Raw genomic sequence first — 72,089 nt, forward strand, 5'->3', positions numbered from 1 at the left:
CTACTGTTTTTATTAGAGACAAATTTTTATTGTGTGTCTCTAATATTAATAGAGACAAATAGAAATTTGTTTCTAATAGTAATAGAGACGGAATGGATCCTCTCTAATTGATTTGGCGCCAAATTAAAATTTTTGGATCTAAAATTTTTGTAGCCTAAAATATATTTAGCGCTAGTTTATCAAATTTTTACTAATAGAGACGGATAAGTCTCTCACTATATATTTTTAATAAATAAAAGAGAATAAAATAAATAATACACCTATTTTTTCTCTCTTCACCTCCTCAATCACTTCTTTTCTGCTTCACGTCCTATTTGATAAACTCCAAAAACTGCTAAACTCTTCACCTCTGGCATCATTCGTGCGATTGGAGCTGAAGGAGGCAATTTAGACGAACTCAACCACTATAAACGAATACAGAGTATGTCTATTTTCATCTTAGACTTGTTATTACGATGAGTGAATCTATGCTTTTTTATTGCTTTGTTGAATGAATTTTGATTGGGTTGGGTTATCGTGTTTTTGCTTTTGCATTGAATCGTAAATTTTACAATGACCTAGACTTTTATGCTTGAATTTTGATTCTTAGGCTTGAATTATGTTTGGAATATTGTGTTTTTAGGGTTTAGGACGTACTTCAAAGGTTTCATGCCTTTGTCCAGTTTGTGGGCTTTGGCTGTTTGTATGTGGTGTGTTTAATATATACATTTTGTCTTTGTCTTCTTGTATGTAAATATATATTTTATGGTTGATTGAGTTTACATGGAGATTACCCTTGTGGCTGTCACCGAACCAAGTTAGTCTCTACCTTATAAGTGCACTTAATCTTCCTCTCTCTCCGATACTTATCTTCCGGTCAATCTTTCATACCCGGCAACTTCTTCCGACTCCAAATTTTATGCCCCGCTCTGTTCCCAACGTTTTCTCTAGCAAAGATTGCGCCTTTCACCTTCCCCTAAAAATCCAATCTTAGGGTTAAGATTTCCATTCCCAATTTCTCCCAAACCAAAATCCAACCACAATCTCCGTGAACCATCACCAAGGGGAAGAACGATTTCCTCACGCCCAAAGCCATGGGACTTCAGAAGCTCCGGTGGGACTGCCATACGTGCGAGAAGCAATGCCGCGATGAGAACAGCTTCAAATGTCACTGCTTGAGCGAGAGCCACCAGCGCCATCGAGGGTGAGAATCCCAGTAGCATTCAAATGTTCAAATTAATTCATCAATGTTGATAGTGGTCAGATAACAAACTAGAGTTTACAATGCAATTTGCATTACATGAAGATTCTAGTTCTCTAAGATGATGTCAATTGCTCTTAGTCTACTATTGACCGCTTGTTTTACTTAATCTTCAATTCTCAGTCTTATGTTTTGGGATGGTTACTGAAGACACACACTCTGTCCTCTTTTATATATATATGGATGAATGTTACTTGTTGGATTGATATATACATATATTATACACACATAATAAGTGTATATATATGTCAAATTCAAGGTTCTGGTTCGTTTATTCTTTATTCTTTTGTAATAGTTTTGACTTGGTGCTCCATTTGAGTCATTGGCTTAACATTTGCAAGTGATAATATCATGTGTAGAGTGTACAGTAGAGAGTTGGAGCTGTTTCCAGCGACTTTGATTAGCCCTCGGTTCGCTTCACCGACTCTTCCTTCAACTGTTCTGTGCCGCCGAGAGCCGTCATTAAGAAAACTTTGGTGCTGGAAAGCTCACCGCGGTTAGTTCATTTTTCCGTTTATGGCTTATGCATGGCTGGATTACTCTGATCACAAACCCCATAGTGTAGCTATCAAAATTGTTCTTATATTACTCTAAGTATGCTATATTTGGGGCTATGTTTGTGCTATGCCTTCTACATTAAAAGGAAAAAAAAAAATACATTATACTCTGATCCAAGAAGAATAGTTTAATAAATACAGTGAAAATATTGCTCAAGTGAACTTTCAAAGTTAATTATATATGTCTATTAATTCACTCTATTGTCCAATTACATCACCTGAAACCTAACATTGACTACAACCAACATCCTCTTCTTTTATCTTTTTGTTCTCCTCAGGCCAAGGAAGATCCCTGCTGTTACAAAGAGCAAAAACTGCAGCTTGAATCTGGAGAACAATAGACAGTTTGAGTAACATTGAAGCATAGATAACCTTCTGTCATAACTGAACCTGGAGGTAATTTTATATATATAATTATTAATACTTTACCTTTGCTTATCTCATAATTGCTTAATTTGCACTATTAGGATCAAGTGGAAGGACATTGTAGGGATTAAAGAACCAATGGTTCTGTCTTTTCTACAACTTTACCATGAGCTTCCAAAATTTATAAGCATCAAATGTAATGTTCATTGCCAAACAGGAAATAGATATGATAGAGTAGCAATAAAATCTTAACAATAGCTAAAACATTAATATAAACTTTGACCTGACGATCAACTTTTATAGATTGTATCACATTAACTGCCTTTAGAACTTTATAGAGAACATTGACTTGTGTATTTTAAAGCTAGTCTTTCTTGCACTTTTTTACGTTTAGAACCCCATTTTCTAGTGTGTTACTGTGGTCAAAATTGATGTGGTGTCCTTGGAATGAGCATTTTTTGTTATGATATGTTTGAATATTTTCTGAAATATATTATTTACATGCTATTATATTGCTTTATTGTTTGAAATGATGGCATCAGACTTGATTAGATATTATTTCCCTTCTGCTTTGCATGTTTAGCTCAAGAAGCATGGTCATGAGCCCGATCCTATTCAGTTTTTTTACGATAAGCATACACGGAATGACAAAGAAAAAACCTGGATTTATGAAGTTGCTGAGCGGACACATGTGAGCTTTGTTTATATATTTCATAATCTGCTGCACACTAAATATAACCAGCCCATAATAAGTTAAGTATTTTCTCTCATAGGCTGGTATGCAAGAGAAGTTGGCAGAAATTGTAGCAGTTGAAGGTAATGAGACTACAGAGATGCGAGAAAGAGCATATGTTGCAGTGATGGGACCTGAGAAACGTCACAGAGTTTGCGGTTATGGACTAGGTGTAATACCTGATATGGTGCCTTATCTTCAAATTGATGGTAGCTCATCATCACACAGATCACATGGAAGACATTATGCTCACTTGCAGTCACAATTAATTTATGGAGTTAGAGTCCAAGTACCAACAACAACAAGAGCAAGCACAGGTGCAGCAAGTTCAAACTCAGGAACGACTCTTGCAAACCCAACAAGAATTGGCAATGTTAAAGCAAATGATGCAATCCCAGCAATCTACTCCACCTTCACAACAATCTTCTCAGCCTTTGCAGCAACCATCCTTCTAGATGCCTTCTTATCCTCGTCAAATGTACTGGCCTCAACCGCAGATCTATCCTCAAATGCCTTATCAGCCTAAACATGCTTATCCTACCACTGGACTAACTGGATTGCTTATGGGAGATACAAGTGTCCAAGAAACTGATTTGTTGAACCAGCTTAGAGCTTCATCAAATCAAAGCTCTCGTGGATCTGAGCAATAGACTTTTATTATTTCCCTTATTGATCATTAGATGCTAATTGATAGGCATTTGACTAGATGAATTTGTGACTTTTTTAGTAACAAGTATTTTGTAGACTTGATTTTAAGTTGCATCAGTAAAGATTTGTTGAACAGGAAATAAATTTATATTATATTTTGTTGTCCAGAAAAAATTTATATATATAATTTATATACGTCGTTAGTTATAGATGGATTCACTGTTTCTTTCCAATGCCAATCGAACTGGTGTACTGGTGGTTAATAATAGATGGATTCTATTATTAATAATATCAAATATTCTAATAAAAAATATATTAAATAAAATATTTCTTCTGTCTCTAAAAGTAATAGAGACACCTTAAATTGTCATTGGCAGTTATTGTCCATGTGGCAGTGAATAAGTAATAGAGACGGAACTTTTTATCTAAGTGTCTCTAATAGGTTTTAGAGACGCAACCTATAGGGACGAAAGTCTAATTTGTCACTCCTTCTATTAGAGACAAATTTAAGTGTATTTTAGTCACTAATATATTTCTAGAGACGTTTTGTGGCTGTCTCTAAAGCCTATATTTGGTGTAGTTATGTTGGGGAGGTTTTAGTTATTTTTACTCTACTGCCGACTTTTTTGTCTCAATTTCATTGTTTGTTGACTAACTGAAGACTAGCTAACGTCTCCCTTCCACTAAAGGCGCACGTGACCACGTGCTGTCAGTGCATTAACTCTTAGGTGCACGGAATACACTCTCGAGAAATTGGCATTGGCCTATAGGTCCTTTGCAGTAGAAGGCCTTAGCTAGCTATTCGAGGTAAAGTATGGGATTCCCAAAATATTGATATTAGTGAAACTAATTAAAAGAAAAGATGGTGCAATTTCAACATGGCTTAATGAAACTGCCAAATATAACCTAAACTCCTTATTACAATAAGAATCTACAAAACATCCCGAAATAATATTAGAAGTCTGCACAAAATATATGTATTCTAACAAGTATCACTTAGCAAAAAATGTTCTACTGGCTACTCCATTTGCTTTGACAGAGCGGTGACATGCAGGAAAGGTAAGTCGATTACAACGAAACATAATTACCAAAATCACAACTTTCCTACTCTGTTGCTGCCGGAGAACAAATCTGATGACACTCAGTTTCATCCTACCACTAGGAGGCTGCGCCTATTTAACAATGGATCATTGCCTCACTAGACCAGACAAGGCACTAATTGATTTATGTATGCGAATTTTCATGACTCGAGATAAAAATATAAATCCCCAAAAATATAAGAAGGGACATTTTAATTTTGAGGATTAGTGGTCCCTTCTGGATTTCCGCAAATGGATTCACTCCAAGTATCATCCTATTGTGGCAACGAAAGCCTCGCAGTCTACTTGTAGGCATACTACAGATATTATCCTCACTTTAAGCCACCTCCTGACGTTAACAAGTGTAGAGTTTTATCCTAAAATGTTTCAATTCATTATGATCGAACTATTTTAGGTTTTATCCTAAAATATTCACACAAGCGGGGTTTGGGTTATGGTTAGGCCTTTAGGCAAACTTTGTGGAACGATATAGAAATATTAACAGCCTGTATATCTTTAAGTCACATAGAGTAGAGTTTGGGCTACGATTGGGCCTTTAGGCAACTTTGTGGGCCAAAATAAAATATTATCAACCCGGGTATCTTCAATTTGTCTTTAGAATTTAATTATCCTTCCCAGCAAACTCACCAACATCCCCCGTACAGAACACTCTTTACCTTCATTCATCTTTTCCACCTTCTCTTCTCTTCTCTTCTTTTAACACGCACATATCTCATTTACGGCAAATGCAACTGAGCAATCATATTTTTTATACAAAACAATAACTGTTGGATAACGATCGATATATACATCAACAATTATTATTGTATCCGCCTCCATGGCTCCATGCCTCTGCTAAAATATTGAAAGAATAAAAGGAAAGAGGATATACTTGGAGATTTTTTTTTTAATTATTTTTTAGAGTTAATTATATATAAGTGTATCTTTGAATGTTTTTTTAGCTATAAGGCCACCAACTAGTTTTTTTCCTCATAAAACCATTGATTAAAAAAAGTGTTATATTTTGGATATTAAAAACTAACATATTTACATAAATGCCACTAGAGTACAAAATCAACAATCATTCTCTCTCTCCTCTCCGGCAAGGTCTCTGGTCAACTCCGGCATGTCTCCGGCCAACTTCCGGCGACCATCAAACAAACTCCGGTGACCACAAAAGCTACTGTCACCAGCAACAAAAGCTATTCTGGTGAGATTTCCGGCAATCTCCGGCGAGGTGACAAAAGCTACTGTCGCCAGCAACAAAATCTACTGTCACTAGCAATAAAAGCTACTCCGGTGAGATTTCCGGCAATGTCACAAAAGCTACTGTCACCAGTAACAAAAGCTACTATCACCAGTAACAAAAGCTACACTCTTCAAAACCAAAAACTACTGTCACCAACGCCAAAATCACGCTCACCAGCAATAAACGTTACTGTCACTAGTAAGAAAATTTACTAGTAAGAAAATTTACTCTTGCACCACCAAAACTTACTCTGATCAACGCCAAAAGCAATAATCAAGTAGAAAACATATTCATTGTTACAAAACTTATGCAGGGTTCCACAATTATGTAACTATATAAAAAGCCACTTCCATACTTGTAAAAAGCCACTACCATAGTTTGAAAATCTATTACAATAGTTGTATAAAGCTATTGTCAATGTTGTAATACTACTGTCATTTTTCAATGGCGACGCTTGTTAATGCTCAAAGTCTGGCGGTAGCCAAACCTCCGTTTAACGCGGGTCCGGCGGGCGGACCTCTACTCTGTATACTTGGTAATTCCTGCTAGCTGCCAAATGAAAGACAGGGCGTCAGAGGGAGACCGCGTTGGGCGGTCTTCACTTCTCCGATGCCTAAGTCAGTTGATATATAGGCAGCACAATAATAAATGAGAGTTAATGCGTCATTTAATGAAGGGAGAAGAGAGGACCTTTTATAGGTGAGGAGAGGTCTGATCTTCTCCTTGTTTTCGATGTGGGACTGAAGTGCTTCAGTTCCCAGTTTCAGTAGCTTCTGATGCCGTCTTGGCAGAGTGCGTGGCGGCGCGTCAGCGGTGATCCTGGGGAACGCTTGTGCTCAGGCCGTGGCCCGCCTGGCTGCCTATCTGTGGGTTACTCCTTTGACGATAGTTGGTACCTCTGGCGGTATGATGAGGGTGTCTGATTATAGCTAATTATGCTTTGCAACGTACATGTAGGTACAACGCTCTAGACCCATAATGCATCATTTTCCACCTTCAGCACGAGCCTTCATTTCAACATTTTTTGGTTGGCCGAATGATGTCTTGGTCAAAGGAGGCTTCAATATCCAAATTCACATGATTTTCAAAATCTACTACTACAAATGCAAAGAGAGAGAACTCTGCAAGAACAAAGATACAACAAAATATTAGTATTTGAAATGAAAACTAAAAACAACAATGTACCGTTGCGCCGCAAACCTGGCACTTTTTATCAACTAGATAAAAAAAAATATACAATCTAAAAAGCTACTGTCACAAATACAGAATGTTACTATAACAAATTTACAAAGCTATTGGAACAGTAATAAAAAACTACTAACACAAGTACCATGGGCTACTATAAAACATGTATAAAGCTACTAGACCATTAATAAAAAGCTACTAAAATAGGTATATAAAGCTACTATAACACGCACAAAACTACTGGACTAGTAATAAAAAATTACTGACATAGCTACTGGACTATTAATAAAAAGCTACTAAAATAGGTATGTAGAGCTACTATAACACGCATAAAACTACTGGACCAGAAATAAAAAACTACTGACATAGCTACTGCCATTTCAAGCTACTGGACCATCAATCAATACGTACTGCAATTTCAAGCATTTAACAACTTCTAACACCATTAACAACATCAGGTTCATAGCCCAGGGAATTCAATTCCTTCAAATCAATTGCCAAAAAACACAAACAACTCAAATTCTCAAGAAAAAAATTAGCCAAATCATGCGGCCAACAATAAAAATCTAAGGCGACGAAACTAACTTTGCAGAAAATTACCAAAAAATTACCTGGAGCGAGCGGTTGCCGGAAAGCGTCTTGGTCGGTGTTTCGGAGCGGAAAATCGTTGTGAAAGGTTAAGCGGGGACGGCGGCGGTGGATGCATGAGATGCGTCGGAGCTGTCGCTGCAGAGATACAACAAAATTCACAACGCAATCCAGTTTTTCCATGACAACAAAATTCACAATTCCAGGAAAAAAAAAATCAAAACATCAATTAGGATAGTGATTACATTCATGAGAATCAGGTGGCTTGAAAATCAGGAGGCTTGAAGGAGTCAACACCAAACTGAGCCCTAGACGACGACGTCGATGCCTCGCCTCGCCGTGCACCTTCATCATCGTCGCAATCCTCCTCTCACCTTTCCGATCACAATCATCAAGCAGCGATCAGACTACCGCCGACGAGCTGCCTGCTCCTCTCTCATTTTCATTCGATCTATAATTTTTTGATCAGTTTCATTTTCTAGAAATCGAAGGTGACGACGATGGTGCAAGATCCGATAGCGCCGTGCCGGTGTTCGCCGGAATTGGAAGCAGAGACAAAGACGTGAAGATCTGTTATCGAGGGGAGAGAGAGAGAAAAGAGGGGTGGCGGGGGAGAACGAGAGATCTGTGATCGATGTTACCGGGGGGGGGGGGGGCATGGGTGAGAGAGAGATCTGTGATCGATTGTTTTTGGTCAAAATGTGATCGATGTTAGGCTGACGGAATTGGGCTTCTTAGGTAGAAGTGTAATATTGTCATGGATGAAATAATCTGTGGATGGAAATGGCCTTATTTGTACAAAAAAAATTAGGTGGCTTTAAGGCTAATTAAAGTTTCAAAATGACACTTATATGTAATTTTCTATATTTTTTATTAGAGGCTTTTTAGGGTTACAATACACACACACACAATCCTTCTTGGCTAAGGATGTCCTTACATTAGCTTAGGAACGGATTTCCATTTTTTGACCACTTTTCAATCACATATTCACATCTTAACCGTTCAGTTTTTAGGTCCTAATATATAGATCACTTCTGTAAATTTTTAGCCAAATTGATGATTGTTAAGGTATCGAACTCGATTAAACCAATGAACGAATTGAATCTGTCGAACCGGAACTGTTCGTGTTCATTACTGTAAATTGCAGATTTGAATACCTTAATGATCTTCTATTTGACTGAAATTTTGCAGAGATGATCTATACATTAGGTACTAAGAACTGAACGGTTAAGATGTGAATATGTGATCGAAAAGTGGTCAAAAACTAGAAATCTGTTCCTAAGGCTAACGTAAGATGTGAATTCGTGCAAAGATGCTTTTCTTTCTTGAGAACATAAAATGCTGCTTACAGTACAATCATTGCAAATGCTATTCAAGCGGATGGGACATTCCGCGATGCACCAGACACGGTTCATACCAGACGGTATCTAGGGAACCAATCATCCTTCTCAGCAAACTCACCAACTTCCCCCACAGAACACTCTTCTACGCACGTGTGTGTGTGTGTATTTTAGTCCTCTACGGATCAAAGTTTCACTTTGAAATTAAAGTGAGCATTTAGAGTTTAGAGTCACTTTGTTTGTTGCATTACGCATATCCACATCTCGACCGTTCAGTTTTTAGGTATTAATATATAGATCATTTCTGCAAATGTTCAGCCAAATTGATCATCGTTAAGGCATTGATAACTGCCTTAAAGCTAGTACGGTTCAAGTTGGACAGATTCAGTTTGTCCATTAATTTTAGCTAGTTACATATTTTATTACCGTAAACGCAGCTAAGCAATCATATATTTTTATTTAAAAAAATGACTGTTGAATAATGACCGATATATTTATGCATCAAATAATTACTATAATTGTATCTGCCTCCATGCATGCCTTTGGTAAAATATTGAAAGAATAGAAGAGAGAGATATATATGAGAGGATATGGCTGTACTTTTTAGGGTTTTTTCTAAAGAAGAATTAGGTTAAAGGCTCTGTAAACTCAAAACAATTTTGGAGCCAGGAAACTGGCTCTCTTATATTCAGCATTACTGTTTGTTGTACTATTCCTATTAAAAGTGATATATCATGTTTTATCACTTCGATCAAAAATCAAGTCTTATTCAGTTGTATCATACATTATTGTACATTGTTAGCAACAACAAATGCCACAGCAAAGCACGGGTCTCATCGCTAGTTCTCTCTATTCTTCGAAGAACAAGAACGAAGAAACCTAAATTTCTCTAACCCCAAACTTTCAATCCCAGCCTAAATCCCAATCCAAAGCACAATCAAGGATAGATGACATGCCCACCTACTTCCATACCCATCCAGATTCCAATCAATTCGTTGAACCCAGCCTTCAATCCCTTTGTTGAACCCAGATTTGAATCAATTTGTTGAACCCAGCCTTCAATCCCTCCATCAAACCCAAATTCTAATCCATTCGCCAAGCCCATCCTTCAATCCCGTTCAGTCCCTTCCCTAACTTCGTCAAATATCTGATTTCTCAATCCTATCCTTAACCCCAAGCCTCTTTTTCGAAGAATGAAACCTCAGATTCCTAATTCCTAAATGGAAAACGCAGCTTCGGTTTGTGGGACTGAGACGGTGGTGGGTTCCCGTCATTCCAGCCAGTTTAAAGGTTCTGAATTTAAACTATGAAACTTCATTTGTTTATAACTTGAAGATTGGATGCTATGTTCTTCGTTTTGTAGCTTAGTTTGTGATTTGTATGATGCGTTAGGCTGTGCTCTAAACCTAGAAAATCAGAAATATGATGAAATTGTGGAGAAGATGAAGCTAAGCGAAACTGGACTTTTGGGGCCGAAAAACTGGAAGGACCGACCGGTTCATTCACGGTCCCAGCCTTCCTGGTCCCTAAAACTGAAAAATGTGATTCGAGCCCAGCTCGGTCCCGAGCCTTACAAATGTCACTTCAGGCTGGGACCGTGCCCAGGCCTAAGTGTCATAGGGTCGTAGCTAAAAACATGAAAAGAATTGAAAGATAAAGATGAAGAAAACTGAAATGGTTATCATTATCATGGTAATTATGGTCCTGCTATTTGGTGCAATAGTCAAGTGAGCCCAAATTAATATCATTACGAAGATATAAAACTTTATTGGCTGTATATATTATATTATGACAAAAAAAATCAGAGATCTTGAAATTTGTATAGAAAAAAAAAATTAAAAATCTATTCTATATATAGAATGAAAATTTGTTCAACCAAACACGTGTGTGTGATCATAACTAATATATTGTTCCTCAATTGAACCAAGCATCTGCATGCCATCATATCAATTTTTCGACAAATATGTTCAGCCTCATATGGTAGCACTTGTTAGATACCAATATTATCGACCTTATATTTAACAAGTAACATTATGTTACTTGATTTGAAATTTAAATTTTTGAAAAGGTACCATCCTAAATTTGTCCTCATGATAAATTTCAGGTGGATCTCTTTTTTTTTCTTTTTTTCTTTTTTCCACATCAAAAAGTACATGAAAGGATTAAAAAAAAAAGGTGAAGTAGGTATAATAATATGTTGCATAACGAGTTTAACAAACTCTTTATTTTAGAGACCCGATCAAACTAACAGTGACAAACCCTAGTGACTATTCTGTCACTCTAGCTGCCGTCACTGTGCTGGCACCTGTCCGGCTACACCCCGACAATGGCGACGACCTCTAGCCTAGCCAACGCACGTTGGGTGCGGCCGGACGGGTAATTGAGGCTGTGTTTCAGGCTTAGAGGTGGAGATCCTGGGATGTCCTACCCTCTCTTTCTCAGTGAAAAGAGTATTTGAGCTGTGGCTGCAGATTGGAATCGAAGTGGACTCGGGGCTCTGCCAGGGAGTAGCGGCGTCTGGTGACGGTCGGAATTCGGAGGGCCACTTCGATGGAATGGATCACATGTTGCTCGACTGGTTGTCGGCGGTGATCGGATTGCCGGTTTGGTTATGGCGCAGAGTGCAGGGTGTGGCCTGGTGTGGGATAGGGATGGTGATTGATGGCGTTTCTTGCTATGGGGACCGGCGGTGACGACGTCTTTTCTATCCGACATCAGTGGTGAAGACAGGGTGGAGGCGCGGCGAGACTGGTCTAGGGCTGGGAAGGGTTGGGAACGGCCCACCTTTTGGGTTTGATTTTCTGGGCTGTGGCACTGGCTGTGGGCCATTATGGGTTGAAGTTTGGGTTGGGTTTTTTTGGGCCCTGCCTTTGTCTAGTTTTCTTTAGTCTTTGTTTTTTCAATAATTCCCTATTGTCAGGGACAGTCTAGGCACTTTTGTGCATCTAGTTTTAAGCATTTGATCTTGATCTTGTCGACTTAATTCTCAGTGTCTCTAGTTGTACACCAATTGAGGTTTCTAGGCCACTAGATCCACTGGGTGATAGTTAGGTTGGGAGGGTCGGATCTTTCTACCGCCTCCGGCGTAGTACCAAAGGGGGATCTCGCTTTATCCAGGTATCTAATTGTACACTGAGTGAGTCTTTTTTCTATGTGCCACTGTGGCTACTGCCACTATCTTCTTGTTTGTCTAGATGGCAGCGGAATGATATGTAACGGTCTGTTCTGACTTTTATGGAATATATTCTTTTGCCCTCGGGCACTTCAAAAAAAATAATATGCTGCATAACCTGCTTTATTTGATAATGCGCTATATATTTATAGTCCTAGAACTTCATATAAATTGATATGAAAAGGGTATAATGATTGTCCCCCGTACAAAGAAGAAGTAATTAAGTTTAGGTTAGAACTGGCTATTTTTACATGAAATTCAATAATTACATGTTTATGGGGACGTGAATGGGCAAAAGATGCAAACCAGTCGAAATAATTTGACTGGATCGAAGATAAGTCCATGAAAGCCATCCCTAGCTACTTCATTCTTAGTTTTGTTTGAAAATTGGACTTAATAATTCTTCAAGAAATTATTAAAATTCTAGTCCAAACAGCTCACCATCCATGTTCCTGGATTTGAAGTTGGAGACTTGGGGAAACTTGTATTTCCTCATTCTAGCGGTGATCAAAATAATCTGAAAATTAATTAGTGCGTAGGGACACTAGGGCGAGACCCTTCTCACTATGCTGCCATTGGTTGAAACAACTCAAATGAAAAGAAGTAGTAAAGCTTTTGGATCGAAGATAAGTCCATGAGAGCCATCCCTAGCTACTTATATACACTCTTATATTTAATATATTAGTTTGAGCATTCTGACATGAGAAAATGAAAAGAAGTAGTAAAGCTTTTGGATTTTTGTCTCATTCACCCATAACTCCACAGTTTGGTCGTATTCCACCATCTTTTAGTTTTTTTATTATATGTTATTCATATGCTCTTCATTGATCAATTAATCAATGACAGTTTTGTTATATATATATATATATGTGCGTGTGTGTGTTTATACACTTATTTTCTTCTCTCTTACTCATTCTCTATTCTGTCTTCTCTCGTCTTTCTCACTTTTTCTCTTACGAAACGCAAGTCGAAGTCTGCTACTCTTTCTTTGATTTTTAGTAGATTTATGAATCAAGGCAACATTAATCAATAAAGATAATTCATCAAATCTTAATTATAATTGTTTTACAAAAAAATTGTTATTTTTGAGTATTTTATGACTTATGATTTTTTTTTTCTATCAAAATAATGACATATAGATGAATATATGTAATTTAATTTTAACAATCAATATATACAATTTTATGCTATTTGATGAAATTCATTTTTGTATAATCGCTATTATTTAATTCTGACTCTCCTAGCTAACAATTCTGGCTACGGTATTATTATTTTTTGACCTAGCCGTCTCTGCTAGGGTTTCTCGGTGTATTCCTACATCGACAAATTAAAATCTAAAAAAACTCATCTTCATCGATCATTTTTCACTCTCCATCCTATGGCAGATGTGATGGAAGGTCTTGCTACGGCGTTGACATGCTTGGATTCAACCCTGGTTTCGTTGGGGGAGGCAGGGGCTGCTGCTTTTCAAGATGGCAATTGGTATATGGTAGGGCGGTTGTTGGCACCAAAAGCAGCGTTGCCGGGATTCAAAGGCACCATCTGGCATATCAGGGCAGGGCTCACTATTCAGGATGCAGAAGATCGCTTTGTTTTCCAGTTTGAGAGTGAGGCTATACGCAATCGAATTTTGCATGGGGGACCCTGGTTCTATCGAAACACCATGTTGGTGGCAGGAGAGTATGATGGCCTCAGTCCGGTGGAAGAGGTGCCTCTGAACATGATGGAAACCTGGGTCACGGTTAAGGGACTACCTTTTGCGCTGAGAAACAAGACGGTGTTGTCCATGGTGGGATCATCGCTCGGAAGGGTGCTCTAATTGGAACCTAATGCTCTAAAAAGAAAATAAGAAGAACAGAGAATCAAGATAGCCTTCGATGTCTGTCGCCGGATTCGTGTCTGGAAGGTTTTTGAATTCTCTCCAGTTGTGAAACCGGAGCTCACTTTTATCTATGAGAAGGTCAAGGGCTTTTGTCGTGACTGCGGGCTTTTTGTTCATGATGCCCTAGGTTGTGATAAGCTGCTGATTAAGGAGAAGGAGGAAATTCAGGCTAAACCACCGGCAGCGGCGTTGGCTGGCTTGTCCTTGACTTCGGGGGTAGATGTTAGCCCTAATCCCATGGATGTTTCTAGTATGGGGTTGGGGATGGAGACCGTGGTTGATCGGAATTGTAATGCCCTGGTTACACTCGAGCAGGCGTCGGGTTTCTCTGCTACTACTGCTAGTAGCCCTGTCGTGGCGTCAACTCAAGGGGAGTTGAGCTCCAAGAGCAAGAAGTGAAAAAGCTTCGAAGGTATAAGCGTCGTGGAAAATCATTGATGAATGGTTCAGACCTGCAATCATCTGATGTTACAACTGGTAGTAAGCTTGATGCTATGCAAATGGAAGAGGGTGAGTCTGTTCAAATGGTGATGCCTTCTAATGCAGAGGGACAGGTGGAAGGTGAGGTATCACCTTCTATAGCTAGTTTAGTTTAATTTCTTTTTGGGTCGCAAAAACCAGTGCCTTAGTTGAATCCATTTTATGTCTGCTTCGAGATTTTCTTGATTTTTGTTAGAATAATGGTGCATGGACTTCCTAAAAGGTGGGTGTACTTGGGACTTTTCGGGATTTTATTCTTCTAGAATAGGGTTTAGGGAGGTGTTTGGACCCAAAATGAGCATTTTGGCCTGACAAGGCACGTCTTGGAGAAATTGAGCCAATGTCAGTGGCTCAAGCTATATATTGTCGACAAGTTCGAAATATATATATTTAGAGGCTAAATAAAGCCTACTATGGAAGCATGAAAAGTCAACTATAGCACATTTTCCTACTTCGGCTAGGAGAAACCGAGCTAAACAGAAAGAGCGGCAGACTAACCAAACGAAATTCAAATGAGCTGAAACCTTCCAGATTAAATCTAGAAAGCCCAAGGATCATTTCTTATGAAGAGTGCCAGAGCTACAAGTGAGTGGAAGGCCTTCAAACAATCAGTCCAATTTCCTTGTCTAGAAAGGCTTGGAAACTGGACCTGTACGAGGTCCAGCAGTGTTTTCGGACTAACCACTATATTAAAAGCTCTGAAAATTTATCAGGGCGATCTACACTCATAGTGGAACATTTCTTATGAAGACGTCATGGTAAAAAACGGAGTGCTTGATAGAGATAAAATTGAAGGAATTTCCTTGTCTAGAAAGGCTTGGAAACTGGACCTGTAAGAGGTCCAGCAATGTTTTCGGCCCAACCACTATATGAAAAGCTCTGAAAATTTATCTGGGTGATCTACACTCATAGTGGAACATTTCTTATGAAGAAGTCACGGTAAAAAATTGAGTGCGTGATGGAGATAAAAATTGAAGGATAAGGGAGCAGAAAATGACTTAAACCTAACAAATTCCATTAAGTGTTTAAGTATTCAAACCTAACATTCCATTAAGTGTTTAAGTGCTCAAACCTAACCCATTATGATTTGTTTTTAAGGCCAAATAGTGTTGCTTGGTAGCCTATAAATAGAGGCTACAACATAGAACAATAGACCAATTCATTCATCAAAACATCTCTAAGATGATCTAAGTTCTCTCTAGAGCAACCTCTCTAAGAGCAACTCCTCTCCTTCTCTTTCTCTTACCGGTGATCACACTCCTAGTCCTAGTTTTCTCAGAAGCCGACTTTCAGTGCCACCAAACCCTCTGTCAACGTACTTCGGTCCTAGTCTCCTCGGGAGCCGACGGTAGTGCCGCGACCAACAAGAACAAAAAGACCAATTCATACATCAAAACATCTCTAAGATGATCTAAGTTCTCTCTAGAGCAAACCTCTCTAAGAGCAACTCCTTTCCTTCTCTTTCTCTTATAGGTGATCACACTTTAAGTCCTAGTCTCCTCAAGAGCCGACTTTCAGTGCCACCAAACCCTCTGTCAAAGTGCTTCGGTCCTAGTCTCCTCGGGAGCCGACGGTAGTGCCGCGACCACAACGGTTACAGAACCAGCCAAGCAAGGGTAACGCCCTAGCAACCCAGCTAAGCTAAAGTCACGCTTTAGCAAGTTCTCTCTACTTCCCAGTGGTTCTCGCTCTGCTCGATCTACAACATCGAGTATCGATTGTGATTTTCAAGAAGCTCAGCAAAAGTCCTCGCCACGAGGCATAAAGAATCTCACGACGAGGTTGGTGCTCTCCTCGTCTACAATCGCTCAAAAGAAGTCAAGTCAAGTCAAGGGACACCCCTGATGACCGCACCCGAACGGTGCTGGCACGCCCACGCAAGAAAAGAGACTGTTGACCAGCTCAAGAAAAACTCAAAACAAACAATTTGGCACGCCCAGTGGGACTACATCAGAAGATTTTCTCTTGAAGCACATTCAACCACCGGGCTTCAAAACAAACATTTTGGCACACCCGGTGGGACTACATCTGAAGTTTTTCTCTTGAAGCACATTCAACCACCGGGCTTCAAAACAAACATTTTGGCACGCCCAGTGGGACTACATCTAAAGTTTTTCTCTTGAAGCACTTTCAACCACCGGGCTTCAAAATAAACAAAATGGCACGCCCAGTGGGACTACAAAAGCCATTGGGAAGTCAAGAGCAAACCCTTATCAAAAGGTTTACGTTAATTGCCCGAAACACAAGACCTCCAGTTACAGACCGCACTCGCGTGCAGACTGTCGTGGTCTTTCTGAAGAATTAGTAATTCAAAGATTTTTTCTCCACACGCCATCAACAGAGATGACGACCGAACGAGGAGAAAGTCAACAGCCCGCTATTGAGGGCGAGGCAGTTCTCACCGCCCAGCCTAATGAGGCCGGAGGAGCGTCTGATACCACCAGGGTGGCTGAGGACGAGGTGAGAGCGGATGTTTTTGTACCCATCCCTATCCCAGAAAACGCCAGCCTGGAAGCGTAACTTAACATCATGCAAAAAAACAATAGTACATTCTGGGCAAAGACGGCTAAAAGATTCGAGGAGCAGCGACGGATGTCCAACAATCTGATAATGAAAGTCAGGCTGGAGATGGAGGGCAATACGGAGCTTTTGCAAGGGCATATAGACCACACGTCACGACAAGCGCAGGAGCAACATGAACAGCTCGTGACCTTGATAAATGCCCAAGCTACGCAGACTAAGGTCGTTCTCACAGAAGTCGCGGCTATTCGCAGTGAGGGATCCAATACAGCGATCCAAGTTGCCATGCAAAAATCTGAGATGGATCAGGCAAGAGATGTCCTGAATAAGTTGTTAGGGGACCCCAATGCTATTCTAGGATCCCTCGGCCTACCTACAGGGTCAGGCAAGTACATGCCGCCAAATGCTCGAGAAAAAGCTAGCGGCGGCAGCAAGGCCACATCCACTCTAACTGTAATTGCCGCATCAGTCAGGGGTAAGGAGACTACTCCCACAACAGGCGGAAAGAATAGCGCCACGCCGTCCATCAAGCAAGGGACCAGGAGTTTGAAAATCAATGAGGGAGCCCTTGTTGACAATATCTCGTCTCCCCAGTACGACAGCGACGGAGTTGAATACGTGTATCATGACCAGCCTCCAACGTGCCAACAGGCTGGAAGTCCAACAAAGATCACCGCGGCCACAAAGGGTCAGCCAGCAGCGGGTTTTACATTGCAGATGTCGACCCCACCCAAAAAAAAACCCTGGAGGTGGCATAACTTTGGTTAACCAGGCATCACATGCGCCACCGCTGACACAGACGCCACCTCTAATCTGGCCAGCTAATGACACAGTGATTGATCCACCACCTCCTCCTGATCCAAGATATATAAGGAGAGAGGAGGTAGAAGCAATGATCAGGGCCGCAAACCAGAGGCCTAACCTGGAGGAGGCCTACCAGGGGCCCTTCCCACCGCATATTACACAGACACCTTATCCTAGGGGATATAAGAACATTACGTTCTCTACTTTCTCGGGAGAGGAAGTCGAAAATGCCGCGGCCCATTTGGTTAGGTTTCGAGTACAGTGTGGCCAGTACCAGAACGACGACAATCTAAAGTGTAACATCTTCGCTACTTCTTTATCGGGGTCTGCCTTCACCTGGTTCACTAAGCTGCAACCGGGATCAGTTGCGAGTTGGCCCGCGATGGAGAAGCTGTTCAAGGAAACCTTCGGGACTATCGAGCAGGAAGTAGATCTGGCTTCACTCACTCAGATGGCTCAGCAGCCAACTGAATCCGCTGTCATGTACCTTCAGCGCTTTCAGATCCAGAAAGGAAAGTTGAACGTGATTCTGCCGGAGAAAGAACTGGTAAAGTTGGCAATCAAAGGCTTAGGGCCCCGCCAACGCAAAAAACAGCATGGAAGCATGTTCAATTCCATGGGGGAACTTATCACAGAAGTAGGAATTTTCGAGCACTTGCTCAGGGAGATGGACGCTATGAAAAACGCCTCGAAGGGAACATACATGCCTGGGAAGCATAGAACAGTGGCTGCGCTCAGCCATCAATCAAGTTCCTATGATCCTTACTATAGGTGTGAGGAATCCGGCCTGGCAGAGGCTAAAGAGTCCGAAGAGGACGAGGTAGCAGCGCTCGAGCTCACTGGGAAGAAGGCGTCAACGCTCAAGCAGCTGAAGCTGTGTAAAGAGCCAATGAAACTCAAGTCGGTGGTCTTCACCAAACCTGAATTCGCAAGTTACACTTATAATGCGAATAAAGCTCATGAGATCCTAGATGAGATGATCGCTGCGAAGATGGTGGAGACCGACTTCGGACAATTCCCCAAACCGGAGCAATTAAGGGGGAAAAAATATTGTAAGCTCCACAATTTGTGGAATCACAACACAGCCGACTGTATCAAGTTGAAGGATCAGATTCAGATCTGGTTGAATAATGGTAGCTTATAGGTTGAAGCGCCAGCAACAGCTGCGACGCTGGTAGATTTGGATCCTTTCCCAGACACTGGAGTCAACATGGTTGACGTAGTTTGGGACAAAAAGGATCAACAGAGGCTGAGCCCAAATCGTACCATTGGGGGCTTAGAAAAAGTGATGGAGCAGTCCGTGAAGCGGAGATCAAAGCCGGCTCCACCTGTCGTGCTATGTTCAAGGTGCAAGGAGGAATGTGATAGCCAGGCGTTGCACGAAGAGGAAGAACAGACCGTTCGCTTTGGTACTTTACCATCAATAAAGTTACCAGCACATTCTAGAAGCTTCCAACCAGGTAGTCCGAGAATGCACGCTGGGTCAGGAACTTCTTATCCAAGGGACTCTAATTTGTTCAAGAAATTGAAGGTTGCGAGGGAAGAAGAAAGAGCAAACGAGCGGTTAGACGTTATGACCAGACCGTATATTCCTCTGATGCCGACGTCCACTATCAAGGAAGGGAGATGGTATACCCAGAAGAAGGACAAGGCAGTGGAAATGAGCTCTTCAAGGAAGAGAAAACTCCAGCGGAGGTTTGGAGAAGCAAAGCGAACCTTGGAAGCGCTGGATCAGGGGTTGATTAAACCATCGCAGTTGGTGAGATCTCCAGAAGAATACCAGAGACAGGTGGAGGCACTGACCTCCAAAAGGTTCATCGCCCCGCGGGTTCTCCAGCAGCTTCCTAAGATGTCGCAACGGACTTCAAAAACCAGCGCTCGCCAGAAGGAAAGTCAGGAGAAGTCCCTAGCTCCCGCGAAGCGAGAATCTCCACCAACCCGCAAACCTAGCGTTTGGCAGAGAATATCTCTCGAAGGAAGAGATAGCGAGCCTTCAATATTTGACAGGCTGGGGGGCAAAGACAATAGGTCCGCGACTGTGCAGTGGAGGCGTAAGAAAGTTCAAAGCTTGGTGGTCGCTCTCCCAGAGGAAGTGCCAGCGGCGAAACAAATTTCAGAGTCGCTGAACCAGGTTCCCATGGTACAGGAGCACGAACAAGCCAAGGCGGTAATCCCCGCAGAGGAATCATTGGTTGCTTTCATGGCTAAACAATTCAACACCGAAATCCCAGCAGATGAACCCAAGCTCAATCTTGATGATGACATGGACGAGACAGAAATGGTGGATACCTCTTGCAATATGGTTTATGTACTTCCTGCTAAGTATGCCTTACCAGTCGCTGCGCAGGAATGCGTAGAAACTGACGCGATTGAAGAACAGCATGTGCAGATCACTTCAGCCGCAACAACACCGGTGGAAAAAGCAGTGTTCCTTGAGACTGAAGATGCTAACAGCAAGGGTTTCTTCATGAGCTTCACAAGACCCACGCCCGCCATGGTGCAACACATGCGACCTTTGTATATCACAGTGGAAATTAATGGGACTAAGGTCAGCAAGATAATGGTTGATACCGGCGCGGCTGTGAATGTCATTACTACAAGGACCATGCAGCTTTTGGGAATCAAGAAGGAGAAGATCCAGTCTACCTCTCTCACATTGAAGAACTTCGCGGGCACAGTAACCAAGACGTTAGGTTTACTGTTCCTAAAAATCAAGGTGGGTCCCGCGGAAGGCGTTTATGCGTTCTTCGTTACGGATTGTTACGCGGCCTACAGTGCCATCCTGGGAAGAGATTGGATTCGTCGGAGCTATTGTGTTCCGTCAACACTCCACCAAGAGTTGATCATGTGGAACAGGGTGACAGATAAGGCTGAGATAATTAAAGCAGACCCTCGCCCTTTCCCTGTTTCCACGAATTACGTAGATGCCAGGTACTATTTTGAGCCAATTACTCCGTTGCAAGTCAGTAACATCGACAACAAGGGCCGCCCCACAGGGGTGACGGCTTCTGAGTTGGCACAGTGGGGGCTCACGCTCGCAAAAGAAGACCTAGCGAGGCCCGGCCATGCTGTGCCCCACGCAATGGATAATTAATGGATTACGACCTTCCAGAGGAAGGGGTAGAGGCCTTCCACTCCTTGTACGATAGGTTATCTTCGTACTTAGTGGAGAAAGAGGCCTATGATCGAGTCGCAACATTAGAAGTGGTTAGCGAAGAAATATCTGGAGCTTTTCATTTATAAAATCTTAGAGAAATGAGTTTTGCATCTCAAAAAAAAAAAAAAAAAAAAAAAAGTTGAATTTGGTAAGGGGTTGTGAATCATAACGGAATAGGTGAAGTCTCTTTTGTTAATATTGGCCTAAACTCCTTATTGATGCCTAAGTTTAGGTCTCTCAAGGTTAAGGACGGCTTTTATTAACACTTGTTGAACTGTCTTCACACTCATGACCTTTCTCATCTTAGTAAGTATAGCCTATGTGAAATGGTGTCTAGAAAGGGGACAACGTTCATGACAGGTTCTTGAATCCAGAAGTGCGTGCAAATGGGCCTAAACCACTATGTGGGTGTTAACGTTAGTGATCCGTGGGGATCTCTAGTTAGCTTAAGAGAGAGAGAGAGAGAGAGAGATTTGACACAAGATGTATAGTGGTTCACCTCCCGCCTTGGCGGGAGACTACATCCACTTGAAAGCTTATACTAGTGTGTGTCGAGCCTTGCGGCCTAACATGATTACAAGAGATGTTGTAATGGAGTTGGTTGTGGAATGAATGGTGTTTAAGTAGGAGGAGAGTTCCTTTTATAAGTGAAGGAAGTCATCTCCTTTACATTGTTTTCGATGTGGGACAAGTAACAACTATTCGAGTGTAGAAACTATTCTAGTGTGGAAATGCCTAGTTTGTGGAGGCAACATTGCAAGGGCGGGAAGGTGGCTTCCCGGTGGCGGATTTGCGACTTCCGGATACCGTAGCGTAGCTTGAACATAGGGCTACACGATGCATGTCTCGGTTGGGCCTTGCCATGGCTTGTGGGTGTCCCAAAGAGGGTGTTACTTATGCTTGGTGATGTAGCAAATACTCCATATTGTTGGAGGTATGTACAGTGGGAGTAGCTCATGCCAAAATGGATTCTGCCTCTCTTGTTCGCCCTCCCCCACCTGGCCATTTCAGTAAGGTTGCCCAAAGGATTTGAAAGAAAATTTGTGTCTAGGCGACTATACTTAGGCCGCATGTCTAAACCTTGATTCACATTGTCTTATTAAATTCAGCTACTTATCAAAAAAAAACAAAATACAACTCTTAGGGGGCAATTTTAAGTGTTCCTACACTCGCGAAGCTTCTAAGCCGAGTCAGCGGCTCCGGAAACTTTTTCAGCTTTGCCGTCGCAGGAAAGGCTGAGCTCAAGGGAAATGTGAGAGCCACCACCGTGACCGCCATCTCCATCGGAAGTAGTCTTCATGTTGCCAAAGATGTCCTCACCATGCATGGGGAACAGAGGAAGGGTTTCAATCTCCATGTTCATAGATCCATAACCACCATAGTTCCCCATCTGCCGGTTAAAAGCAATCACACCAGCTGAAGAAGCAGAAGCAGGTGCAGAAGATCCAAAGTTAATATACTGATCCTCATGTTTCCAATTGGTAACATTGTCATCACCAACAAGCCCTGATCTTTGCATGGGCACATGAACATCTGAAGTGGACTTCTTCTTCTGCTTCTCCCGAGCCTTTTGGTTCACGAACCAAAAATAGACGTTCTTGAACTCGATCTGGCCATACCATTTCAGCTGGAGATAGATCCTCTCAACCTGCTCTACAGTTGGGGACCTAACTCCCTTATTGTAGAAAAGATCCTTGAGGATTCTTATCTGATCTGTAGTGGGATTCCACCTGCTCCGCTTACAAAGCATGTTAGCACTACTCCCGGCTGTTTTGTTGCTTCCTCCATCCTCGGTTGGTTGCTGGGTTTGTGGTTCCATTGGTGATGGATTGAGAGAATGCGAGAATTGAAGAGTGATGATGATGAGTAATTAAGAAAGATTGATGTTAGAAATATTCGAATTGATGAAATGATTTTGGGGTTGGAAAATTGGGAAGATATAGGCATGCAAATATCCACCCTTGGATGGACGGTCAAAGAGGAGTCAAATCGATGTCAGTAAATCGAGATTAGTGATTCCAAATCTCGGGAAAAAAGGGACTAGCAGCATGTGAGGAGCGGTTTTTGAGGAGTTAGCTATTATTAAAGGATTAATTGCATGTGGGGAAACCGAACGGTTTTCGAGGAGGTAACTGTTCTTTTCACGAGATTATTTTTCACAACTGTTGTTTTTCAACAAGTGATTAATGCCTTAAATCTCGAAAAAGAAGGGATTAATGGCATGTGAGGAGACCGAACGGTTTTCGAGGGAGCCTACAATGATTAGTGCCTTAAATCTCGGAAAAGAAGGAGTTATTGACGCTAAGAGTTTTGAGTTGGGAGCCAGCAAGTGGATCCAAAAGATACATATTTTCTCAAAACCCTCGCCGCGAGGCTCTTTTTGACGCGGAGCATATTTTAAAAAGTTCATATTATTTTCAATATACAACTATAGTGGCCTATATTTGGGGCCTTGCGAGACACAATTATTGGCTTCTCACGGATATTTGATAAGAAAATATTATTGTATTCATAAAGTGGCTTTGCGGCCAAAAGCAGTACATTCATTACAAAGCCAAAAGTGGCTACAATACAAAACAGGAATCTTCGGATATCTTCTGAATCTTTTCTCAAGTGGAAGCAGCTATGGAATTCAACGCCGGGTTGAGCCGCGCCATTATCTCAAGGAGGAGCAGACTTCAGGGAAGGAAAAAGAGGAGTAACGGAGCCCCCGCGCCCATTTACATGGAAGCGGTAGAGGAATACAACATAGGCTTGGCCAACGCCATTATCCATGAGAAGGGGAGACTCCAGTGAAAGAAAATGGAGCCCCCGAGCCCCCTCAATTGGAAGCAGCTATGGAATCCAACGCCGGGTTGAGCCGCGCCATTATCTCCTGGAGGGGCAGAGAGTGAAGGAACCGAATATCAGCTTGAGTCTCTGCACCCCCTCTAGCCATGGTAACCACCATTAGTTGGACGTGAAGTATAGGAACAGCCATTCTGTTGCTTGAACCCATTCCTTCAAAGAGTCCATCCCTACTCATCCCTCCAAGATTCTATCAAGAAGAGAAAGGGGGAGAAGGAGGTGAGAACCAAAGCCTCTTCCATCTGGAGGGCACAACACGGGCCGGGTCCAGAAGGAAGAAAACAGAGGAGGAAAGACGAACCTCAGAGTGGCCGTCCTCCCTTTCTCCGTTTCGCTCCGCATGTAGGATTATGACCAAAATGATCTCGCATGATCGTGGATCCCACACTCGGAGCTCCCTCGCGTTTCTAAACCAATCTGAAGCCTGGCATTGTTGTTGCAGAATTCCAGAAGGAAGAAACAAGGGGTTGCCTAAGATTACGCCATGAGGCCTAACCCAGGCTTAAGATTACGCCATAAAGCCTAAAATTTAGAGGCTAAAGGTCATTTCATGAGGGGAAGATTTGTGAAGAAGGAGAAAAAGAAGCAAGGACTGAAAGGCCATTTCTTGAATATTTCAAAAAAATTGTTGAGTATTCCCTTCCCGAAATACAACTATTTATAGGGACTTCAGGAAAATCCCCACCCTTGAATGAAGCTCAATTTCAAAACCGATGTCAGTAAATCGAGATTAGTGATTCCAAATCTCGGGAAAAAAGGGACTAGCAGCATGTGAGGAGCGGTTTTTGAGGAGTTAGCTATTATTAAAGGATTAATAGCATGTGGGGAAACCGAACGGTTTTCGAGGAGGTAACTGTTCTTTTCACGAGATTATTTTTCACGTCTGTTGTTTTTCAACGAGTGATTAATGCCTTAAATCTCGGAAAAGAAGGGATTAATAGCATGTGAGGAGACCGAACGGTTTTCGAGGGGGCCTACAGAGATTGGCCCGCAAAGCTCAATTTCAAGCAAAGTTCCTCCACGCGGAGGTTCGTCGCAATAGCACTAGCTTCGGCCTAAGTGGCCCGTTCTCTGAGATGGGCCAGGTTGCGGCCCATTTCTTCAGAAGCAGCCAGAGGTTCATCGAGTTGGGCTTCTTCTGTAGCAATCTCGTTTTCAACAAAGGCTAAACCGGTATGGAGGTCCTCGATCCGAAGTTTGAAGTCGGACCTTTGGATTTGTAGTTCCCGCAGGCGGTTGGTTCGCTCATTTAAAATACCGCGAGAGATGTCCATTTCTCGAGAGAGGCTATTCAAAGCCTCTCGAGTGTCGTGAGCCTGGGCGTTCGCGGCCGGTTGACGTTGGCGGGCCTCACCAAATTCATTCAGCAGATCGTCAATGGCACTAAATTGCTGCAGGGTCAATGCCTTCTCCTGGCAAAGATACCTTAGGGCTTCCAAGACTTGCGGGAAGATGTCAGTCTCCAATACCCGAGGACCCAGATGTTCGTGAAGCACCACCTTAGCCTCATCCACAGCAGCAAGAGGAGTTACCTCCAACACCCTCATCAATCTCTCGAATCTGGTAGGAGGAGGAGGCGGCGGAGGCGCCACAGGATCACTAACCACCAATGCAAAAGGGTGGACGGCTTCCTCAGTTTCTTCATCTTCAATAGGTTGGTCTGTCCCTTCAGCCGCGGGAGAATCTGGAAATTCAACTCGCGGCTCACCATGGGCAAGTGGAGCAGATTCAAGCACAGGGCCCTCGGCTTCGACGGTTGTCTCATTTATTCGCGAGACTTGGGGGGCACCACCACCGTCAGTATCATTTTCCATCTCTGGGGTAACTGTCCGGCCGATAGGACCCTCAGCGTTTGTAGCCACCTCTTCGGTACAAACAGAATCCTGGTTAGATTCAGAAAAGTCAGAAAGCGGGGTTGGATCTAAAGGGAAATGGAAAGTATTGGCCAAACAGTGGCTTACTTCTCGAGCTGTCGGGTCAATATCTGGTACGTGGTCACCAAGAGGAAGAGGCCCCACCTCATTCACCTCTTGAACCTCTAGTGCCGCGAGACTCTCTGTCGTCATCAGTTCCTCATAAGCGGCAGAAGTCTCAGAGTGGCTTTCCACACTTTCATCCTCCGAGGAGTCGTCATCAGAGATCGTTATTAGAATGGTCGGACTTTGCAGATGCTCTGTAGATGTAGGAGATGGAAGAGGTGCCACGGGGTTAGTTGATGCTTGAACTAGCAAGAGAATTGGCTCTTCTGCAGCGGTTGAGGATCCAGCCTCGTTCAGGCGAGAGGGATCAGTGGTCCTCTGACGGACCTGTCAAAAGATACATAATGAAGATCTTGCCCAGATTTTAAATTTAAATAAAATAAAACAGGGCCAGAGCTTACCAGCCTCATTGACAGAGGCTCGTCATCCTCAAAGTCCTCTTCAGCGATTTGGGTGCGACCACGTTTGCAAGTATGAGCAGCAATTACCTGCACAGAAGAGGAATCACAACTCAGAAAATAGAAGGGGTCTGGAAAGCCAAATGTGCAAAGTCAAAATTAGTCTGGGGCAGTTTACCTCAGCAAGGCTCACATCGTCATCATCAGAGAACTCCCCCTCAGGAGGCTCCTCGGCTACTGCCTTCTGTTTCCCGGCCTGAGTAGAGGCTGCCCTGCTCCAGGTGGTACGCTAAAAATAAAACAAATGCACTTAGCAATAAGGATTGATACTCAAGCCAAGGAAAAGGAATGGTGAAGAAAGACAAAAACATACTGTTGCCCTAGGCTCGTGGATTTGTATCCCTGGACGCGATGAGCGAGAAGGTAGAATAGGTCGTGGGGGTTGTGCTGCAGGGTTGGAGAAGCGCTCAAGAATCTTGCGGTCCTCCGGACCAGGACTACTCAAGCCACGAAAGATCAGGACGAAGAGTTCGTCATGTGGCGGGTCCCAACAGTTCACGGACACTTCTTTCCACCAATCAGCATAATCATCGTCTACATCGTTGAGGGGGTACAGCGCTCTGACCCAAGGGGGAATCACTATCAAAGTAAACCGACTTTGAAAGGGGGCAGACCCAGGTGGGGCTAATCTCCGCCAAGAGGTGTAGTAATTGGCAGAATCAACCAGAGGCCAGGGTACCAACTGAGCCAATCCAAATTGGCGAGCAAAGTGGTTAGGGGCATAGAGCTCATAACTTACGCGGTCAGTGGCAAGACGAATATCCAAGCAGGAGATGGCGCGACGAAAGACCAGGAGGGCTCTTTCGCTATGATCCCGTCCACTGGGCAGAAAGCCATCATCAAGGGGAGGAGGGAATCACCTAGAAAGGACTATTTTTGGGTCTGGCATCTCTCCCAGCAAGTACAAGTAAATAAAACACTCGGAGTAGGGTGGAGCTCGATACCTTACGTTGCGGCAAAGCCAGTTCCCCAAAAGGGAATCAACTGGAGGTTCCTTTGGAATATCACCGCGACGGAAGAGAGGGAAATAAATCTGCAGCCAAAAGGCAAGGATCCAGAAGGGGCCACTAATGTCGGTATCAAATGGGCGCATTACGGCTCTATAAAGGAAGCGATATAACGCACCCAATACAGGTTGCCCAAGGCCAACGCAAATTCCATTGTAGAGAGCAGTGGCCAGAGAATTCCAAGGCCCAATAGGTTTATTGGAAGAAGTGCAAAAGATAAATTTGCAAAGCCAGAATTCCAGGAATGCGATACCTCCTGTATGGTCACGCCGGGTGCAGTAATAGTCGCGCCAGGATGGGTAGGATCTGCTGTGATGCCCTGGACCAGCCATATCCATTCTCAAAGAAAATTGAGTGCCATCAAACTGACCATGCACATAGGGGTCAAAGTTAATGGGCAACCCCGTGATGGTAAGAACATCCAGCAGAGTTATGCTCATCTGCCCAAACCGGAAATCGAATGTATTGCTGGAGGTGTTCCAGAAGCAAAGAGCGGCGGCTAGCGGTGCAGGGATAGTATTATTGGGAAGACAGAAGCATAGATCGATGGTTTGGGTGATACCCACCGCATCCCATCGGGCCAAATCTCTCGCTCGGACCTCCTGATACCAAACATTTTCCTCGGGAGCGACGGTAGGCCAGTAGCCCACTTTCCTCCTTGGTCCCCAACTGCTAAAATCACCAGGCACCTGCCGAAGAGCCGCTATGGGACGGCGGATGGGAAGCGCATAATAGGCCATAGCATCATCTGGCAAACGATCGCGAGGTGTGGGACCTAGACTCGCTTGACTATCACCGCCACCAAAGCCCATCAGTCGACTTCTCTCCTCTCCGGTCTGACTTCTACATCGAACACTCATGTTAGTCCGCCAGGCGAATGCGGCTTTCTCAGTGATTGCATCTGCCTGATCGATAACGAATGGTTTCTTGGATGCCATTTCTAGGTCGCAGAGAATACTTCTCCATTACACCTTGATTTATAGCTCAAATATGTTTGGAGATTAATTTATTAGCTGGGCCAGTAAGTGGCCCTAGTTGATAATTAATGAGTCATTATTCCATCTTGAGAATCGCATCTAAGGCGACAGTGAAGATACTTCTCCAATACGCCTTGATTTATAGCTCAAATATGTTTGGAGATTAATTTATTAGCTGGGCCAGTGAGTGGCCTTAGTTGATAATTAATGAGTCATTATTCCATCTTGAGAATCGCATCTAAAGCGACAGTGAAGATATTCCACCTTTTCCTACCACCGCAGTGCCAGCATAGTGGCCTGATGTTTTTTAAATAAAACATGATTAAAACCGATGCGGTTTTAGATGCTAAAGTTGCAGCAAAATATGGTGGTTTCACTTGGTCACACGTCATGATGACGATAGCCATGATCCAATCATCCTCTTTGGCATAAGACTCGCGAAGGATTAAATGAAAGCAAACAGTTTGCTATTTTTGCATCTTATTTCGCCAAATACTATAGGCCTTGATCTAGCCAGGAAAGCGGCTCCAACACCTACATTTGAGAAAATCAACAGAGAGTCAGCAAACAAGGCAGATACTTGTTGCTATACACATAGCGAAGCTACCACCAAGGAAAAGAAGGATCGTCATTCGCGATCAAAAGCAGTCTCCTTCGCATGGGGGGCACGCTAAAGTTTTGATTGCCTACAACCTGCCCAAGTTTCGCTAGATCCATGGGGGGCAATAAAGTTGGCAAAGGAAGCGTCAGTTCATGACAGAGGCATTTCAGATTACGGCATTCAAGTTTTATGGCCTATTTAGAGGCCTATATGGAAACAGTCAAGCCAATACAAGTGGTTTTGGAGCGACAACATTATAAGAGTAGTGCTGATTCAAGACCTCTTCAGTCAAGACGAAGACCTTTGACTTCGAGGTCTGGGGGGCAATGTTTGGACCCAAAATGAGCATTTTGGCCTGACAAGGCACGTCTTGGAGAAATTGAGCCAATGTCAGTGGCTCAAGCTATATATTGTCGACAAGTTCGAAACATATATATTTAGAGGCTAAATAAAGCCTACTATGGAAGCATGAAAAGTCAACTATAGCACATTTTCCTACTTCGGCTAGGAGAAACCGAGCTAAACAGAAAGAGCGGCAGACTAACCAAACGAAATTCAAATGAGCTGAAACCTTCCAGATTAAATCTAGAAAGCCCAAGGATCATTTCTTATGCAGAGTGCCAGAGCTACAAGTGAGTGGAAGGCCTTCAAACAATCAGTCCAATTTCCTTGTCTAGAAAGGCTTGGAAACTGGACCTGTACGAGGTCCAGCAGTGTTTTCGGCCTAACCACTATATGAAAAGCTCTGAACATTTATCAGGGTGATCTACACTCATAGTGGAACATTTCTTATGAAGACGTCATGGTAAAAAACGGAGTGCTTGATGGAGATAAAATTGAAGGAATTTCCTTGTCTAGAAAGGCTTGGAAACTGGACCTGTAAGAGGTCCAGCAGTGTTTTCGGCCCAACCACTAAATGAAAAGCTCTGAAAATTTATCAGGGTGATCTACACTCATAGTGGAACATTTCTTATGAAGAAGTCACGGTAAAAAACTGAGTGCTTAATGGAGATAAAAATTGAAGGATAAGGGAGCAGAAAATGACTTAAACCTAACAAATTCCATTAAGTGTTTAAGTATTCAAACCTAACATTCCATTAAGTGTTTAAGTGCTCAAACCTAACCCATTATGATTTGTTTTTAAGGCCAAATAGTGTTGCTTGGTAGCCTATAAATAGAGGCTACAACATAGAACAATAGACCAATTCATTCATCAAAACATCTCTAAGATGATCTAAGTTCTCTCTAGAGCAACCTCTCTAAGAGCAACTCCTCTCCTTCTCTTTCTCTTACCGGTGATCACACTCCTAGTCCTAGTCTTCTCAGAAGCCGACTTTCAGTGCCACCAAACCCTCTGTCAACGTACTTCGGTCCTAGTCTCCTCGGGAGCCGACGGTAGTGCCGCGACCAACAAGAACAAAAAGACCAATTCATACATCAAAACATCTCTAAGATGATCTAAGTTCTCTCTAGAGCAAACCTCTCTAAGAGCAACTCCTCTCCTTCTCTTTCTCTTATCGGTGATCACACTCCTAGTCCTAGTCTTCTCGGAAGCCGACTTTCAGTGCCACCAAACCCTCTGTCAAAGTGCTTCGGTCCTAGTCTCCTCGGGAGCCGACTGTAGTACCGCGACCACAACGGTTACGGAACCAGCCAAGCAAGGGTAACGCCCTCGCAAACCAGCTAAGCTAAAGTCACGCTTTGGCAAGTTCTCTCTACTTCCCGGTGATTTCGCTCTGCTCGACCTACAACGTTGAGTATCGACTTGGTGACACAAGATAAAGTCCTCACCACGAGGCAATGAAGACCCCCACGACGAGGTTGGTGCTCTCCTCGTCTACAGTCGCTCAAAAGAAGTCAGGTCAAGGGACACCCCCAACGACCGCACCCGAACGGTGCTGGCACGCCCACGCAAGAAAAGAGACTGTTGACCAGCTCAAGAAAAACTGGAGCCAAACAGGAGGTTCTGAGGAACTATCCTTTCTGTCGACCCCATAGGGGTATTTCATTTTTGTACTGCTTGTTGAATTTAATGAAATGGCTGACCTATTTTGATAAAAAAAAATAAAAAAATAAAAAATAAAAAAAAACAATTCTGGCTACGCCACTGATTATTCATCAAAGCTATGGAAGAATTGCTCTTTTTTATCTATGGCACTGTATTGTATGTACGTAATCGGTAGCTAGGTCTTATTCTTCCAACAGTTCAAGTTTCACAGCTTCCATTCAATCAATGTAATTTTGGCACATGATGATTATTATTTTACCCTAGTTTGATTGGATGGGTAAAGACCAAAGCTATATAAAGGTTGCAGAGGCGTTGCATATAGAGCAGAAAACCAAAATCCCATCTCTTAACCCAACAGGATGGGGAAAATGGGGACCTCTCTAGTTTTGAGTCTTCTAGTGGCAATAGTCGCTCTCGCTTCGCAAACCTCGGCAAATTACCCTTACTTGATGTAGGACGAGAATGGGCTTGGTTTAGCCAGAAAGTTAGAAAAATAAAGAAGCGGCGTAGAATCAAGAAGAGTGATTGGAAAATAGGTAACTCACGCATAATGAGGTTATTAGCTGCTAGAATATTCAAGAAGATTAGGTTTTGGACTTTTCGGGTTTCTCGTGCGAAAAGTCAGATTCTGAATTGTGAATCAGATTGGAGTAAATTTTGGCCAGAATGTCCGTTTGGGATGCATGATACCTTTCCGGAATGGGAACGACGAGATCTTCAAGACTCACTTTTGTGAGCTCTATCAAATTTAGGCCAAAATGTATCGCCTTAATTATCCGATTCGTGATTTAGTATTTTTAGGCTAGTTTTACATTCTTTTTATTTTAGGTTTTCTAGTTTATTTTGGATTTGTTTTGTTTTAATCCGTGGGCTTTAGGGTTTCATTGTTAGTCGCCCTAGGGTTTCTTTTCTCATATATAAGCAACCTTAAACGGCTGCAGAACTATCTTTTATCATATTATCAATCAAAATTGAGATTTTTCTCTCTTTCTCTGGTGGATTCCAGAATTATGTCTTTTAGGGTTTATCGCTTGTAAACCCCGTTACTTCCGCCCGCGTCAGTTGGTATCAAAGCGGGTTTCGCCCGCTTTTTAGCAGACGACGATCCAAGGGAGAAGTTCACTACCACCAACCTCAACGACGCTGGTCGTAGAGTATCTATCAAAGAAAGTTTCGTTGAAGAGGAACATACCAAGGGATTTGCCCTAGGACAACCTCATCAATCAAAAAAAAAAAAAAAAAAAAAAAAAAAAAAAAAAAAAAAGAAGAAAGAAGAAACATGGAACATTGGATATTCACAACGCCGGATTATGACGACTTCCGAACTACATGTGTCATCAAACACAAGGTATGCTCTGTAATAATTGACAGTGATCTACGAGAGAATTTTGTAGCAAACAAAATTGTGGATTATTTTCAATTGCCGATAGTGAAGCTGAGTGATCCATACTGGATTCCATTTGGAGAGGATGAATATGCACAAGTAACAGAGGTTTGTAAAATTCCTGTCTCTATGGGAAAATTTTATAAAGAAGAGATTACTTGTCATGTGATTGACATGGATGACACTAATGTGTTTTTTGGAAGGCCATGGCATGAAAGCGTCAAAGGTGGTTATTGCAAAGATGACACATATTTATTTAGGTGGGAGTCACACAAAATTAAAATCAAGCCTGGAAGGAAAAGCATCAAGAATTATCCTCCTAAGGTTTTCGAGAAGAAGTTAGAGTCCAAGTTTTCTTTGCCGGTTGAGATTAATAGTTTAATTGAAGAAAAGCCAGAAGAATTTCTAATGGAAGCAGCTTCACAAGAAATCATCCGTGATAACCAAGAAGAGGTTAAAGATGAAATTGTTCATGTAGACATGGTTATTAATAATGAAGAAGTCTTGGAGCCTGAAATTAATCATTCAGAACCAGATGTCATTCAAGCATACAACCTTGAGAGCCGAGAAGAATCTACTAAGGATGCTTCTGAAAGCCAAAATGCATATGACAGACTCATCTATGGTGTTGGGTTCATGATTGTGCCATCAGAATATGCAGAAGATCTAGCCAATAATCCACAAGTTCAAATGTCTAATTTTTTCTTAGGTCTCTTGTCTGCCTATTCTTGTTTTTTATTCAAGATGAACTCGAGGGCGAGTTCTTTCATAGTGGAGGAGAATGATGTAGGACGAGAATGGGCTTGGTTTAGCCAGAAAGTTAGAAAAATAAAGAAGCGGCGTAGAATCAAGAAGAGTGATTGGAAAATAGGTAACTCACGCATAATGAGGTTATTAGCTGCTAGAATATTCAAGAAGATTAGGTTTTGGACTTTTCGGGTTTCTCGTGCGAAAAGTCAGATTCTGAATTGTGAATCAGATTGGAGTAAATTTTGGCCAGAATGTCCGTTTGGGATGCATGATACCTTTCCGGAATGGGAACGACGAGATCTTCAAGACTCACTTTTGTGAGCTCTATCAAATTTAGGCCAAAATGTATCGCCTTAATTATCCGATTCGTGATTTAGTATTTTTAGGCTAGTTTTACATTCTTTTTATTTTAGGTTTTCTAGTTTATTTTGGATTTGTTTTGTTTTAATCCGTGGGCTTTAGGGTTTCATTGTTAGTCGCCCTAGGGTTTCTTTTCTCATATATAAGCAACATTAAACGGCTGCAGAACTATCTTTTATCATATTATCAATCAAAATTGAGATTTTTCTCTCTTTCTCTGGTGGATTCCAGAATTATGTCTTTTAGGGTTTATCGCTTGTAAACCCCGTTACTTCCGCCTGCGTCATTACTCCTCTCTTCCACCACCTGCCTCTCCTCCTTACCACTACAAGTCTCCGCCACCACCATCGCCGCCAGTGCACTACGCACCACCCCATCATCCTCACTATCCTCCCAAGTCACCGCCTAAGCCTCCGGTGTACTCTCCACCAAAGCATCCTCATTACCCACCAAAGTCACCACCATCACCCACACCGCCGGTGTACTCGCCTCCTAAGCATCCTCATTATCCACCAAAGTCACCACCAAAGCCTCCTGTTTACTCCCCTCCTAAGCACCCCTATTACCCTCCCAAATCACCACCTAAGCCTCCGGTCTACTCGCCGCCTAAGCATCCCCATTATCCACCAAAGTCACCACCAAAGCCTCCGGTGTACTCCCCTCCTAAGCACCCCCATTACCCTCCTAAGTCACCACCTAAGCCTCCGGTGTACTCGCCGCCTAAGCATCCCCATTATCCACCAAAATCTCCACCACCACCACACAAGCCTTACAAGCTTCCTAGTGGTCATTTCTTTGAGACCCCACCTCCTTCTCCTCCTCGATCCTCGTTAACGCTACCCTCCTTCTTACGGCTACTAGATAATGAGCTTACTTGCCTCCTGGTAATTAAGCTTAATCTCTATTGTCAAGTTCAGTAATTTGCGACTGTTTCTTTTGAATAAAGCATATCTTAACCTATGCTGTTTACATCCATTAATTACAGGTAACAGTGAAGAGGAAGAAGAAGAGAGACGTCCAAAATAAAGAAAGGGGTTGTCCAAGGAAAGAACCTTACCAATAATGCATACGAGCAAGAGCAGTAAAGCTACCGAGTCTCCGCGTGTGATGTGAATGTTTTTAGTAGTTTTTATTATTAATTAGGAGCAAGTTTCGTCATCAATCTTTTCATTTCCCTGTATTCGACAGTTGTGGTGCACTTCCTATGTTCGATTAAAGAGTTTATATATGTGTATCCATGTCGTTTATTTCAGCTTTTTTCCCAACCGAGACGTACGTGAATAATAAAAATAAATTAATTCCATTTCCCAAATGTTCCTTTCTCTTTTATCAAAAAAAAAAAAAAAAAAGTTCCTTTCTCCTTTTTCATTAGTTTATTTCAGCCTTCCTCCCAATTATGACTTATGCTTAATAATTTTTCACTATTTTCATCTTGGGTTGTTTATGATATTATGATGTTTATCATATACTTATTTTATATTTATTTTACACTATTTACACATAATTAAACTAAGATACATTGATAATAATTTGTTCATAAACTTATAAAGCTGAGAGAAACTATAGGTGAGACTCTCTCTCTCTCCTCGAAAACCCTAAGGCCTACGCCGTTCAATTTCTCGATCTCGTCCGGCGGCGCCCGGCTGTTGGGATAGCCTCTGGCCTCCCGCCGTCATGGGGTTGCTGCCGGACGGGAGAACTACTGCCCATGGTGACTTCGTCGGAGGAGGAATGAGCTCTGGGTTTTTTCAGTTTGGTTCGGCTGGGATGGTTTGATGGTGGTAGTCGGACTGTATGGGCAGGTATTACGATCCCTACTGATGGGTTTCCTGGATCACCGACATCAGGGATCTCGATCGATGGCGGTGGGGTTTGGGCAGCCTGGATCGGGGATTTGTTTGGTCTGTAGTGATGCAGGTCGTGGCGGCAGAGCTTGGGCGATGTGGTGCTGCAGGTCGTGGCAGCGACGTGGATCAGGCGGTCGTGGCTGCGATGTGGATCAGGCGACGGGGGTCGGACGGATCTTGCCGGACGGTGCAGTGCGGCGGGGATGGGAGGAGCAGGGTGACTGGCCCGAACCGGTTGATGGGCCGGGGCGAATTTCCTTGAAGACCACCATGTTGGGCTGCCAATTGTTGGGCTAGGTTTCTGCCCTAGTTCAATGTTTTGTTGGGCTAGGGTTTGGGGCCTAGGCCCAATCCTATGTTTTTTTAGTTTTATCTAAATTACAATAATTCCTTGTATTAGGAAACTAAGCACCGCTGTGAACTCTATGTCACTTTAGCGTCTCTGGAGTAGTACCGAAGGAGGATATCCGCTATCTCTACGATCTGAAATGTACAATGAGTGGGTCTATTTCTACGTACCATTGTAGGTACTACCACTACCTCCTTGTCTGTCTATGTCCTTAAATGACAGCGGCAGGGTATGTAATGGCCTATTCTGGCTTGTGATGAATATACTATTTCGCCCAATGGGCTTGATTCAAAAAAAAAAAAACTTATAAAAATATCGTAGATGAACTAATTACTTCTAATAAACTAAAATTAGAACCACTCAAGCAATGCGATTTTGATTTGTTGATTGTAAAAGCCTCAAATCCCTTCTACTTCATCTACATGCATACACATAAAAAATTAACAAATTAAAAAATAAAAATAAAAAAACTTAATATTGTAATAAGCTTAGCAACCTAAAATTATCTAATTGCTGCTATTTGGATTACTTAATGTTTATTGAAATCTTTTCCTTCTTTGTGTTCCATCAATTTTCTGAGCTACCAAACAACAGAGTAAATGAGTAATAACCTTAGAAGTTAGAATTAATAGGCAAGGTGTGAAAGGAAAAAAAAAAATCAAAATTAAAGTTCTCATCATCTTATATTTAAAAATGGTCATGCAAACTACAAAGACAGCTAAGTTTGAAATCTAACTCATTCTAATACAGTTTGGCAAATCATGGTCATTCGCTCGGAGATGCTCAAATTTCGTAAAAAGCCTTCCCATTACTGTTCTCTCACCTTTTACTTGTTTGGCAGTGGATGCCTTTAACTCTTTAGTCGTTCACAGTTCTCTCAACTTTTGTTAGTCTTTTAAAAGAGATTGTATCTAGTTGTTTCAGACTTGTTTGTCCCTTCACTTCTCAATTTTCTATGCAAAATTCTACATAAATAATTCACAATCATAAACAGGGTGTAGAAGTTGTAGACCTTCATTAGGTACTGGAAGTAAGAGGAACGTCTATGCTAGTTCTTGTTCTTGTAGACCACTCTTTCAAGAATGGCACACTCAGCCGGGAGCTGCAAGCAACTACATTAACTTCTCGTCAACAGCTTCTGCTTCAGAGTATCTGCATCCTGCAGGACAAAACATTTCATCACTCATTGGTCTGAATCCAATTCATTGATAGTTATCCAAGTCTAACTTACCTGCTAGAAAATGTATGTACAATATGCACATGCAGACTACTCAGCTGAATTCTATCTTATGATGCATTTCTTGGCAAATGTCAACACATTAATGATGCAAGAATTAAGGAATCAAATGTTGATCCAGAATTTTCAAACATTAGTAGTTAATGCAGATGTCATTAGTCATATGTAAATTTAGAGCCCACCATTAAATGAAGTGGCTCAAGAATTGTCCCAAACATAATGAGCGAGACTGATGAGAGGGCTATCTAACAAATATGTTCTGCACATCACTTAAACAATGAACTTACAAAAATGAAGCTGTTTGTTTATACTATAGGAATATAATGAAATTTGAGACAAAATGCACAATCTTCATTGATCAAAAGTGAAAAGAAACTGTGGAAAATGTATTATGTACCCAGTGGCTTCTTAACTAACTAATAGCTTTCTAGGAGATTAAGAAGGTGAACAAATGTTTAAAAACCTACCATGCATGTTCTGACATATATATCATTTTGCGTAAATGAATGGCACAACTCGAAAGCACAACTATGACTTAAAAAACAAAAAATTGGTTGAATTTTGAAACTTTTTTTCATGATATCTACTTTAGGCTTCCTACCAGGCAGATAAGTAAAACAAAATTGACACTTAGACAAAGAATCTCAGAAGTATAACCTAGCAAGTTGACTGTAAAACAATTGCTTTGACAGCTCACTGCATTTCTCCACAATTGCCGGTTCCTAAATGTATTGCATGTTTTGTTCCAACTACTGCTCGTAATACTAAACAGACTAACCAGAAATTGTGCGTTTCCTTGGCAACTGATGTTGGAGAACTAATTCACAAATTGCTATATCTAAAAGATAAATATAGAGTTAAAATTCTAGACTAGGAAAAAGGAAGCAAAACTTTACAGATTGTGATCGAAGCTAGAACTTGGTTCTATTCCCTTAAGACGAAATTGCCTCCTCGTCGGTGCTTGAAGGGTTATTGGCAAACGTCTCCCAGGAGTACAACGATCAAACTTTCCTCTAGAAGAAGCACTACAATCTTGAGGATCAACGAACGCAGATTGTGATTTTCTCTCTCAATCTCTTAAACTCTAATGTGATATGCAGAAAGTTTTTTGAATACTGAAAAAATTTTCTGATGCAAAAATTGGATATCAAGTGGTGGGATTGCTTCTCTTTATATATGAGTTTGATGCATCTAATTGAAAGGACATACCTTTCTGCACAGCAACTTCTATGTTGCTTTTAGTTTGAAAGGTTGTAACCTTTGGATAGAATGATCAGTTACTTCTTCCATATATATATCAGAATTATCAATTTGAATTTTCATTCAAATTAATTTAATCTTTGGATTAAATTTACTAACAATCCCCCACATGAATGAAAATTGAAATGCAGACACTTGAGAGAGAATGGTTGGTAAGATATCATATCAGGATAGGTGACTTTTAGCTTTGAACCTTCCCTAGTGATATACTATCGGGTTTACTAGCTAAATAGTGAACGTGTTGTCTTGAACTATTCAGCCGTTCGTGTAAACCAAGACAATAGTAAACACATAATATTTTTCCAGACACATCTGGTTATACGGTTGTGTCCTTCCGGCCACGGACAATACCCGGTATTCACCAATGATTTAGAGAATTTCGCCCAAAATTCTCAAAGAAACGGCCTCATTTCACATTGATATAGGTGACTTCCTTCTTTAGAGTATTCTGCTATACTCCACTTGAGATTTCAAGTCATAGGAATCATTAAAAGCTAAACTTAGCCTAATTCACATTATTGCAGACATAGCACTGTTTCATCATAGGAATGGGTAGGAGATATTATCTCCACAGTGCTTCCACTTAAGTCAGACATGATTTAGTTGTCCCTTTCAACCTAGATCTTGGGATCTCCAGTCAACTAGGTTGGGTGTCCATCATGAAGACTTTTAATTCATAGGCTTCAATCCCATTCCCTTTGATGATTTACAAACTTGCTCTCTAGTCAAACCTTTGGTAAACGGATCCGCTAAATTATCTTTCGACTTTATATATTCAATGGTAATTATACCATTTGAGAGCAGTTGTCTTACGGTATTATGTCGTCGACGTATATGTCGAGACTTACCATTATACATATTACTCCGTGCCCTTCCAATTGCTGATTAACTATCACAATGTATACAAATTGCAGGCACAGGTTTTGGGTCCTATCTTAACCCTTTTAGGATCAGGAACTACTACCTTCGCAAGACAACTCCACAATTAGAGATATTTATAATGAAATACTTTGTTGAGAATATAGTTAGCAGAAAGCAATGCTTCCCCCCCCCCCCCCCCCCCCCACAAATTCTGGGGTGCTCCAGAGCTTATCAACATAACATTCATCATTTCTTTCAATGTACGGTTCTTGAGTTCGGCGACACCGTTTTGTTGAGGAGAATAAGGAGAAGTTGTTTGATGAATGATACCATGTTGAGCACAAAACTCAGCGAAAGGTGATTCATATTCACCTCCTCTATCACTCCTTAAGACCTTGATCTTTTTACCAAGTTGATTCTCAACTTCGTTCTTATAATATTTGAACATTTGTAAAGCTTCATCTTTGCTTCTAAGCAAATACACATAGCAATATCTTGTGCAATCATCTATAAAAGTAATGAAATACTTTTTACCACCTCTAGTCTGTAGAAATTTTAAGTCACAGATGTCACTGTGAATTAATCCCAGAAGTTCTATACTTCTTTCTATTGAATAAAAAGAAGTTCTAGTCAATTTTGCTTCCACACAAGTCTCACACTTGTTATTTAAATCAATATTGAATTTAGGCAATAGATCCATGTTAACTAATCTACGTATTGTATCATAGTTCACATGTCCTAGCCTACCATGCCAAACATTTGGAGATTCAATCATATAGGTAGAAGGATTATCTTTGTTCATAACGGCAGGTACAAGTATTGTTGCATTTAGTTTGAATAGGTCATCACAAAGATACCCTTTCCCAACATGCATTCCATACTTACTAAGTATAAACTTACCAGCCTCAAAAACTAACTTGAAGCCATTTTTACATAGCAGTGAACCAGAAACCAGACTTTTTCTAACATCAGGCACATGAAGCACATTATTGAGAGTAAGCTTCTTCCCTGATGTTAACTTTAATGCAACCTGTCCAAAACCTTGAACCAATGACATAGAGGCATTTCCCATGATTAATTTCTCCCCTTGTTTAACATCTTGATAAGTTGAAAACATCTTCTTATCAATGCATATATGGCAGGTAGCCCCTATGTCAATCCACCACTCTTTGGTTTTTACCATCAATCTCATTTCAGAGACCATGATTCATGTAACAAAGTCCAAATCAATATAGCAATTTAATATCAAATAAAGTTTTCGTCTTAAGAATGTTGGAGAACTAATTCACAAATTGCTATATCTAAAAGATAAATATAGAGTTAAAATTCCAGACTAGGAAAAAGGAAGCAAAACTTTACATATTGTGATCGAAGCTAGAACTTGGTTCTATCCCCTTAAGACGAAATTGCCTCCTCGTCGGTGCTTGAAGGGTTATTGGCAAACGTCTCCCAGGAGTACAATGATCAAACTTTCCTCTAGAAGAAGCACTGCAATCTTGAGGATCAACGAACGCAGATTGTGTTTTTCTCTCTCAATATTTTAAACTCTAATGTGATATGCAGAGAGTTCTTTTAATACTGAAAAATATTTCTGATGCAAAAGTTGGATATCAAGTGGTGGGATTGCTTCTCTTTATATATGAGTTTGAATGTTTGATGCATCTAATCGAAAGGACATACCTTTCTGCACAACAGCTTCCATGTTGCTTTTAGTTTGAAAGGTTGTAACCTTTGGATAGAATGATCAGTTACTTCTTCCATATATATTAGAATTATTAATTTGAATTTTCATTCAAATTAATTTAATCTTTGGATTAAATTTACTAACAACTGATTGCAGCATCTGCACTGTTATTTGCATTTGTCCGAAAGCAACTACCTGACTCATTTGGTGCAAGCACAGTGGTCTGAAGACAAAAGGTAACAACAGTAGTTAAATTGTGTCAGTTTATAAATTCAAAAGTTGTGTGATTATGGTTTATTTACTTACCGAGACAGGGTTACGAATTATGCGGTGGTAATGTTGCCATAGATAAAGAGTATATCCCATGTATTTCAAAAGGTAAACTAGTAATACAATTTGCTAACAGATATCTGTTCTTTGAAACGAAATTTGAGTGTGTTAATTCTCCTCAATATTAGAATGATGTGTACGGGAACTTCAGACGTGCTCTAGGTTTTGCTAGTGTCATTGGATACTTTCAAAGACATGGCATTGCAATTTCAATTTTTGTACAATAAGGTTTTGGCATATGAGTCGTACTTTAATTAGATGACCTCTATTACTTAGAAATGGATCTTTCCGATATCTATTTATGATGAGTCAAAACTTAGTACAGTTTCAAGATTTTTCGATTCAGACAAAAGGAAGATAAACACCTGAGATTTTGTATTTAAACTGGAGAAATTGAGGGAGAAATTTCCCTGGTTGTTTGATTCTATAATGGCACAGTGATTTTTACATTTATGTAACTTCGAATCTGACTACTTTGTGATGGGATTTGTTTGATTTTGCAGGTTTGCTGTCGATGTAACTAATGAGGACCTCAGCATGTCGAGTTAAGATGGAGTACGTCATTAACCAATGAAGCAGAATATATTAGCATCATCTGAAGTGGGCTAAACTTTTAGCTACTTGTTAATGATGTGAAAAGTTAAAAAAGAACATTTTTCAAGTCATCAAAAAAAAAAAAAAAGGAACATTTTATAGGATCATGAGCAGGGTGTAAATTCAGAAGAAGCCCTAGAAGAAATGTAAAATGGCCTTTTGTTGGCCTCTTGACTGCTTGAAAGGAGAATTTGTTGTTTTCATCAGTGTTCTAAAAATCGGCCGCCCAGGCCCCGCCTAGGCGGCCCCTAGGCGCTGGACGGCAGCTCTCCGCCTCGACTAATGAAAAATCGGAGCTTTTGGGCGGGCAAGGAATGGGCGGCCGCCTAGATGGCCCAAGCGGGCGACTAGGCGCTTAGGCGGTCGAGCTAGGCGGGTCTGCTGCTGGGTTTTGCTGGGCGTTGGCATCAGAATCTCTTCCTTCCCCATCAGATCTTGGGTCGAGACATCGTCGTTTCATAGCTTTGGATCACAAAACACATCGATGAATCCCTTTAAAACAATAGCAACAAGGTTGCTGACATAATTACAACACCACAACCACAATCAAAGACTTGAAATCCAAACCACAAATTGAAGAAATCCAAACCAAAAATTGAAAAATCACGAATGCCCAAAAGCTACAAGCATTACCAAAAGACAGTAACAAAAGAAAAATCGTTGGTGAAGGCCATAACAGCGAGCGAAACGCCGGCGAAGACGCTCTGGGAAAGATGCAGAGCAAGGCTGTCGGCGGTGCTGGGCATGCATTGAACGAATTGAAAAGGAGAGCAGATCTTAAACCCATAACATACTTCACCTTTTAATCTCAATGAGACTATTGGGTTTGTCGGGATTTTGATTCTTGAACAAATTGAAAGGTAAAGCAGAGTTGCAGAGGTCAACAACGAAAGTCGGAAGTGAAAAGAAGAAATGAGAATGGAGCTCGCATCTGACATGAGCACATGGGCAATGAGAATTAAAAGTACTTTTCATATAATATTCTTTTTACTCTTATTTATAAATTATAATAAATCTTTAAATATTCATTTAAGTCTATATATAATTATATATAGAGAAAATTAGATAAAAACCCAAAAAACAAAGCTCTTATTAAGAAAAACTCATCCCTATATTTTCTTTTAATCTACACTCAATTCACATAATTGAACCTTCCTTATAGGTTTTAAATTTATAATTAACATTTTTCACATTTTTTAGTTTGACTTTTTTGCCCTTCTGATTGAATAAATAAAATATTCCCCTCAAATATAGCTGTTGACTATTTTTTGAATTTAAATATTTAGAATTTAATACAATCAATTTAATCCTTGATTTTTCTCTTATTTGAAATGATTAATTGCCTTAATTATCCTATATTTCTTCCTTTCCGATGTGATCTATATATTTGCTATTGTGTATCATCAGATTCTGTTATATTCCTATTATATAAATATTTTTCTTGCTCGACATGATTAAACATCCTCTCATTAAGGTATGTTATTTTGCTTATCCGTTCTAATAGGTGTAGTTATACAATCATTCCATATTCATTAATTTTCTAAAATGGTCGAGTTAATGTAATTAGCCCATGTAAAATGTACTTGATGTAGATTGATTGCTTTAAGATTTTTTTTTTCCGCCCCTACATTTTTCTCCACATAGGTGCCTGATTCTATGAGGTGGTCAAGGACCACATAATAGTTATGTGTAACTGTAGAGTTTGCTTAATATATAATTATCCCTTAATTTTGGCACATTGAACAATTTTGAATGTGCAAGAGTTTTTGCACTATAATTTAGCAAACTCATTATTATCATTCATTGTTTTACAATTGAAATTGAACTTTACAATATTAAGAAGTTTATTTCTAATATCAAGATAATTTAAATACACATTCTTTTTGAAGGAATAAACCTAAAAATTTATTGAAATAGGGACAATGAGTACAACCATAAATGATGTTCATCCAGTATTGAAATAAACAATTTTAAATTTGTTTTTACAATTGAAATATAAACTTTACATTTTCGAACATAATATAAAGAACATTATAACACTTCATCTGTCATCTCGACTAGCACTTTGCAATGTAGTCTTCATAAATCTCCCAACTACTAGTGCCCTGCATGTTGTGATTCCTTATACAATTGCAAATTACCTTCATAGATCTATTTTAAAGGTAAAACTCTATTAGGATTTAAATACATATATCCAAAATATAGATATATTAATTGTCAATACTATAGGTTATGGAATAAACAACCTATGACATAGAGTCATACAAATAATTTAAAACTACAAAAACAAACATCTAAATCATAGGTATTACATATTAAAGCAATCTAAGTATCAGGTAATTAGAAACAACGATTCTATTTTGAAGGAATGAAACTAAGTTTTGTACCATATTCATAAATTGAAATTTCTAATTACTAAAAAACCATCCAATTCAAGCTTTACACAAAATCAAAAGATTAACAAAGATATTATACTAAATAAATCTGATGAATAGGTAATTTGAATTACGAATATGATATATGTACCTATTTGAAAGAAAGTCTCTAACCCATAAGAAAATGATGAAATAAACCTCATGAATAGGTCGTTTGAAATCATCCTTTGAAATCATATGCAACTTTGTGAAAGGTCTCCATCCAAAGAAAAAATGACGAATGAATTCACTAGCTTCTATATATAGGAAGAAACATACCAAAAATTCATCATTATATGATAATAATGACATTAATGAGTACTGATAAAAACCTAAAGTGAAGGTAATACCAACAATAACGTCAATCAAACTCCATAATATTTGCTAGATGATTTTGACTATTAATCCTATTTAATAGGTGAATGGGGAATTTGATAATGGCAGCTTCAGTAATTCTTAACAACATTGGGTTTTAATATTTACCCTATTTAATAGGTTTTTTTATTTTGAATAAACCTAATTAATTGGTTTGGGTGTATATTAAAACACTCTTATGGATGGGTTTATTCTAAAAGGGGTGTGTGAATTTGGGTGTAGAATCAAATTCCCCTTATATATATGTATGTATGTACATATATATTTGTATATGCATTAAAATTAAATTAAAAATTAAAAAAATGAAAACCGCCTAGGCGCCTGGGCGCTAGTCTCTTGGCCACCGCCCGACTAGCGCCTAGCAATTTTTCGAACCTTGATTTTCATTTAGTTTCTGAAGTGTCTCTCTCTCCAATAATGATAAGAAAATTAACCCCCGTTCTGCTGCTTCATCCAATAGCTCAAGTGAAGTCATTAAATGACACCCTCCGCTTGAAAACTGTCAAGCTCAACTTTGATGGGTCGGTTTCTTCGTCAAACTTGGCTGCTGTGGGTTTTGTTATCAGAAACTGTTTCGGTGACCCCATTGTTGCTGTGGCAGAATGTACGGCTCCTAAAGATGGCCTGTTAGCTGCTAAATGGTTCAACCTAGACCATATTTTAGTGGAGGGTGACTCGTCCCTAATTATCAAGTGTGTCAACCTCAAGTGTGAAGCTCCCTGGATGATAAAATCTCTCCTTAAAGACATAGCTTCAATTGCTAATTCATTCGCAAGCATCTCCTTCTCTCATGTTTTTTGGGAAGCGAACTTCTTAGTTGATGCTATTACGTCAACAGGTACATGCTCCTCTCCAAGAGTTCGGTTGCAGTGTCTCCCTGCCTTTTAGTGGGACAAGTTTAGCTTCGGTTGCCCAAGGGGGTTTTCTTTGTAATTTTTATTTTCTCCTAAAATATATATATAAAAAAAAACGAGAACAATCCTCTCCCAACTGATTCAGAATGCTGGTTGAAGTGTCGTTAAAGTGAGGATTCCATGCATATAAAGCTTGGGTATAAAAAGCAAAGAAGTTGACAAAACTCCTGGAAAATTTGCTAGTTGCATTCTAATTTAGATATTTTGACTTGCATCTTTCTTCAGTCTTTTGGTACACTGGTTCAATACAATCCCCCCCCCCCCCCCAACAAGACAAGCAGATACAAGGAAAAATTAATTATAGAAGTTCACCAAGAAAAGAACATGAAACCTCACACTCAGGAAAAAAAAAAATCTAATGCATAATTATATAAATTCACCACAGAACATTTGTAAATGCATAAGAAGATCAAGGTCTGGACTCTGGATGACCTGCAGCAAATTACATTTTAATTTTATTGTAGCTACAGATAATTTACTTCAAATTAAATTCATTCTTCAAGGACATTTTAATCCTTACCAACTTGATCTTGTTGCCCCGGGCAACAAACATGCATGAACCATTTCGCGAAGTACGTGTCCGGATAACCCAAAGTCTCGATAGTTAGCTCTCGGTCTTCCGGTCGAAAAACAACGTCGATGAAGGCGTGTAGGTGCACTATTACGTGGTAGAGATTGTAACTTTCCATGAATTTCCCATTTCTCGCTCGACGACGGAACTTTGCTTATTTCTTTTTTTGAGGATCGACGAATCAAATAATATTTTTTTTCCAATTTTTGTCTCTTCTTCTCCCTCTGAATCAAACTTTTTCTTGCCATAATGGTTCAATTCCTATTAGTATCAATGATACAAGTCAGATCCTAGATGTAGGAATATAAGAAGGTAGATCCCTTCTCATATGCAGGGAGCTCCAAATCAGGAAAGAGGCTTAAGCTACTTTGGCTTCTGCATGGACATGTCAATTACATACAGCTTACCATGTGGCTATTAATATGTACCCATAACACAACCATGGACAACAAATTCGTATAAGTATGACAACAACTGGGCTTTTTATACCATTTCAATGACACTTGGGTCATGCTCATCCAAATTTCATTCAAACAATGTTACAACCATGGTGGTCATTAACACTTCATATGTTCTAATAGCACTTCATCAAACCATCACAACCAGAATATTGAATAAACACATAATCTAAACCGCATCAATTTGGAATCTGCTAGACATAAAACCACAGTATACTTGAATATATGTATACACACAATAACTTCATTCGGAAAATATAGCATAACAGTTGAAGGTTCAACAAGCCTAGTCTAGTAGGTAAATATTCCCCTATCCAATCAAAACTAACTGAGAATTTTTCTAGCAGGCACATCTGTACCGCCTCCCATCCAACCAAAGCTGCCCAAATATTATACCGTAGCCCTCAGAACTGGGAAAGGAAACAAAACCCTGACAATAACTACTGTAACCCTAAACTAAATTGGAAAACCACTTGGATGCTCCTGCATCAGAATAAGAATGACAGAAGTATTAACTAGCATTGTTATAAAACAACAAAAAATAAAATAAAATAAGAAAAGCCTAAACATTTCCGATTAATCTCCATTACATATCAAATAAGTTATCATACTGTCTTGTACAAATTTACAGGATGACTAGTTTATACATGCTTTCATTGTATTTATCTTTGGTGTCAATCTGATTTGGTCACCCAGTCGTCTTTGTTTGGGTTTTGGATAGTGAATGAGACAATCTTGTACAACAACAAATTGGGAGTTGATGACAAGAAAAATAATTTTTTGCTTTCGATCCTGTTATTTTGCAGGATTAATTTTCATTGCATTACTAGGATCTTACTTAAACAAATCTACTAACAACAAGAAGGATCAATTTCAAATTTCGTTTTTGGCTACTTGCAAGTGAACAGTAGTACAACTTCTTAAACTTAATAAATTGAAGGAAAAAATGCATGCATACTCCATTCATAGAAACCCAATTAACCTAGTTGATTACCATATACCAGTTCAATCCGATGTCTTTCCAGTTTCAATTAAAGACCAGCCTCAGTAACCGTCCTCTACTAGGTAAAAATTGTGATAGCAATATCAGATATCTTACATCTAGATATGAAAAATATTTGTAATTATAACAAGGACTTACCGGCCAAGATGATGGGAGATAGGATGAGATAATTCTTCAGATTTGCTAACCGAAGATCTTACAGCATGTCCTCAACGCCTTCATCATCTTCGCCTACACCATCGGTATTGTATGGCTTCTACAAAGGCTAAGCCTTCGTCAGCTCCTCCATATTGATTTCAGTGACCGCGACCTTCACGCTTGAATCTTGATCTGGGCTCTGCAAAGGCTGGATGAAACATAGGGCTCTGTTGGTGTTGGATTTGTGATAAGTGATGGCTTATCCAATACGAGTCACTTAAGCATGAAACTCCTTGCTGTACCAAAATCAGAAATTTTGGTTCATATTTTCATTTAATAGTATGTTACTAGATTTGAGATCTCTATGAATGACTTTCCATTATATTGGAATGCTTCTCCCAATCTAGTAGCATGCATCTGGTTGAATCTGGCCAGTGTATACCGAGTTTGTGCAAAAAGAAAAGGCTATGTTTCACAACTACAAATCAGAATTAACATGAAGCAATTGTCAATAGTATAATAAAATTACTCTTGTAAAATGAACATATATTTTCAAATAGAATTGTATATGATGCAAGAGATTCATGAGTAGTGAACAGATTCTTTTCCGAAATTAGGGCATGACATAAGCAATTCATATGCCTACAGTAAGATTATAATAAGCAGAGTGAATAGAATCAATAGCACACACGCTTTGATCATATATTACAGTATTTATACAGAGAGTTTGAGTCCTATATAAACTAAATCTTATCATGCTTGATACTTAAGCAATAGATACAGAAAGATACAGAACGTGGATAGCAAGTATAATTATTAAGAACATTTAGGAATATATGCAGACGTGGTTCTTTCCTTATTGTGCTCATTACACCCCCACAAGTGAAGTGGCCTAGGAAGGACATGAAGGTGATGAAGCTTGGAAACTAAGAATGTGAAGCGAGAGGGAAGAAGCCCTTTGGTAAAACTATCAGCTGTTTGATCATGCCCACTTGAAGCTCATGTCGAACCACCTTCTCGGGAACATAATGAAAATCAACTTCAACATGACGAGTGCGAGCATGAAACACCGGGTTAGAAGCAAGAGAAATGGCACTGATGTTATCACACTAGTACAAAAATTGAATTAGACGACACCTCTCAGACGACACATTACAGTTTTCTGTCGTCTGATTGATTTTTATTTTTTTGTACGTCATTTTTATAAAACCTGTCGTCTGATATGGAATTATAAACTAGTTCACAAGACGTTTAAGGATAAAACTGTTGTGTGACCCTAAAAAAATTGAGCGGCAAGTTTCCCACCATGTCTGTGGTGCCAAACCTCACCTCAAACCCGAAATTTCCCCCCAACATGTATTAATCATACGACGAGAAACAATAAAACTGTGGTCTGATTAACATGTTTGACATAAAGGAAGGAGATTTCCCACCATCAGTTTTCTCTAACTCCCCAACGAGGGAAGTCAAATTGATAGGAGACAAATTTCAAATTTAAAACTCATGTACTCAGACCACATTGTTATAAAATTCGGTTGTGTGAGTCTTCATAGAGCTTGTCAAAATTCATAGCGCAGGGCTTGACACCCTACACTTCAGCAAAAAAAAAAAAAAAAAATAAAATAAAATAAAATAACAACAGACCCTCACTCCTCACTCTTGACAGCGCTCCACTCTCACTTGACACAAACCCGAAACCTTTTCTCTCTTCTTCGACAAAGCTCTCGATCTCTCTCAATCTCTCTCTCTCCTCGACAAACCCCTACCTCTCCCCTCTATAGACCCTATCTCTTCTTTGACAAACCCCAACCAAAGCGCTCTCTCTCTTCGACAAAACCCGACCAAAATCTAATGGGTAATTCAAGCTCTACTCCGACCGGGCTCAGGCCAACATCAAATCCAAAAATCTCACAGGTAACAACCCCCCTCTCTCTTGCAATTTCCGATGCCCGGTCTTCCTCATCTTCTTCTTTCATTTCTGAGACCTAAAATTGCGTTTATTGTGTGAACTGATTGATTTGGGGTTTTCTGGTTCAGAGGCAGTAGAAAACCTAATGGGTAACCTCTAGGGTTCTTCAGATCTTTCGACAGTGGTGTGTTGCATTTGGCGGAATCGAAATTTAGCTATGGGTAACTGAGATTTGAATTCGAACATTCGAGCTGTGGATTGGGGATTGAAGGAAAAATGTCAAAATGGGGCTAAGAAGGTAACTAAGAAGGTTTCTGGGTAAGTGGGTATTAAGGCGTTGCAGTCAATCTATTTCTGTTTGCTTGATAAATTGATATGGTTAGGTTATGAGGAAATTAGATAGTTGTTTCTCAGCTTGTTTACATGAGAGGAGTTGGGAGGTCAACTGGGAAGGCTTCTCTTACTGGGTTTGCAGAAATCAAGGATGTGATTGCTGTCTGCAAATTGGTCTCTAAGAATTTGTCTGCTAATAGAATTTGTCTTGTGGGTTCTTCTGCAGGTATGGTATTCTTGTATATTTATATTTTGTATATGTGGATAGTGATTAGATTTCGTGTTTAGTTCGTTTGGTGGATCAAATGTGTTTATGGTTGAGAATTGTATAGACAATTTGTATGTGCTGCTGCATTTTTGTTGGATCAAGTGTGTGGTGAAAAAAAGGACAGTTTTTTATACGGGTAGATGTTGGATTTGCTTGTTTAATTGGTTTAGGTGGTTGATTTTGTGGATCTGGGTAGATTATGTTCAGCAACAATGATCAGTATTGGCTTGTGGTAGTTACTAGATTAATTATTTCAATGGTGCAGATGGACAAGTTGAGTTTGAGTTGGTAGAAGTGATCTCACTCTTCTTTGCATAGAAGTTAGTGTGTGTGTGTGTGTGTGTGTTAGTATATTCTTTGGGTATGGAGGAAATCTGACTGCGAAGGTGTTCATGGTATTCTTTTTGTTTTACTTTTTTGCTCTGGCTTGTATAAAGTTGCTGAGAAGGTGTTCATGGTATTCAACGTGGAAACATTCCATGAGAAAGACCTAGCAGTCTATACACACTCACTGCGCCCATGACAATAATAGGTTCTACAAACAACTGGGTATGTTCTCTATCTCCTTCTCTCTATGTTTGTAGCTCTCTTGTTATGAATTGGGTGGACCTAACTCAAAATTAAGCAATTTTATGCTGAGATAAGGTTGTCTGTATCTCAAAATTCAACTTTGGAAATGGGTATGGCTTAAATGAGGACCCTAAAGCAGGTTGTTAGTTATTGGTTTTGTTTTAGCAAATTAAACAACTGACCATAATATAGTGATTTTCTCAAGTTTTAAGTTCTACTGTTAATGATTGCATGGAATTCAAAATGACAGTTTTGAGTTTGTTTAGGATTATTTTCATTGAAAAAGAAGATTGAAGATGCTGTTCTCTGAGCTGAGATGTTGGCCCCATTGGCATTGGAGCTTGAAGAAGAAAGACGGAATGAGCAAGAACAACTGATACGCGACTATGACCTCTCGGATGACACTGCTGACTCCAATGAGGTTCTTGCCAAATTGGCTGATAGTGTTAGAGTGGTTGATGCTCTCAGAGACTTGACATATAAGGTAACACATTATACTATTCTATCAATTGATTTTTCCACCTCACTTTTAAGTTCATTGAGTTGTCTGTATATGGAGGTCCGATCAATTTTAGCAGGGTGCATCATTAGGGATTACAAGTTTAAGCCCTCTGGCTGTGCCGGCAATAGCCATGAGTACCCATTATTTTACTAGTCAAGCGTGCTAGTTGCATATTAATTTGATCTCTCCACGAAAATGTTCAAGTATAAAAGTTGCTCAATCATATTTTTTCTTTCCTCATTTGAAGTTGAGGATTTGACATTCACAATTGCTTATTTCTGCAGGCTGAAGAAGCAAAACTTATTACAGTTAGCAGAGATAGATGCTATCAATTATGGGCTTTTTAGGCAAGCATATGATGCATCTCTGGATATGAGCAAGATTTGAATAAATATGAGATTTCCAATCTTCTTAAGGGACCATATGACATGGAGGGAGCATGTCTAATTATAAAAGCTGGTGGCACAGGCTACCCTGAGGTTAGATGATCTTCCATTTGTTTCCATACAAGAGAGAGATACTGCAAAGTCTCAAATTTGAATACTCTCTACGGTGCTCTATATGTGAAGTCCTTGTTTTTAACCCACTCTTCACAAAAATGTGCATAATCTAGTACTTTTTTATTTCATAAATGGAGAGGGATAGGATAAATTTTGATTCACCTAAAATCAGTCTAAGGTTTGTGTTGGAACTATAAACAAAATGCAAGCCAGCACTTTTTATATGATATTACCTCATGTCAGCCTAAGTCTATGAAACTATTGTTTTTCCACATTTTATCTTGACTTATTTATTTTTTAATGTCAAAAAAAGATTGTGGATGTGGTCAAGAGCTTGATGAAACTTCATGAATGCACATTCTCTCTCTCTCTCTCTCTCCTCCCCCTCCCTCCCTAAGCACATACACATTTTTATCTTCTGTGACTTGATTTTGTAAATTTTATAATTCAGGTTTGGGTAAAACAACTACCATGCATGTATACCAAATGGGCCAGAAAGCTAGGTTACAAAGGAAGGGCAGTAGAGATGCATTCTTCCACGAATGGTGGCTTGGTTTTGTGGATTGCAAAGACTTGGTTTTGTTTCTCCCCTATTTTGGTGTTAATCATGCATGCTTCTGTGTAGGAAGCTGTCAAGGGACAATTATGGTGCCTACGTGATCCCCAAGGGAAGCCACCAGGTGTAATGGGATGGTGGCCTTCAAGAGCTGTGATCAACATTTTTAAAATGGTAGACTTAGCAGCAGGAAAAGATGGCATTGCCAAGGTTGGGGGCCAGAGTGTATACATGCAATAAAGTAAGGCTTTGTTCCAATGAGGCCATGAGAGCGGCAGAGCTTGCAAAGCTAGACTCGCTAAATAAATTTCTGGATGTATATTGCTAGGAGAGTACCATTAGATCTACTCCTTTTGTAGATAAAAGATTACATTTGCACAATCCATTATGATTATGATGCTTGATGTGGATTATAACAATTTCTTTCATATATTACTGTTAATTTAGTATTTTTGATTCCACTTCTAGCATATATAATGCATTGAATCAATCTATTATAACAACAATAACCGCACAAAAAACTATCATATGTACACATATGCTATCATATGTACACATATGTTCACAACAATCATACAATAAAAATTGTCGTCTGAGATTAATACAGATCACGGATGCTATCAATGTTTTAGTTGTGTGAATAATAGTCACACAACGGTTATAAAAAAAACAAACGACTTCTGAATCACAATCACACAACGGGTTCTTAAGTTGCCCGTTGTCTGAGTAATGTTCACACAATAGTTATTGCTGTCAACATGGATGCCGAGTTCTTCAGACGACGGTTCTCTAAATCGTGTTTTATCAGACGGTAGCGAGATATACGACAGTCAGCTCTGTATCAGACGACAGTTTTTAGCCGTCGTTTGATTCAATTTTTGTACTAGTGTCACACCAGAGCTTAGGACAAGCAAGAGACAAATGCAAATCACGAAATAAGGCACGAACCCAAGAGATGGCAGCAGCGGTATGCAAGTTGTCGATATTCGGTCTCTGTACTGGACCGTGAAACATTCCCTTGCTTCTTAGAGCTCCAACAAACGAATTAGTTGGAACCAAGTTACATACTGTCACACCCCGAATTCTGAATAAGTAATTCATATTCGAAGCATGAAACTCAAATACCCTGTTCATAATCTCAGAATTTTTTTCTCAAAATCAACCACACCTTACACCTCTTAATATTACATAAACCAAATCCTCAAGTTACTTATTACAGCACACTCTCACCAAATCAAATTGTAAAGCTCAAATGAGCATAATTCTCCTCACAAAAACAAATAATGTAAATCCAATACTAATACTCTAAACCGCACGATCACTGCCCTGATTCTCCTGACATGTAGGACTACCCGCTACACAATTTGAATAGTGTACCGAGAATTGCAACAACACAAAATCCGGTAAGCTTTTGACAGCCCGTATGAGTAAACAAGAAAGAATTGTTGATTTATTAAATTACAATTCTTATAACTCAAGTAAACAATCAACACACTCAGAAGGTAACTCCAAAAATCACAGAAACATAAAAGTAAGTATATTCTCGATACTCTCTTTTAAAACTCAACATTTGACAGACAGACTAGAACTCTGACTGATCACAACCAACAAATATTGCGACATTAATATGTGAAATAACATTAAAGCAATGCATGCTTGATTCTCTTTTCACTAACACCTTCACATATTAACAATATATCCCAGATAGATATTTGATCAAAATAATATAAGTACACTTCTCTTTTTATTGAATTTTCGGATTAACTGGTAACAAATCATAAATCCACGTACTAGGATCCATAATACCAAAGCACGAGTAAGCCAGATTGACTGGTAACAAATCACAAATCCACGTGCTAGGATCCACGTAATATACCCAAAGCACGAGTAAGCCGCAGCATACTGAGGACAAATCCAAAGTATGTATACTCAAAGTAAGCACCCTTCCTAAGAGTATAATAGTGCACTATCTGAAGGGACTAGGGCCCAGGCTAACTTCTCATAACACAAAACACTTTTACCAGTAATTTACTTAAGCACGGGGTTGTAGTAATCACCCAGCTTCACAATTGTACTTCTCAGACATAATCAAATTCACAAAATACAATCTTTCTGAATTATAGATCGTATATATGTATATGTACACCCACATAAATAGACATATTATTTCAAGATAAATCTTTATTTCTTAAAATAATTTCCACACAATCGCAATTGGACATATAAAATAGCTTTTACATCACATGATCAACATTTCATTATTCAACAATTAAATGCGAGATTAATAGCTTGAATAATATCCAATCCATTCTCAATCATTTCATCACACCAATCACACGTCAACCAATATATATATTCCACGTAAATATATATATACGTAATCATTCACTCAGGAATGATCACTAATACCAACTATAGTTGTGAGGGTTCTTTTGAATTAAGCAACACTAGGCCAAAATTAACTCAATAACTTGATGTTAATGAGACAATCTTGTGCGTGATTCATATATTGAGTGAGGCTTGACAGCGTGAGGACGGTGTGGGAGCTAGAAACACACTGCGGTGAGAGAATTTGGGGATTTTTGAATTTAGGTTTCTGGAAAATGAGTTTGAAGGGGGGTTTTTGGGAGGATAATGGCTAAGAGCTGGGTTCTGTGCTTAAAGGTTTGGAAGCTTGAAGAGTTGGAGACTTTTGGATGTTGCTAAGCTTTCTGGGTTATTGCTCGATGATGATTTCAGTCCCAAGACTCTCCTTTTATAGGCTCAATTGGAGGAGTGTTATGGTGGCTCGGGGTCTTTGGTTTTCTGGGTAAAATGCTTCTCCTTCAGCATACAAGATTTCTGCCTTAAAATCTGGGAGATTAGAGCTTACTTGAGAGATGGAGTCTTGGAAAAAGGAGAAGATCGTTGCCGTGAGCAAAGGTTGCAGCAGAAACAGCTGCGGTGGCACAAAACCTGGAACGAAGTTGAAGGGGAAGCTAGGGAATTGTGAGCTCATCGTTCAAGGGGGAAGGGGATATCCGTCCACCGGTCGGGAAGTTTCCTTCTTGCCAACTGATAGGGAAGCTGATAGGGAAGATCGATGTTTCTCCTGGATCTTTGGGTTGACTGGTATATTTAGGAGCTGCGGGGAAAAGGAAAAGAAGCTAGAAGAAAGACGGGGAAGGCTGGACTATCCTATTTCTTTTGGGTTTGGGCTTTTCTTTGGGCTTTGAGTTTTGAGGGAAAAAAGGTTGACCCAAATTCTACATTCACCAATTCGCTATTGATTTAAATTACCGGGCTTGGATCTCGAGCCCAAGATCGAGACCACCGACGATGCTAAATCAATAGACGAGCGTAGTGTGTTTCCGTAACCTTCCACACCACACCCACTTCTGCAAGCCCCAAAAATGCATGGATGTGGCTTGGGTCCACATCTAGGGTGCGTTTGCTTGGCGGGTTAAAATCGAGAGACGGGCATAAAATTATGTAGTTTTACAGAATTTTATACAAATTGCGTGTTTATGCTAAAATATGTCGCGACGACATATTTATTTGCCTTGTGATTTTTCGAGTACCAACATTAGCCCCCTTGCTTATGTGGGCTGCTTGAGGCGTGAAGTGGGCCGCATAATCAAAATGAGGAAAAATCAGCCCAGCCTACAATTTCTTAAGTGGGTCAGCGTGAGAGGCCTGCTCTTCTCTTTTTCTTTTCTTTTCTTCTTCTTTTGAACAATAACGTGTAAAGGCTCCACAGTTTTGCCTGCTCTTCCCGCTTAAGGAGTGTTGAACTCTTCGCGTTCTGCTTGCCACTTTGAGCTCGCATTCTTCGAAGATTCCAGAGATCCTTGAACCCACTGGGCTTTCGGATTCGAGGTATTCCCTTCCTCTCTTTCGAAACCCTAAAATTCTTCTCTTTGTCTTCTTTTCTTTTCTTCTGCGTGTAACCGTTGCATTCCTCCTCCTACTGCGGGGAATCACGATTCTTTTTCTGCTGCAGGGATCTATCTTACTCCTCTTCCAATTCGTGGATTTGATTGCTTGATCCTTTTCACCTAAGGTAATCTTGAATCCTTGGGACTGTTGAATTGGGTAAAATTTTTGTTGAATGGCTTATGCATGCAAATGGGTTATGGGTTATTGGGATGTCTTGTGGTGACTTGAATCAGTTTTGGTGTTGAATCAAACTTTGCTCTTGCTGCAGCTTGTGTTCAATTCCTCCTTTGCAGGGATCTATATATGTATATGTACACCCACATAAATAGACATATTATTTAAAGATAAATCTTTATTTCTTAAAATAATTTCCACACAATCACAATTGGACATATAAAATAGCTTTTACATCACATGATCAACATTTCATTATTCAACAATTAAATGCGAGATTAATAGCTTGAATAATATCCAATCCATTCTCAATCATTTCATCACACCAATCACACGTCAACCAATATATATATTCCACGTAAATATATATATACGTAATCATTCACTCAGGAATGATCACTAATACCAACTATAGTTCACACAAGAAAATCCTGAAATTCATTTTGTATAATAGAAATCATTTTACTTACCTATGGACCGTAGTTGGTCAAGCCCATATGATTTAAATAAATATTTATTCCACAATTATTTTCACACAATTGCGACAAAAATAAAGTAATTAAATTTATTCGGTTTGTAATATGAACCACGTGAGGTTTACTCACCTCCAATTCCCGCTGCGTCTTCTAAAAAGCCAAATATATCAATCCAAATCGTCATATGCACATGTGCACGAGATCGTATCGACAAGCTCTACAACTTTCATAAAGGAAGTTTTCCCAGATTTTGAACGTATAAAAAGTCAACTTTCTCGACCCCCTAAAAAACATTCATTTTCGAAAATAAAATCGTTCGAACTAATTCCACAACTTCTCCAAGCTTCGTACTCGCTCCCACTATCGTGAAATCATTTCTAAAAATCCATGGAATTTAATTTGGATTTTTCGGGGTATTACACATACAATACCCACTGGTAAAGCGACGATCATCAGGATCACCAGCATAATCCGCAATGGAATAAACAAGAAGATTAAGAGAAGAAGGCTTGTAGAAGATACCATGATATGGAGTATGCTTAACATATCACAAAATGCGCTTGACGGCAACCCAATGTATAGAAGTGGGACGATGCATAAATTGGCAGACCTGGTTGACAGCGAAAGAAAGATCAGGACGGGTGAGAGTGAGATACTGAAGGGCACCCACAACACTACGGTATTCAGTAGGATCAAGAAGAACGTTACCATCATGGGCACTAAGACGTTGACGAGAAGCAAGTGTAGAAACTACTTTGGCATCAAGCATGTTGGTACGCTTCAAAAGATCAAGGGCATATTTAGACTGAGACAAAGAAAGTCTTGTAGAGGTACGAACAGCCTCAACCCCTTAAAAATAGCTGAGAGAACCCAAATTCTTCATAGAAAATAGCTTGCCCAAATCAACAATTAAAGCTACTATATGACGAGAATTGTTCCCAGTAATAAGAATGTCATCCACATAAATGAGTAAATAGATAGAGTAGCTCCTTGATGAAAGATGAAAAGAGAGTGATCAGCCATAGAAGCCATAAAACCCAAATCCTCCAAATAAGCCGAAAAGCAATGAAACCAGGCACGAGGGGCCTGTTTTAAACCATAAAGAGACCGTCGTAGCTTGCACACATGATGAGGAAACTGAGTATCAATAAACCCAATAGGCTGCCGCATATACACATCTTCAAATAAATTGCGATGAAGAAAAGTATTTTGAACATCCAATTGTGGAATAGGTCGTTCAGTTTAATTAGGTCATAATATATAGATTACTTCTGTAAATTTTCAGACAAATTGATGATTGTTAAGGTATCGAACTCGATTAAACCAATGAACGAATTGAATCTGTCGAACCGGAACTGTTCGTGTTCATTACTGTAAATTGCAGATTTGAATGCCTTAATGATCTTCTATTTGACTGAAATTTTGCAGAGATGATCTATGCATTAGGTACTAAGAACTGAACGGTTAAGATGTGAATATGTGATCGAAAAGTGGTCAAAAACTAGAAATCTGTTCCTAAGGCTAACGTAAGGACGTCCTTAGCCAAGAAGAACTACAACACAATTACATGAAAGACATTTGTCATCAGGCCGGTCTACAATCTTGTTAAGAAGAAGGACCATGAATAAGAAAAATACATTGAAATCCTACCAAACTAGAAGAAATTGTACCAAGCAATATCGGGTCAAATTGCGGAGGGTCCTGAGCTTCTCAGACACACATTTCATACAGTTATAATCACCGTGAGTTCAAAGGCACGTTCATACACTATGCGGCATTTGCAAATAGTGATTTCATACAATCATTGCCGCCGCGAGTTCAAAGGCAAGTTCATACGTGTTCTAGAGTATCACCTGTATCCGACCTTTTTGGGCCGGATTGAGTTACATTATATTTTGGTGTTCTATGAGTTTTCTTGGAGTCAGGGGCGTAGCCAAGACAAAGGCTACTTGGGCTATAGCCCAAGGGAAAATTTGGCCCAAAATCGACCAAGTATGGGTATAGCCCAATAAAAAAAAAAAAATTATATATATACATACTGATGCTTGTAGGTCGACTCTCAGCTCTCCCCTTCTTCGGTTTCTCCCCCGTGGGCTGTGGCGCTGTCCCCATTTGCTTCCCCCTTCCAGCCTTCCAGAGTTCCAGGTTCGATTAGCTAGTTCCGGCAGTCCGCCGAGCCACCTCCGCCGCTCCACACCTGAGCTACCTCCTCCGCCACCGTCCACCGAGCCACCTCCACTGCGGTCTGCATCTTTGGATTCCCTGCAACAGTGCGACTCCTTGAACTCTTGAAGGCTTCAAATCTTCAATCCCTAATGCTTAGATTCTCAGGTAAACACCGTATACCCAATACCCATGTTGATGATGTTTGAATCGTGAATTCGTGATGTTTGGTGTTTAGTGTGAGGTGACTGAGGTCGGAATTGGGAATGGGTAATGGGTAATGGATTGATGTCGATAATTGGGAATGGGTTTGATGAGATTCATTGATATTATGCAGGTTTGGCTATAGAGACATCAAAAAAAAAATTTTGGGCTTCGCCCAAAAAATATAGCCCACCCCATTGTCTAATCCTAGCTACGCCCCTGCTTGGAGTAGAATTACGTGAAAGACATGGGTAATTACGTTTAATTGAAAACATAGATATTACTCTCCCGACTCTTCTTCCTACTACAAATTACTGTGAGTTAAATTTTGTAACTTTTCTATCGCATTTTTTTATATTCTAATATCAAGGTCTATAATCTTGTAAAGAAGAAGGGACGGTGTATACAGAAAAACACAGCATTGTGTAGTTATAAGTTAAAATTTAAAAATAAATAGAAAATTATTGCAGTGGTTGGATATGAATTTTAATATGTGACATGTTTTAAAAGCTTAGAAAAGTTGGATGATTATATAAGATCGATGGATCTAAATATGTGACGTGGTTGAAAATTAGGTGATTATATAAGTGGAGTGTATAAGTTTGGCGTGGTTCAAAGTGTACAAATGTTAGGTGATTTTATATTGGCATCAAACGAAGAAAAGACCGACACTAAGATGAAGTCGAAGTCGAAGACGAAGACTCTGGACATATCCCATCAAACGAAGAAAAGACCGACACCAAGAAGAAGGCGATCGAAGACGAAGACGAAGACTTTGTACATGAATGAAAGCACCAAGCAGCTTCTTTCAAACTTCTTGGACGCGCGAGTTCTCTCTCTCTCTCTCTCTCTCTTTCTTTTCTAAATTAAGATGCTTTTCTTTCTTTAGAATCTAAAAAGCTGCTTACAGTACTGATCGTCCCAAATGCAATGCATGCGGATGGGACCTTCCGCACGCACCAGACACGGTTCATATCAGACGGTATATGGCGAACGAAGAAATGACCGACAAAGAAGAAGGCGAAGACGATTAGACGAAGACTTTGTACATGAATGAAAGCACCAAGCAGCTTCTTTCGAACTTCTTGGACACGCGAGCTCTGTCTCTCTCTTCTAAATTCGTGCAAAGATGCTTTTCTTTCTTGAGAACATAAAATGCTGCTTACATGCAGTACGATCATTGCAAATGCTATTCAAGCGGATGGGACATTCCGCGACGCACCAGGGTATCTAGGGAACTAATCATCCTTCTCAGCAAACTCACCAACTTCCCCCACAGAACACTCTTCTGCGCACATGTGTGTATATATATATATATCCTTCTCAGCAAACTCACCAACTTCCCCCGCAGAACACTCTTCTGCGCACATGTGTATATATATATATATATCCTTCTCAGCAAACTCACCAACTTCCCCCGCAGAACACTCTTCTGCGCACATGTGTGTATATATATATATATATATATATATATATATATATATATATATATATATATATATCCTTCTCAGCAAACTCACCAACTTCCCCCACAGAACACTCTTCTCCCCCACAGAACACTCTTCTGCGCACATGTGTGTGTGTGTATATATATATATATATATATATTAGTCCTCTACGGATCAAAGTTTCACTTTGAAATTAAAGTGCGCATTTAGAGTTTAGAGTCACTTTTTTGTCGCATTACGCATATCCACATCTCGACCGTTCAGTTTTTGGGTATTAATATATAGATCATCTCTACAAATGTTCAGCTAAATTGTTGATCGTTAAGGCATTGATAACTGTCTTAAAGCTAGTACAGTTCAAGTTTGACAGATTCAGTTCGTCCATTAATTTTAGCGAGTTACAAATTTTATTACCGTAAACGCAAGCTAAGCAATCATATATTTGTATTTTAAAAAAATGATTGTTGAATAATGACCGATATATTTATGCATCAAATAATTACTATAATTGTGTCTGCCTCCATGCATGCCTTTGGTAAAATATTGAAACAATAGAAGGACAGAGATATATATGAGAGGATATGGCTGTACTTTTTAGGGTTTTTTTTCTAAAGAAGAATTAGGTTAAAGGCTTTGTAAACTCAAAACAATTTTGGAGCCAGGAAACTGGCTCTCTTATATTCAGCATTACTGTTTGCTGTACTATTCCTATTAAAAGTGATATATCATGTTTTATCACTTCGATCAAAAATCAAGTCTTATTCAGTTGTATCATACATTATTGTACATTGTTAGCAACAACAAATCCCACAGCAAAGCAAGGGTCTCATCGCTAGTTCACTATATTCTTCGAAGAACAAGAACGAAGAAACCTAAATTTCTCTAACCCCAAACTTTCAATCCCAGCCTAAATCCCAATAGACCCAGCCTCCATTCCAAAATCCCAATCCAAAGCACAATCAAGGATAGATGACATGCCCACCTACTTCCATACCCATCCAGATTCCAATCAATTCGTTGAACCCAGCCTTCAATCCCTTTGTTGAACCCAGATTTGAATCAGTTTGTTGAACCCAGCCTTCAATCCCTCCATCAAACCCAAATTCTAATCCATTCGTCAAACCCATCCTTCAATCCCGTTCAATCCCTTCCCTAACTTCGTCAAATATCTTATTTCTCAATTCTATCCTTAACCCCAAGCCTCTTTTTCGAAGAATGAAACCTCAGATTCCTAATTCCTAAATGGAAAACGCAGTTTCGGTTTGTGGGACTGAGACGGTGGTGGGTTCCCGTCATTCCAACCAGTTTAAAGGGTCTGAATTTAAACTATGAAACTTCATTTGTTTATAACTTGAAGATTGGATGCTATTTTCTTCGTTTTGTAGCTTAGTTTGTGATTTGTATGATGCGTTAGGCTGTGCTCTAATCCCAGAAAATCAGAAATATGATGAAATTGTGGAGAAGATGAAGCTAAGCCAAACTAGACTTTTGGGGCTAAAAAACTAGAAGGACCGGCCGGTTCATTCACGGTCCCAGCCTTCCTAGTCCCTAAGACTGAAAAATGTGATTCGAGCCCGGCTCGGTCCCGAGCCTTACAAATGTCACTTCAGGCTGGGACCGTGCCCAGGCCTAAGTCTCATAGGGTGGTAGCTAAAAACATGAAAAGAATTGAAAGATAAAGATGAAGAAAACTGAATTGGTTATCATTATCATGGTAATTGTGGTCCTGCTATTTGGTGCAATAGTCAAGTGAGCCCAAATTAATATCATTACGAAAATATAAAACTTTATTGGCCGTAAATATTATATTATGACAAAAAAAAAATCAGAGATCTTGAAATTTGTATAGAAAAAAAAATTAAAAATCTATTCTATATATAGAATGAAAATTTGTTCAACCAAACACGTGTGTGTGATCATAACTAATATATTGTTCCTCGATTCAACCAAGCATCTGCATGCCATCATATCAATTTTTCGACAAATATGTTCAGCCTCATATGGTAGCACATGTTAGATACCAATATTATCGACCTTATATTTAACAAGTAACATTATGTTACTTGATTTGAAATTTAAATTTTTGAAAAGGTACTATCCTAAGTTTGTCCTCATGATAAATTTCAGGTGGATCTCTTTTTTTTTTTTTTTTCACTGCAAAAGGTACATGAAATGATAAAAAAAAAAAAAGGTGAAGTAGGTATAATAATATGCTGCATAACGAGTTTAACAAACTCTTTATTTTAGAGACCCGATCAAACTAACAGTGACAAACCCTAGTGACTATTCAGTCACTCTAGCTGCCGTCACTGTGCTAGCACCTGTCCGGCTACACCCCGACAATGGCGACGACCTCTAGCCTAGCCAACGCACGTTGGGTGCGGCCGGACGGGTAATTGAGGCTGTGTTTCAGGCTTGGAGGAGGAGATCCGGGGATGTCCTACCCTCTCTTTCTCAGTGAAAGGAGTAGTTGAGCTGTGGCTGCAGATTGGAATCGAACTGGACTCGGGGCTCTGCCAGGGAGTAGCGGCGTCTGGTGACGGTCGGAATTCGGAGGGCCACTTCGATGGAATGGATCACATGTTGCTCGACTGGTTGTCGGCGGTGATCGGATTGCCGGTTTGGTTATGGCGCAGAGTGCAGGGTGCGGCCTGGTGTGGGAAAGGGATGGTGATTGATGGCGTTTCTTGCTATGGGGACCGGCGGTGACGACGTCTTTTCTATCCGACATCAGTGGTGAAGACAGGGTGGAGGCGCGGCGAGACTGGTCTAGGGCCGGGAAGGGTTAGGGACGGCTCACCTTTTGGGTTTGATTTTCTGGGGTGTGGCACTGGCTGTGGGCCATTATGGGTTGAAGTTTGGGTTGGGTTTTTTTGGGCCCGGCCTTTGTCTAGTTTTCTTTAGTCTTTGTTTTTTCAATAATTCCCTATTGTCAAGGACAGTCTAGGCACTTTTGTGCATCTAGTTTTAAGCATTTCATCTTTATCTTGTCGACTTAATTCTCAGTGTCTCTAGTTGTACACCAATTGAGGTCTCTAGGCCACTAGATCCACTGGGTGACAGTTAGGTTGGGAGGGTCGGATCTTTCTACCGCCTCCGACGTAGTACCATAGGGGGATCTCGCTTTATCCAGGTATCTAATTGTACACTGAGTGGGTCTTTTTTCTATGTACCACTGTGGGTACTGTCACTATCTTCTTGTTTGATATGAAAGGGGTATAATGATTGTCCCCCGTACAAAGAAGAAGTAATTAAGTTTAGGTTAGAACTGGCTATTTTTACATGAAATTCAATAATTACATGTTTATGGGGACGTCAATGGGCAAAAGATGCAAACCAGTCGAAATAATTTGACTGGATCGAAGATAAGTCCATGAGAGCCATCCCTAGCTACTTCATTCTTAGTTCTGTTTGAAAATTGGACTTAATAATTCTTCAAGAAATTATTAAAATTCTGGTCCAAACAGCTCACCATCCATGTTCCTGGATTTGAAGTTGGAGACTTGGGGAAACTTGTATTTCCTCATTCTAGCGGTGATCAAAATAATCTGAAAATTAATTAGTGCGTAGGGACACTAGGGCGAGACCCTTCTCACTATGCTGCCATTGGTTGAAACTAAGGTTCTAAATCTCTGCGATATTTCCGATATATCCCCCGATATCTCCTTTTTTCGATTGACCGATATATCTAGGGGGTAAATATCTTATCTGTCACCGTTTCTGCGAAATTTCTCCGACATCGTCAAATATCCCCGATATATTAGATATTTGCGATATATCCCGATAAAGTGAAGAAATATCTGTAAAATTTGAGGTAAAAAAAAAAAAACTCAGTAATTCTCTAAATGAAAATCTGTGTGAAGAGAGATTTCCTAAAGGCAAATTTGAGTGAGGAGAAATCCCCTCAAGGTGAATCTAGGTGAGTAGAAAATCCCCTCAAGGCGAATCTAGGTGAGGAAAAAAATCCCCCCAAGGCGAATCTAGGTGATCGAGGAGAATTGGATAAATACCCTCAAGGCGATTTTGGGTGAGAAGTAATTCTCTAAAAGTCTAAATGCAAATCTGTGTGAGGAGAGATTTGGTACTGTGTAGTCTGTGACTATTTTTGTAACTCTGTATGCAGTTTGTAACTCTGTAGTTGAATAATAGAAAGAAGATAAAGCTATAAAGGTTCAATTATTCAAATGAGGCCAAATGACATTGCAGAAAGAAGTCAAGGAACCATATATGGATGACATGATGAGAAGAGAGTGCAGAGTACGGAGTATTAAATTTTGGCTATGCATCTTGAAAAAGTGAGGAATAACGAAGCTACTGTGTAGTCTGTGACTCTGTGTCTTAAACCTGAAATTTTTTTTTGGAAGTTGTCTCTTGTTTTAGTGGATCAACATAATTAAAAATAGAAAGTGATATATGATATGAAGCAAACTACAGACGGTTAAATAGTTAAATGTAATTCATCTTTTTTATTGATTTTATTTTATTAAGTGCAATGTTTATAAAACTATACAAAGGGCCCCAAATTGATCAGGGAAGGAAATTTCCTACCAATTTCCCATAGAAATTGGATTATGCCTGCACACCTCGATAATGAAGCTGGAAGACCTCTTCCACAAGTTGTAGAAACTGCAGCTAATGCTGGAATCAACGTAGAGAGAGTCTTATCTGAAGAAGTTGTTAAAAACCCAGAAGATAATTCAGATAGTGATGATGCGTGGGGTGGTACAGCAATTCCAGATAGTTCTGATGATGGTGGAGATGGTGGAAGCGGAACAGGTGGTGGAGGTGAAAGATATGAATATGGACAATCTTCTGTGGATGGAGGATTCCAATTTACCTGTGAAGGTAATTTTGATCATGCCACCCAAGATGAAGACCACGGAGTGAGAACAGCTGGTCATGGTGCTCAAGAGAAGACCCGATATGGGAGGAGGACTAGAGGTGCAACTGATGATCAAAGTACCCAATCTGATGTTTCTTCAATTGCCTTAAGTTTTGACTCTATCAGTTTAGGCACAGAGCGCAGTGGGATCTCAAATGAATCTCATGAAGACAACAATCAATTTGGTTATGATGCATGCTTATGGATATAATCAATATGGAGAAGTATATGATCAGTCATCTAGTTAGGTTCATCCTTATTATCCCCTTATAGGGGAAACAGTCGGCAGCTCTAAAGAGATCTATAACTATCATGTTCATCACTACAATTCGCACTATATGGGTCATATGTCTTGGTCTGATTATTGCATTTTCGAAGACCAGCGAGCGGCTTTTCAACAGCCTAGAGTCTCTTTTTGGATGTAGAAGAAGTTGACATTCTTATGTATTTATATGTAGTTCTAAATTTCTAATAAATTGACTTTTTTCAAAAACGATATTTTCGTACACTGTATCCCCGATATATCCAATATCTCACTTTTTCAAAGTACCGATAGATATGAAAATACCGATATTTAAAACATTGGTTGAAACAACTCAAATGAAAAGAAGTAGTAAACCTGGATCACCTTTATCCCCCTCCATCTGTTTCTACCCGTAAACCTGGGTCCCCTTTTTTTTTCACAGACTCACACTAACGTTAACGACCAGCTCACAATAACAGGAAATGGAAGGCCATCGTTGCTCCGGACCCACTCAGCCAGAAATCAACGGTGAAGATGCCCATGTGGAAATCCATCCCGGGTGGATAGCAGAATTTTCCATGGAAGAATTGCTCTTTTTTATCTATGGCACTGTATTGTATGTACGTAATCGGTAGCTAGGTCTTAGTCTTCCAACAGTTCAAGTTTCGCAGCTTCCATCCAATCAATGTAATTTTGGCACATGATGATTATTATTTTACCCTAGTTTGATTGGATGGGTAAAGACCAAAGCTATATAAAGGTTGCAGAGGCGTTGCATATAGAGCAGAAAACCAAAATCCCATCTCTTAACCCAACAGGATGGGGAAAATGGGGACCTCTCTAGTTTTGAGTCTTCTAGTGGCAATAGTCGCTCTCGCTTCGCAAACCTCGGCAAATTACCCTTACTCCTCTCTTCCACCACCTGCCTCTCCTCCTTACCACTACAAGTCTCCGCCACCACCATCGCCGCCAGTGCACTACGCACCACCCCATCATCCTCACTATCCTCCCAAGTCACCGCCTAAGCCTCCGGTGTACTCTCCACCAAAGCATCCTCATTACCCACCAAAGTCACCACCATCACCCACACCGCCGGTGGACTCGCCTCCTAAGCATCCTCATTATCCACCAAAGTCACCACCAAAGCCTCCTGTTTACTCCCCTCCTAAGCACCCCTATTACCCTCCCAAATCACCACCTAAGCCTCCGGTCTACTCGCCGCCTAAGCATCCCCATTATCCACCAAAGTCACCACCAAAGCCTCCGGTGTACTCCCCTCCTAAGCACCCCCATTACCCTCCTAAGTCACCACCTAAGCCTCCGGTGTACTCGCCGCCTAAGCATCCCCATTATCCACCAAAATCTCCACCACCACCACACAAGCCTTACAAGCTTCCTAGTGGTCATTTCTTTGAGACCCCACCTCCTTCTCCTCCTCCTCGTTACGGCTACTAGATAATGAGCTTACTTGCCTCCTGGTAATTAAGCTTAATCTCTATTGTCAAGTTCAGTAATTTGCTACTGTTTCTTTTGAATAAAGCATATCTTAACCTATGCTGTTTACATCCATTAATTACAGGTAACAGTGAAGAGGAAGAAGAAGAGAGACGTCCAAAATAAAGAAAGGGGTTGTCCAATGAAAGAACCTTACCAATAATGCATACGAGCAAGAGCAGTAAAGCTACCGAGTCTCCGCGTGTGATGTGAATGTTTTTAGTAGTTTTTATTATTAATTAGGAGCAAGTTTCGTCATCAATCTTTTCATTTCCCTGTATTCGACAGTTGTGGTGCACTTCCTATGTTCGATTAAAGAGTTTATATATATGTATCCATGTCGTTTATTTCAGCTTTTTTCCCAACCGAGACGTACGTGAATAATAAAAATAAATTAATTCCATTTCCCAAATGTTCCTCTCTCTTTTATCAAAAAAAAAAAAAAAAAGTTCCTTTCTCCTATTTCATTAGTTTATTTCAGCCTTCCTCCCAATTATGACTTATGCTTAATAATTTTTCACTATTTTCATCTTGGGTTGTTTATGATATTATGATGTTTATCATATACTTATTTTATATTTGATTGAATTAAAATTAAAATTAAAATTAATTAAATTTACAACATTGATAAAACTATCACATTTATTTTACACTATTTACACATAATTAAACTAAGATACATTGATAATAATTTGTTCATAAACTTATAAAAATATCGTAGATGAACTAATTACTTCTAATAAACTAAAATTAGAACCACTCAAGCAATGCGATTCTGATTTGTTGATTGTAAAAGCCTGAAATCCCTTCTACTTGATCTACATGCATACACATAAAAAATTAACAAATTAAAAAATAAAAATAAAAAAACTTAATATTGTAATAAGCTTAGCAACCTAAAATTATCTAATTGCTGCTATTTGGATTACTTAATGTTTATTGAAATCTTTTCCTTCTTTGTGTTCCATCAATTTTCTAAGCTACCAAACAACAGAGTAAATGAGTAATAACCTTAGAAGTTAGAATTAATAGGCAAGGTGTGAAAGGAAAAAAAAAAAATCAAAATTAAAGTTCTCATCATCTTATATTTAAAAATGGTCATGCAAACTACAAAGACAGCTAAGTTTGAAATCTAACTCATTCTAATACAGTTTGGCAAATCATGGTCATTCGCTCGGAGATGCTCAAATTTCGTAAAAAGCCTTCCCATTACTGTTCTCTCACCTTTTACTTGTTTGGCGGTGGATGCCTTTAACTCTTTAGTCGTTCACAGTTCTCTCAACTTTTGTTAGTCTTTTAAAAGAGATTGTATCTAGTTGTTTCAGACTTGTTTGTCCCTTCACTTCTCAATTTTCTATGCAAAATTCTACATAAATAATTCACAATCATAAACAGGGTGTAGAAGTTGTAGACCTTCATTAGGTACTGGAAGTAAGAGGAACGTCTATGCTAGTTCTTGTTCTTGTAGACCACTCTTTCAAGAATGGCACACTCAGCCGGGAGCTGCAAGCAACTACATTAACTTCTCGTCAACAGCTTCTGCTTCAGAGTATCTGCATCCTGCAGGACAAAACATTTCATCACTCATTGGTCTGAATCCAATTCATTGATAGTTATCCAAGTCTAACTTACCTGCTAGAAAATGTATGTACAATATGCACATGCAGACTACTCAGCTGAATTCTATCTTATGATGCATTTCTTGGCAAATGTCAACACATTAATGATGCAAGAATTAAGGAATCAAATGTTGATCCAGAATTTTCAAACATTAGTAGTTAATGCAGATGTCATTAGTCATATGTAAATTTAGAGCCCACCATTAAATGAAGTGGCTCAAGAATTGTCCCAAACATAATGAGCGAGACTGATGAGAGGGCTATCTAACAAATATGTTCTGCACATCACTTAAACAATGAACTTACAAAAATGAAGCTGTTTGTTTATACTATAGGAATATAATGAAATTTGAGACAAAATGCACAATCTTCATTGATCAAAAGTGAAAAGAAACTGTGGAAAATGTATTATGTACCCAGTGGCTTCTTAACTAACTAATAGCTTTCTAGGAGATTAAGAAGGTGAACAAATGTTTAAAAACCTACCATGCATGTTCTGACATATATATCATTTTGCGTAAATGAATGGCACAACTCGAAAGCACAACTATGACTTAAAAAACAAAAAATTGGTTGAATTTTGAAACTTTTTTTCATGATATCTACTTTAGGCTTCCTACCAGGCAGATAAGTAAAATAAAATTGACACTTAGACAAAGAATCTCAGAAGTATAACCTAGCAAGTTGACTGTAAAACAATTGCTTTGACAGCTCACTGCATTTCTCCACAATTGCCGGTTCCTAAATGTATTGCATGTTTTGTTCCAACTACTGCTCGTAATACTAAACAGACTAACCAGAAATTGTGCGTTTCCTTGGCAACTGATGTTGGAGAACTAATTCACAAATTGCTATATCTAAAAGATAAATATAGAGTTAAAATTCCAGACTAGGACAAAGGAAGCAAAACTTTACAGATTGTGATCGAAGCTAGAACTTGGTTCTATCCCCTTAAGACGAAATTGCCTCCTTGTCGGTGCTTGAAGGGTTATTGGCAAACGTCTCCCAGGAGTACAACGATCAAACTTTCCTCTAGAAGAAGCACTACAATCTTGAGGATCAACGAACGCAGATTGTGATTTTCTCTCTCAATCTCTTAAACTCTAATGTGATATGCAGAAAGTTTTTTGAATACTGAAAAAAATTTCTGATGCAAAAATTGGATATCAAGTGGTGGGATTGCTTCTCTTTATATATGAGTTTGATGCATCTAATTGAAAGGACATACCTTTCTGCACAGCAACTTCTATGTTGCTTTTAGTTTGAAAGGTTGTAACCTTTGGATAGAATGATCAGTTACTTCTTCCATATATATATCAGAATTATCAATTTGAATTTTCATTCAAATTAATTTAATCTTTGGATTAAATTTACTAACAATCCCCCACATGAATGAAAATTGAAATGCAGACACTTGAGAGAGAATGGTTGGTAAGATATCATATCAGGATAGGTGACTTTTAGCTTTGAACCTTCCCTAGTGATATACTATCGGGTTTACTAGCTAAATAGTGAACGTGTTGTCTTGAACTATTCGGCCGTTCGTGTAAACCAAGACAATAGTAAACACATAATATCTTTCCAGACACATCTGGTTATACGGTTGTGTCCTTCCGGCCATGGACAATACCCGGTATTCACCAATGATTTAGAGAATTTCGCCCAAAATTCTCAAAGAAACGGCCTCATTTCACATTGATATAGGTGACTTCCTTCTGTAGAGTATTCTGCTATACTCCACTTGAGATTTCAAGTCATAGGAATCATTAAAAGCTAAACTTAGCCTAATTCACATTATTGCAGACATAGCACTGTTTCATCATAGGAATGGGTAGGAGATATTATCTCCACAGTGCTTCCACTTAAGTCAGACATGATTTAGTTGTCCCTTTCAACCTAGATCTTGGGATCTCCAGCCAACTAGGTTGGGTGTCCATCATGAAGACTTTTAATTCATAGGCTTCAATCCCATTCCCTTTGATGATTTACAAACTTGCTCTCTAGTCAAACCTTTGGTAAACGGATCCGCTAAATTATCTTTCGACTTTATATATTCAATGGTAATTATACCATTAGAGAGCAGTTGTCTTACGGTATTATGTCGTCGATGTATATGTCGAGACTTACCATTATACATATTACTCCGTGCCCTTCCAATTGCTGATTAACTATCACAATGTATACAAATTGCAGGCACAGGTTTTCGGTCCTATCTTAACCCTTTTAGGATCAGGAACTACTACCTTCGCAAGACTGATAGGCTAAAAGTAGCACGTGTCAATCTCCGGCAACGGCGCCAAAAATTGACACGCTAAAAGTAGCGCACAATTTAACCCTGCAAAATGTAGTTGTTAGTATAGAATAAGTAGGGATCGTTCTAGCCGGGGATTGAGGGTACACATGTAATTGCAAAAACAAATAAAGAATTAAAATAATAAAGTATTATTTACAAAAATAATATAAAGAATAGAAATATATACAAGTGAACACAAATAAGGGGGTTTTGGGATTATAGAATTGGAATTAAAATTAAATGAAATAAAGAAAATGTAAAAACAGATTTACAAGGGTGGAACGCAAGGAACAAAGATCAAAACCACAATCATATGAATGAAATCCAATTACAATTCCTATAGTTGATTATCTATGTCATGAGAAATAAGTTGACCATGTGAAACGTTAGTAAGCAAACGATTTCCCATATTTTACTTTCCTTGAATAATTAATCTAAGTGAAAGCACCTAAATCAATCCTATTGAACATGCAATCATAGTCTAGAAAGCTAGCTAATCAATAACACATTCAATGCATGAAGAACAAAGAAAGGATATCAACCAAAGTGCACAACCTAGTTATGAATAAGTTAACCTATTTGCAATCCTCTTTAATTGATTTCGACTTTTGTCCAAAGCCTTTACTACTTAAATCTAGCTTCAATTACATGCATATATCCTAAGTTGGCCGCCAAAGAACACATACATATAAAAGTTTTCTATAATCCAAAATCAATTGCAATCTCACATAAGCAACATAAAAATCAACACAAAGAAATCACAACTTTTATCCAAACATAGAGAGGGGTTTTAAACTTTGCCCTTAACATTACTTGTTAACAAAAATTCATAGTTCTACAAATCCAAACAAAGAAAACCAAAAGAAGTTACAAGGAAAAAGATAGAATTACACCGTGAGTTGGAGATGGAGATGGAGAGCTTGAAACGTTGGAATCTTAAATCTTGGAAGCAAGCCTTCAAGGTGGACGATGGAGGATATGATCTTCATGGCTCCTTCTTCTTCTCCTCTTTACTTGAAAATGCAGAAGTAGAAGACTAGAGAGTGGAAGGAAATGAAACTAAGAACTAGAAAATGAAATGGAAAATGGAAATGAAATGGAGAGACAAAGAAGATGAAATGGATGAAGGA

General features: G+C 39.7%; 2 protein-coding genes, 1 long non-coding RNA gene and 1 pseudogene across 3 annotated transcripts; all 4 read left to right on the forward strand.

Annotated features, from left to right (window-relative positions):
* Window positions 1-758: 758 nt before the first annotated feature.
* Window positions 759-3,757, forward strand: LOC133738879 (uncharacterized). Its single transcript, XR_009860352.1, has 5 exons — window positions 759-1,183; window positions 1,600-1,736; window positions 2,076-2,193; window positions 2,747-2,854; window positions 2,937-3,757. It is a non-coding gene; the product is annotated as an uncharacterized LOC133738879 (long non-coding RNA).
* A 28,912-nt stretch (window positions 3,758-32,669) lies between these two features.
* LOC133735844 (extensin-2-like) lies at window positions 32,670-34,683 on the forward strand. Its single transcript, XM_062163272.1, has 3 exons — window positions 32,670-32,970; window positions 33,618-34,255; window positions 34,357-34,683. The coding sequence occupies exons 1-3, from the start codon at window positions 32,670-32,672 to the stop codon at window positions 34,432-34,434; spliced, it is 1,017 nt and encodes a 338-aa protein (XP_062019256.1). The 3' UTR covers window positions 34,435-34,683.
* A 15,055-nt stretch (window positions 34,684-49,738) lies between these two features.
* On the forward strand, window positions 49,739-52,505 carry LOC133735852 (peptide chain release factor PrfB3, chloroplastic-like; annotated as a pseudogene).
* A 13,823-nt stretch (window positions 52,506-66,328) lies between these two features.
* On the forward strand, window positions 66,329-67,459 carry LOC133739223 (extensin-2-like). Its single transcript, XM_062166961.1, has 2 exons — window positions 66,329-67,031; window positions 67,133-67,459. The coding sequence occupies exon 1, from the start codon at window positions 66,373-66,375 to the stop codon at window positions 67,006-67,008; it is 636 nt and encodes a 211-aa protein (XP_062022945.1). The 5' UTR covers window positions 66,329-66,372; the 3' UTR covers window positions 67,009-67,031; window positions 67,133-67,459.
* Window positions 67,460-72,089: the final 4,630 nt, after the last annotated feature.

Source organism: Rosa rugosa, chromosome 3, assembly GCF_958449725.1.
Source record: "Rosa rugosa chromosome 3, drRosRugo1.1, whole genome shotgun sequence".
Classification (NCBI taxonomy): Eukaryota; Viridiplantae; Streptophyta; class Magnoliopsida; order Rosales; family Rosaceae; genus Rosa; species Rosa rugosa.

Excerpts from the sequence above, each read along its gene's own strand:
- LOC133735844 (XM_062163272.1), top strand. The coding sequence starts at position 32,670 with ATGGAAGCAGCTTCACAAGAAATCATCCGTGATAACCAAGAAGAGGTT. Across the intron at positions 32,971-33,617 it reads AATGTCTAATTTTTTCTTAG|GGTTTATCGCTTGTAAACCC; the intron begins GTCTCTTGTCTG and ends TATGTCTTTTAG. Across the intron at positions 34,256-34,356 it reads ATGAGCTTACTTGCCTCCTG|GTAACAGTGAAGAGGAAGAA; the intron begins GTAATTAAGCTT and ends CATTAATTACAG.
- LOC133739223 (XM_062166961.1), top strand. The coding sequence starts at position 66,373 with ATGGGGAAAATGGGGACCTCTCTAGTTTTGAGTCTTCTAGTGGCAATA.